The sequence below is a fragment of the Nicotiana tabacum genome, chromosome 22, assembly GCF_000715075.1.
Source record: "Nicotiana tabacum cultivar K326 chromosome 22, ASM71507v2, whole genome shotgun sequence".
In the NCBI taxonomy this organism is placed as follows: Eukaryota; Viridiplantae; Streptophyta; class Magnoliopsida; order Solanales; family Solanaceae; genus Nicotiana; species Nicotiana tabacum.
The window spans coordinates 86,329,720-86,401,808 of NC_134101.1; the positions used below are offsets into that span (position 1 = coordinate 86,329,720).

Sequence of the window (72,089 nt, forward strand, 5' to 3'; positions counted from 1 at the left end):
CCCGGATTTTCCACCATCGGGTGTCGTGATGGCGCCTACTGTCGGAGCTAGGCAAGCCAAATGTTTAAAACACCTTTCCTGCTTTCTTTCAACAATATAATAAGCGAGACAAAATCTAAGCGGAAGACTTTAAATTTAAAACAACTGAAAACCAAAAGTGCGGAAGTTTGAACCAAAATGCTACCCAGAGTTTGGTGTCACTAGCTCACGGACTACTACAGAATACTACAAACAATGTCTGAAAGGAAAATACATCATGTTTGTCTGATACAAGATAAACAAACGAAAAACGTGGAAAGGGACTTCGGCCTGCGAACGCCAGCTAGGCTACCTCGAGAGTCCCTGGACTGAAGATATCTCCCAAAAGTCCTACTGCTGCGGTCCGAAAGCTGCTCCCTGATTTGTGCACAAAAATGCACAGAGTGCAGCATCATCACAACCGACCCCATGTGCTGGTAAGTGCCTGGCCTAACCCCGGCGAAGTAGTGACGAGGCTAGATAGGACCTACCACAATTAACCTGTACAAATATATATAACAAGTGCAAGAAAACAATAACAAGATAATAGAAAGTAAAGCTGGGAGGGGACATGCTATCGGGGAGTAACAGATAAAAATGAAATATCGGAAATAAACAGAAGAAACTCCGGTTTCCATAATATATATATATATAGTATAAGTGGACGGCGTGCCACACGATCCCATAATATCATATATAAGTGGACGGCGTGCCACACGATCTCATAATATCATATATAAGTGGACGGCGTGCCACACGATCCCATAATATCATATATAAGTGGACGACGTGCCACACGATCCCATAATATCATATATAAGTGGACGGCGTGCCACACGATCCCATAATATCATATATAAGTGGACGGCGTGCCACACGATCCCATAATATCATATATAAGTGGACGGCGTGCCACACGATCCCAATTCATCTTTATCACAGTGCACAATATGTCACCGGCAACGGAGGCCAATAACCAAGTGGACGGCGTGCCACACGATCCCATAATATAGTATATAATATCTGACTTCATATAGTAGACCCCTTCAGGGGAGGATAACAACTCAATACCTTTAACCCGACAAGGGTACAACTAACAACCCAAAATATCCCGACAAGGGAGAGTATATATCAGTCTACACATCCCGGCAAGGGAGTACTCACAACACATTCTCTTTTTAAATCACTTCTTCCTCAACTAACACATTCATGTTCGAGCTAACGCTCTAAAAGTACACCAATCACAATTCTACCTCAATCGTTCACATTATATAAAACTCATAGTAAACAAGGAGATTGTGTCACATTATTCGAATTAAAAGCAATTAAGACTCACGGTCATGCTAGACTCTAGTGCATAGATAACCGTCACCATGCCTATACACCGTACTCCACATTAACAAGTAGCAAATAACATCCTAATCCTATTCCCTCAAGCTAAAGTTAGAACAAACACTTACCTCGAATGCTCCAAACTCAACTCACGCTTCTAGTATGACTTTACCTCTTGATTCCACCACCAATCCGCTCGAATCTAATCATAAGTTACTTAATCACATTAATAATTACTAAATGAATCACTCCCAATGCATGAAAATAGATTTTTACAAAGTTTTTCCCCAAAAGGTCAAAAATACCCCTGGACCCACATGGTCGAAACTCGAGGTTCGGACCAAAACCCGATTACCCATTCCCCATGAATCCAAATATATGATTTGTTTTGAAATCGGACCCCAAATTGAGGTCCAACTTCTCCATTTTTAGAAAACCTAGGTTCTACCCAAAACACTCAATTTCACCCATGAAAATCTTTGATTTGAATTTGAAATCATGTTAAAAGATGTCAAGGAATAAAGAAATTAAGTTAGAAATCACTTACCAATCGTTTTGGAGAAGAAAAGTTCTTTGGAAAATCGCATCTTAAGTTTTGGGTTTTTGAAAAGTGGAAAAATGACTGAAAATCCTGAATTTATATATATGCTGGGGGCTGGCGCGGACCGCACAGAAATGCACCGCGACCGCGCTGAGGGAAGAGAGAAGTGGGCTCTCTCTGAACCCACCCAGCGCGAACCGCACTGATTTGGTGCGTGGCCGCGCTGGTCGACCCTCTGAACCCCACCACACGGACCGCACAGAAAAGCACCGCGACCGCGTGGCTGCCAGCGCGTACTGCGCGGAAATGGCCGCCGCCGAGCTGGGCCTGCAACATTTGAACCTGTATATTTTTCTAAGTCTAAGACCTCTCGGGCCCTACTCAAAACTCACCCGAGCCCTCGGGGCTCCAAACCAAACATGAACACAACCTTAAAACATCTTACGGACTTACTCGTGCGATCAAATCGCCAAGATAACATCATATACATAGAATCAAGCCTCAAACACATGATTTTCTCTCAACTTTCATAAAACTCAAATTCCCCATTTTAAGTCCGAAACACGTCATATGACGTCCGTTTTTAGCCAAACTTTACAGATAGTGCTTAACACATATTTAAGACTCGTACTGGGCGTCGGAATCAAAATACGAGCCCGATACCACAGTTTTCTGATCAATTTTCTTCTTCATTTTCCTTAATTAATTTCAGAAAACAATTTCACACAAAAAAATTCATTTCTCAGGCTTGGGACCTCGAAATTTGATTCCGGGTATACGCCCAAGTCCCATATTTTTCTACGGACCCTCCGAGACCGTCGAATCACAGGTCCGGGTCCGTTTTACCCAAAATGTTGACCAAAGTCAATATTATGCATATTAATATCAAAATTCATCAAATGTTTCACAAAATTTGCATATTCTAACATAAAAAAACTTTCCGGCTACGCGCCCGAACTGCGCACGCAAATCGAGGCAATTAAAAACGAGGTTTTCAAGGCCTCGGAAGCGCATAACAAGGAAGAACTACGGTGATGACCCTTTGGGTCGTCACATTCTCCACCTCTAAAACAACCGTTCGTCCTCGAACGGACAAAAGAAAGAAAGTACCTGAGTCGGGAAATAAATAAGGATAACGGCTCCACATATCGGACTCAAAATCCCAGGTCGATGCCACGGGAGGTTGACCTCTCCACTGAACACGCACCGAAGGAAAACTCTTCGACCTCAACTGTCGAACCTGCCGGTCTAGAATAGCCACCGGCTCCTCTTTATATGACAGATCTTTGTCCAATTGGACAGTGCTGAAATCTAACACGTGCGATGGATCTCCCCGATACTTCCGGAGCATAGATACATGAAACACGGGATGCACAGCTGACAAGCTAGGTGGCAAGGCAAGTCTATAAGCCACCTCTCCCACATGATCAAGAATCTCAAATGGACCGATGAACCTAGGGCTGAGCTTGCCCTTCTTCCCAAATCTCATCACGCCCTTCATAGGCGATACACGGAGCAATACCCGCTCCCCAACCATGAAAGCAACATCTCTGACCTTGCGGTCTGCATAACTCTTTTGTCTGGACTGAGCTGTACGAAGTCTATCCTGAATAATCCTGACCTTGTCCAAGGACTCCTGAACCACATCCGTACCCAATAATCGAGCCTTTCCTTGCTCAAACCATACAACTGGAGACCGACATCGCCTACCATACAACGCCTCATACGGAGCCATTTGAATGCTGGACTGGTAGCTGTTGTTGTAGGTGAACTCTGCTAAAGGCAAAAACTGGTCCCACGAGCCTCCAAAATCAATGACACAGGCTCGGAGCATGTCCTCAAGGATCTGAATAGTCCTCTCGGACTGACCGTCCGTCTAGGGATGAAATGTTGTACTCAACTCAACCTGGGTGCCTAACTCTCACTGAACCGCTCTCTAGAAATGCGAGGTAAACTACGTACCCCGATCCGAAATGATAGATAGCGGCACCCTATGAAGGCGAACAATCTCCCTGATATAAATCTCGGCTAACCTTTCAAACGAATAGGTGGCTGCAATAGGAACAAAATGCGCTGACTTGGTCAGCCTATCAACAATAACCCAAACCGCATCAAACTTCTTCCGAGTCATCAGAAGTCCAGTAACAAAATCCATAGTAATCCTCTCCCACTTCCACTCGGGAAGCTCAATCCACTAAAATAAACCACCGGGCCTCTGATTCTCGTACTTAACCTGCTGACAGTTCAAACAACGAGCCACATATGTAACATTGTCTTTCTTCATTCTACGCCACCAATAGTGCTGCCTCAAATCCTGATACATCTTCGCGGCGCCCGGGTGAATAGAATACCGAGAACTGTGGGCCTCCGCTAAGATCAACTCTCAAATCCCACCAACATTGGGTACACAAACTCGCCCCTGCAATCTCAATACACCATCATAATCTAAGGTCACTTTCTTGGCACCTCCACGCTGCACCGTGTGCCTCAAGACACACAAATGGGGATCATCGAACTGCCGATCACGGATACGCTCCAATAACGAAGAACGAGCGACCGTGCAAGCCAATACTCGACTAGGCTCAGAAATGTCCAACCTCACAAACTGATTGGCCAAAGCCTGAACATCCAAAGCAAGCGGTCTCTCACCGACCGGAATATAAGCAAGACTGCCCATACTGGCTGACTTCCTACTCAAGGCATCGGCCACCACATTGGCCTTTCCCAGGTGATATAAGATAGTGATGTCATAATCTTTCAACAATTACAACCACCTCCTCTGCCTCAAATTCAACTCCTTTTGCTTGAATAAATACTGAAGACTCTTATGATCCGTGAACACCTCACATGCCATACCATACAGATAGTGTCTCCAAATCTTCAATGCGTGAACAATGGGTGCCAACTCCAAATCATGCACTGGATAGTTCTTCTCATGAACCTTCAACTGCCTCGAAGCATAGGCAATACCCTTGCCATCCTGTATCAACACTACACCAAGTCCAATACGAGATGCATCATAATAGACTGTATAGGGCCCTGAACCTGTGGGCAAAACCAACACCAGTGTCGTGGTCAGAGCTGCCTTGAGCCTATGAAAGCTTGCCTCACACTCGTCTGACCATCTGAACTGGGCACCTTTCTAGGTCAATCTGGTCATAGGGGCTGCAATGGATGAAAACCCCTCCACGAACCGACGGTAGTAACCTGCTAACCCCAGGAAACTCCGAATCTCCGTAGCTGAAGTTGGTCGAGGCCAATTCTTGACTGCCTCTATCTTCTTCGGGTCTACCTGAATACCTGCTACTGACACGACATGACCCAGGAATGCGACTGAACTCAGCAAAAAGGCGCACTTTGATAACTTAGCATACAACTGACTATCCTTTAGGGTCTGAAGAACCGATCTGAGGAGTTGCTCATGCTCCTCCTGACTGCGGGAGTATATAAGAATATCGCCAATGAAGACTATCACGCACAAGTCCAAATAAGGTCTGAACACTCGGTTCATCAACTCCATGAACGCTGCTGGGGCATTAGTCATTCCAAATGACATGACCAAAAACTCATAGTGCCCATACTGAGTGCGAAATGCTGTCTTAGGGACATCAGACGCCCTAATCCTCAGCTGGTGGTAGCCAGATCTCAAATCTATCTTTGAAAACACCCTTGCACCCTGAAGCTGGTCGAATAAGTCGTCGATCCTCGGCAGTGGGTACTTGTTCTTAATCGTCACATTGTTCAATTGCCGGTAATCAATGCACATCCTCATCGAACCATCCTTTTTCTTCACAAATAGCACCGGTGCGCCCCAAGGCGAAACACTGGATCTAATGAAACCTTTCTCAAGTAAATACTGAAGCTGATCCTTTAACTCTTTCAATTCTGGCGGCGCCATACGATACGGCAGAATGGAAATGGGTTGAGTGCCCGGAGCCAAATCAATATAAAAATCAATATCCCTGTCGGGCGGCATGCCCGGCAGGTCCGAAGGGAAGACCTCGGGAAACTCCCAAACAATAGGAACAGAATCAATAGACGGGACCTCAGCGCTGGAGTCACGAACATAGGCCAGATAAGCTAGGCACCCCTTCTCGACCATGCGTCGAGCCTTCACATAAGAAATAACGCTGCGAGTAGAATGACCAGGAGTCCCTCTCCACTCTAGTCGGGGCAAATTTGGCAACGCCAAGGTCATGGTCTTGGCATGGCAATCCAAGATCGCATGATACGGGGACAACAAATCCATCCCTAATATAACATCGAAGTCGACCATGTCCAAAAGCAACAAATCAACATGGGTATCAAGACCCCCAAACACTACGATACAAGAACGATGAACTTGGTCGACCATAATAGAATCACCCACCGGTGTTGACACATAAACAGGAATGCTCACCGAGTTACTAGGCATAACCAAATAGGGTACAAAATAGGACGACACATATGAATACGTAGATTCGGGATCAAATAGCACAGAAGCATCCCTATCACAGACCAGAATAGTACCTGTAATCACAGCATCTGATGACTCAGCCTCTGGCCTGGCTGGCAAGGCATAACAACGGGGCTGGGCCCTACCTCCCTAAATCATATCCCTGGGACGATCTGCTGCTGGCTGACCCCTACCTCTAGCGGTCTGAGCTCCACCTCTAAGACCTCTACCTCCACCTCTATGTCCTCTACCCCCGCCTCTAGCTGGCTGGGCAGGCTGTGGGGCAATTGGTGCCTGGATCATCGGGCGAGGACTCTGCTGCTGTGAGCTGATGGAAGCTCGAGGGAAATATCTAGCAATGTGACTCACATCGCCGCAAGTATAACAAGCCCTTGGCTGTTGAGAATAACAAAGTGGTGGTGCACTGATAGGTGCTGATGGTGAACTGAAGAGCTGCTGGTCAGAATACTGCGGCTGAGAACCACGACCACCTGGTGTACCATGAGATGCCTGGAGAGCTGACTAAAAGGGCCTCGAAGGATGGCCTCTACCATAAGAATCCCTACCTCCAGATGAGGTACCACTGAATCTACCAGAATAATGGGGCCTCTTATCAGACCCATGACCACCTCCCTGAGAAAGTGCCAGCTCTATCTGACGGGCACCATCTGCCGCCTCCTGAAATGTAATCTCACTCCTGGCACTCATGGCCATCTGAACACGGATCGGCTGAACCAACCCATCGACAAACCTCCGCACCCTCTCTCTCTCGGTGGGGAGTATCACAATGGCATGACGAGCGAAATCAATGAACCGGGTCTCATACTGGGTAACCGTCATAGGACCCTACTGGAGACGCTCAACCTGCCTGCGAAGAGCATCTCGCTGAGTAACTGGAAGAAACTTCCCCAGAAATAACTCTGAAAACTGATCCCAGGTCAATGATGGTGACCCTGCTGGCCTGGCTAAATAGAAATCCCTCCACCAAGTCTTGGCGGATCCTGCCAGGCGAAAAGTGGCGAAGTCAACCCCATTGGTCTCTACAATGCCCATAGTCCGTAGAACCTCATGACAGCTGAATATAAAATCCTGAGCATCCTCTGAGGGAGTGCCACTATATGTAGTAGTGAAGATCTTGGTGAAACGATCAAGCCTCCACAAAGCATCAGCGGACATAGCCACACCATCACTGGACTGAGCCGCAATACCTGGCTGGGCTGCCACAACTAGCTGAACTACCACGGCTGGCTGAACTGTTGGAACTTGAACCTGAGGAGCTACCAGCTCTGGAGTACGAGTATCGGGAGTCTGAACTCCTCCCCCAGCCTGAGATGTGGCTGGAGCTATGGGAAGCAAACCCGCTCTAGAAATGTCCTCCATAAATCCTACCAGTCAGACCAAAGCGTCCTGAAGCACTGGAGTGGCTATGAAACCTTCTAGGACCTGAGCTGGGCCCACTGGAATAGTTGGGGCTGGAACCTCCTCCTCAAAATCGACCTGAGGCTCCGTCGCTGGGACTGCTGCACGGGGTTGAGCTCTGCCCCGGCCTCGGCCTCTGGCACGACCTCGGCCTCGCCCTCTGCCCCTAATAGGAGCTGGTGCTGGGGGCTCAGGATGCTGCGTGGTAGAAGAGGAAGCACGTGTTCTCGCCATATGCGAAAGAACAGAGTGAAAAGACAATCAGTACTTGAGAAACAGAATCGCACGACAAGAATGAACAAAGTGAAGTTTTCCTAACTTAGTAGCCTCTGCGGGATAAATACAGACGTCTCCCGTACCGATCCCTCAGACTCTACTGAGTTTGTCTGTGAGTTGTGAGACCTAAGTAACCTAGGGCTCTGATACCAACTTGTCACGACCCCGATTTCCCACCATCGGGTGTCGTGATGGCGCCTACTGTCGAAGCTAGGCAAGCCAAATGTTTAAAACACCTTTCCTGCTTTCTTTCAACAATATAATAAGCGAGACAAAATCTAAGCGGAAGGCTTTAAATTTAACACAACTGAAAACCAAAAGTGCGGAAGTTTGAACCAAAATGCTACCCAGAGTTTGGTGTCACTAGCTCACGGACTACTACAGAATGCTACAAACAATGTCTGAAAGGAAAATACATCATGTTTGTCTAATACAAGATAAACAAACGAAAAACATGGAAAGGGACTTCGGCATGCGAACACAAGCTAGGCTACCTCGAGAGTCCCTGGACTGAAGATAGCTCCCAAAAGTCCTACTGCTGCGGTCCGAAAGCTGCTCCCTGATCTGTGCACAAAAATGCACAGAGTGCAGCATCAGCACAACCGACCCCATATGCTAGTAAGTGCCTGGCCTAACCCCGGCGAAGTAGTGACGAGGCTAGATAGGACCTACCACAATTAACCTGTACAGATATATATAACAAGTGCAAGAAAACAATAATAAGATAATACAAAGTAAAGCTGGGAGGGGACATGCTATCGGAGAGTAACAGATAAAAATGAAATATCGGAAATAAACAGAAGAAACTCCAGTTTCCATAATATATATTTATTTATATATATAGTGGACGGCGTGCCACACGATCCCATAATATCATATATAACTGGACGGCGTGCCACACGATCCCATAATATCATATATAAGTGGACGACGTGCCACACGATCCCATAATATCATATATAAGTGGACGGTGTGCCACACGATCCCATAATATCATATATAAGTGGACGACGTGCCACACGATCCCATAATATCATATATATAAGTGGACGATGTGCCACACGATCCCATAATATCATATATAAGTGGACGGCGTGCCACACGATCCCATAATATCATATATAAGTGGACGACGTGCCACACAATCCCAATTCATCTTTATCACAGTGCTCAATATGTCACTGGCAACGGAGGCCAATAACCAAGTGGATGGCATGCCACACGATCCCATAATATAGTATATAATATCTGACTTCATATAGTAGACCCCTTCAGGGGAGGATAACAACTCAATAACTTTAACCCGACAAGGGTACAACTAACAACCCAAAATATCCCAACAAGGGAGAGTATATATCAATCTACACATCCCGGCAAGGGAGTACTCACAACACATTCTCTTTTTAAATCACTTCTTCCTCAACTAACACATTCATGTTCGAGCTAACGCTCCAAAAGTACACCAATCACAATTTTACCTCAATCGTTCACATTATATGAAACTCATCAAGTAAATATGGAGATTGTGTCACATTATTCGAATTAAAAACAATTAAGACTCACGGTCATGCTAGACTCCGGTGCATAGATAACTGTCACCATGCCTATACACCGTACTCCACATTAGCAAGTAGCAAATAACATCCTAATCCTATTCCCTCAAGCCAAAGTTAGAACAAACACTTACCTCGAATGCTCCAAACTCAACTCACGCTTCTAGTATGGCTTTACCTCTTGATTCCACCACCAATCCGCTCGAATCTAGTCATAAGTTACTTAATCACATTAATAATTACTAAATGAATCACTCCCAATGCATGAAAATAGATTTTTACAAGGTTTTTCCCCAAAAGGTTAAAAATATCCCCGGACCAACGTGGTCGAAACTCGAGGTTCAGACCAAAACCCGATTACCCATTCCCCCATGAATCCAAATATATGATTTGTTTTGAAATCGGACCCCAAATTGAGGTCCAACTTCTCCATTTGTAGAAAACATAGGTTCTACCCAAAACACTCAATTTCACCCATGAAAATCTTTGATTTGAATTTGAAATCATGTTAAAAGATGTCAAGGAATAAAGAAATTAAGTTAGAAATCACTTACCAATCGTTTTGGAGAAGAAACGTTGTTTGGAAAATCGCCTCTTAGGTTTTGGGTTTTTGAAAAGTGGAAAAATGACTGAAAATCCTGAATTTATATATATGCTGGGGGCTGGCGCGGACCGCACAGAAATGCACTGCGGCCGCGCCGAGGGAGGGGAGAAGTGGGCTCTCTCTGAACCCACCCAGCGCGGACCGCACTAATTTGGTGCGCGACCGCGCTGGTCGACCCTCACCACGCGGACCGCACAGAAAGGCACCGCGACCGCGTGGCTGCCAGCGCGGACCACGCGGAAATGGCCGCGGCCGCGCTGGGCCTGCAACATTTGAACCTGTATATTTTTCTAAGTCTAAGACCTCCCGAGCCCTACTCAAAACTCACCCGAGCCCTCGGGGCTCCAAACCAAACATGCACACAACCTTAAAACATCTTACGGACTTACTCGTGCGATCAAATCGCCAAGATAACATCATATACATAGAATCAAGCCTCAAACACATGATTTTCTCTCAACTTTCATAAAACTCAAATTCCCTATTTTAAGTCCGAAACACGTCATATGACGTCCGTTTTTAGCCAAACTTTACAGATAGTGCTTAACACATATTTAAGACTCGTACCGGGCGTCGGAACCAAAATATGAGCCCGATACCACAGTTTTCTGATCAATTTTCTTCTTCATTTTCTTAATTAATTTCAGAAAACAATTTCACAGAAAAATTCATTTCTCGGGCTTGGGACCTCGGAATTTGATTCCGGGTACACGCCCAAGTCCCATATTTTTCTACGGACCCTCCGAGACCGTCGAATCACAGGTCCGGGTCCGTTTTACCCAAAATGTTGACCGAAGTCAATATTATGCATATTAATATCAAAATTCATCAAAGTTTTCACAAAATTCGCATATTCTAACATAAAAAAAAACTTTCCGGCTACGCACCCGAACTGCGCATGCAAATCGAGGCAACTAAAAGCGAGGTTTTCAAGGCCTCGGAAGCGCGGAACAAGAAAGAACTATGGTGATGACCCTTTGGGTCGTCACATAATTATATATTTGGATTTATTTGGTTATGAGTCATCAGATTTTGGTAATAGTTTCAGATTTCAGGCACGTAAGCCCAGGTTGATTTTTGTTTACTTTTGAAAGTTTCTTCAAATATCGAAGCTTTATGGATTGAGATCCCTTCCTACGTATTTTTGACTTCCTTGGATGATGTTTGGCTTAGATTTGCATGATTAGAGGGCTATATCGAGGCTGTGATGCGATTCGAGGTTGAAGACTAGCACATATGAGGTAAGTATCTTGCCTAAGCTTGATTTGATAGTAATTTCCCCATTGGCTATGATATTTGTTATATGTTAGAGGTAACGTATATGCGAGGTGATGAGCGTATATGTATGCACCATGGTGATTCATGATCTGGGTAGATCTTAGGCTATTGTACATCTTGTTTTGCTATCATGCTTTATATTTTATCCATTTGTATGACTACTTAAGTTATTATTCATGCTAGGAATCATGTCTAGGCTATTTGCTTATTTGCTTCAAACATGATAGGGCTATTTTTTTCTATGTTGAGCTTTTTATCTTAGCCGTTCTCATACTATTCAGTCATAATATTATATTCGCGTGTTATATCTTTGTCTCTATGCACTTTTTATATGTTATCTCACTTGTTCTTGGTTTCTTTGTGGATGACATGCGTTTGAGCTAAATTATGGCACGTTGTATATTCCATGTGGTATATTGAATTATGTTTCTTTGATATGTTGGCATATGAAGACTTGAGCGGATTGATAACTGATCTTGGCCATAGAGCCGATTTGATATTGATAGTGAGGTGACGTGTGCGCCATGCCCCATGTTGGGATGAGTGGTATTGATATTGAGGTGACATATGTGCTAGGCCCCATATTGGGCTAAGTGATTTTGATCATTGACGTAGATCCGATCAGTGCTTGGGTAAAGACTCACCCCTCCGAATTCAGGTATTAATGTGGGCTCATGCACATGGTCATATATGTGCTTGGTGAGGGACTTTTGTTAGGCACCCGTACAGTACTGAGTGTGTTTGTGTGTGTGTGTGAGTGTTCGTAGGCTTTGATCCAAGTACCATGAGCATTCTTTAAGCATGATTAAGGGGTACTTTGTGCCAGACACTATATATATGCTGAAATTATTTATACTTGATATTTAAATTGTGATTCTTTATTGATTTGGCATGTATAACTAACATGCAGGCGTAATGTTGTATTATTCCTCATGGTAATCGGTATTTGATGACTTTTCTTGATAGTTAAAGCTTGATATAACAGTTTTATCTTGTTAAATACATGTCCGAGTGAATTATGTGGAAGTTGATGCCTTGATTGTCTATCTGAAAAGCGTGTCTATTTTTCCTCCTAATGTGTTAAGTTGAGTCTCTTATTGTTTGAGTTATTTTAATTTATACGCTATTATTCTACTTGTCACTTATTGAGTACATGAGGTCGATTGTACTCATACTACACTCTACGCTTCATGTACAACAACAACAACAACAACAACCCAGTGTAATCCCACAAGTGGGGTCTGGGGAGGGTAATATGTACGCAGACCTTACCTCTACCCGAGGGGCAGAGAGGCTGTTTCCAGGAGACCCTCGGCTCAAAGAGGCAACAAGAGACACTATATTAGTACTATCAATAGACTCATAATAAAACAACATAAAATACCATAAAATCCATAACATAACATAAATACCATAAAATAAAGTAACAGCAATATAAGAGATATAGGAAATATGAGAAAGATGTAAGGTATTAATACACAGCAGATAAAGCCCATCATCAGTAGTTGATCAATAACATCCTAAGACTAACTCCTAACTGGCTAGTCTCACTCTAGTACGCTGTAAAAAAGACATCACAATTTTCCCTAACCTACAACCTTAATGCTCGATCTCCACAATTTCCTGTTTAGGGCCATGTCCTCAGTAACCCTAAATCGCGCCATATCCTGCCTGATCACCTCTCCCCAATACTTCTTAGGTCTCCCTCTACCTCTCTTCGTACCCACCACCGCCAGTCATTCACACCTTCTCACCGGTGCATCAGTGTTCCTCCTCTGAATGTGCCCGAACCATCTGAGTCTTGCTTCCCGCATCTTGTCCTCCATGGGGGCCACACCCACCTTCTCTCGAATATCTTCATTTCTAATCTTATCCTTCCTTGTATGCCCGCACATCCACCTCAACATCCTCATCTCTGCAACTTTCATCCTCTGGATGTGTGAGATCTTCACCGGCCAACACTCGGTCCCATACAACATAGCAGGCCTAACCACTGCCCTATAAAATTTACCTTTCAGTAACAGTGGCACTTTCTTGTCACACAGGACTCCCACCGCTAACCTCCATTTCATCCACCCCACCCCTATACGGTGTGTGACATCCTCGTCGATCTCCCCGGACCCCTGAATAAACGACCCCAGGTACTTGAAACTACCCCTCTTAGGGATGACTTGAGAATCAAGCCTCACTTTCACTCCCGCTTCCGTCGGCTCTGCCCCAAATTTGCACTCAAGGGATTCCGTCTTCGTCCTGCTCAACCTGAAACCTTTGGACTCAAGGGTATGTCTCCAAACCTCTAACCTCTCGCTGACGCCGCGTCGTGTCTCGTCGATTAGGACTATGTCATCAGCAAATAGCATGCACCATGGCACCTCCCCTTGAATATGATGCGTTATAGCATCCATCACCAGGGCAAATAGGAAAGGGCTGAACGCAGACCCTTGGTGCAACCCCGTAATAACCGGAAAATAATCAGAATCGCCTCCTGCTGTCCTAACCCGAGTCTTAGCTCCATCATACATGTCCTTAATCGCCCTAATGTAGGCAACCAGGACTCCTTTAGCCTCTAAGCATCTCCATAAGACCTCCCTAGGAACCCTGTCGTACGCTTTCTCTAGATCGATAAACACCATGTGGAGATCCTTCTTCTTATCCCTGTATTGTTCCACCATCCTCCTAATAAGGTGGATAGCTTCTGTGGTAGATCGCCCCGGCATGAACCCGAACTGGTTGTCTGAAATAGACACTGTCCTTCGCACTATCATTTCTACCACTCTCTCCCAAACTTTCATGGTATGACTTAGTAATTTAATACCCCTATAGTTGTTACAGATCTGGATATCGCCTTTGTTCTTATACAACGGGACCATTGTACTCCACCTCCACTCTTCGGGCATCCTATTAGTCTTGGATATAACATTAAGCAACTTAGTAAGCCATTCCAAACCTGTTCTATCCATACACCTCCAAAGTTCAACCGGAATTTCATCTGGTCTGGTAGCTCTGCCCCTTCTCATCTTGCGCATTACCTCCATGACCTCATCGACCTCAATGTCCCGACAATCACTTAGTTCATGGGGGCTGTCGGCGTTCCTCAATTCACCTAGTAAAATATCCTGATCCCCTTCCTCATTTAGAAGTTTATGAAAGTAGGTCTGCCATCTCCTCTTAATCTGGTCATCCCCCAACAAAACTTTGTCGTCCTCATCTTTTATGCACCTCACTTGGTCCAAATCCTGAGCCGTCCTCTCTCTCACCTTAGCGAGTCGGAGTAACTTCTTCTCCCCGCCTTTGTTCCCTAGTTCCTCATACAAACAAGCAAAAGTTGTCGTCTTTGCCTCCGTCACTGCCATCTTTGCCTCCTTCCTAGCTACCTTATATCTCGCAATGTTCGCTCTCTTCTCCTCCTTTCTAGTGCTCCCCACTAACCGCAGGTAAGCCACCTTCTTCGCTTCCACTTTACCTTGTACAACTGCATTCCACTACCAGTCTCCTTTGTGGCCACCGGTGCGGCCTGAAGATACCCCTAACACCTCTCTTGCCTCCTTCCTTATATAGTCCGCCGTCGTCGACCACATAGTGTTTGCGTCCCCACTACTTCTCCAAGCTCCCATTGCCGACAACCTTCCTTCCAACTCCTGGGCTTTAACCTTAGTCAAGGCGCCCCACCTAATCCTCGGGCGGCCTCGTACTGACCTTTGTTTCCTTCTTATCATAATACTAACGTCCATCACCAAGAGCCTATGTTGCATTGCAAGGGTCTCACCTGGGATAACTTTGCAATCCTCGCACAACCTTCTGTCGCATCTCCTGAGGAGGAGATAGTCAGTTTGAGTCTTCGCCACCGAACTTTGGTAAGTAACCAAATGCTCCTCTCGCTTCGGAAAACTCGAGTTTACAATCACTAGATCGAATGCCTTGGCAAAATTCAGCAGTGAGGTGCCCCCTCCGTTCCGTTCCCCGAAACCAAAGCCGCCATGCACCTCAGTATAACCACCTGCAGACGACCCAATATGACCATTGAAATCCCCTCCTATGAATAACCTCTCAGAAGGCGGAATACTACGAACAGTGTCATCCAACCCTTCCCAAAAATGCCTTTTAATCTCTTCATCACAACCTACTTGCGGTGCGTACGCGCTAACGACGTTTAAAGTACACTCACCCACCACCAATTTAATAGTCATTAGTCTATCATTCACACGTCTGACCTCTACCACCGACTCCCTAAGATGGCTATCTACTAGGATACCCACTCCATTCTTACCCCTCATGACTCCAGAGTACCACAACTTATACCCATCCGCGTTTCTCGCCCTCGATCCGACCCACCTAGTCTCCTGGACACACGCTATATTAATCTTCCTCTTCTGAAGGATCTTCGCCAACTCTATAGACTTACTCGTTAGCGAACCTATGTTCCATGACCCGATTCTCAACCTATAGGCTCCCTTGCCCCCTCTACCTCCCCTGCCTCCCGACCCACCCCCTGACCCCGGGCCCACTCTTTGCCCCACACTCTGCCCCACCTGAGGACATGCCTTTAATCTATCATCCCAGACTGCCGCCACTACACCTACGACAGATCTACAAAAGACTCGCTAGTGCACAACGGACAACAAATCAAACTAGAAGGAAACAAGTGATTACCTGTACACCTATTGAATAATTTAACTATTGTGATATAAAGTAACATCAATTTAGCTAACACCAAAAGGAAAATAGTAGAACGGGAGGTACCAATTCCCGAGAACCAAACCTGTGTTGATTTGCAGCCCTCGATATACTTGCAAGCTCACGCACCGCTTCCCACTGCCCTTTGCTGACGCTCGTCCAGGTTGCTCTCCTTTGCTAGTGCTCGTGCTCCCAACTTGTCTCCAACAACTTCGTGTACAAATCCAGATATTGTTGATCATGGTAATGCCCGTAAGCCGAATTCTGATTAGTTGGGAGATTTTGAGTTAGCACTGTTGATCCGTTCGCAGGCGTTGAAGTCCCCTCTATTATCTTATGTTCTTACTATTTAGTCTTCCAAACAATATTATATTTTGTTCAGATTTTGTATTTTGTATTCTATAGAGCTCATGCACTCGGCGACACCAGATTTTCAGATGGATTCATTTGTATTAACATTTTAACTTCAGATATTTATACCATTACACTTTTTGATACTATTCCTTATCATTATTGAAGTTTATTTTCACATATTTATTGTTGGCTTGCCTAACAAGAGGTGTTAGGTGCCATCACGGTTCCAAAGGAATTTTTGGGTCGTGACATCTAGCATTTAATTGGAGACATTTAATCAACATTCTGCTAGAACATTTTAACTTTTATTCTAGTAGCTATACAATAAACATTAAAGGCCTGAGATGTAAACTCACCAGCATTATCAAGACGAATTGTCTTAATTGCATAATTTGGAAATTATACTTTTAACCTTATTATGTGGGCCAACAATCTCGCAAATGCCATTTTATGAGTTGACAATAAGCACGCATGCGACCATCTTGTAGATGCATCAATAAGGACCACAAAATACTTGAATATTCCACATGGAGGGTGTATAGGCCTACATATATCACCTTGTATACGTTCTAGAAATGCAGGGCATTTAATCCCAACATGTAAGGACCCAATAGGTTATTTTGAATGCTAACTTTCTGTTTTGTGTTTTGAGACTTCTTATAACTCAATTTGATGATTTGTGACTTGCATGCGTAATCCTTGTCAATTTTCGAAAAGTTTATATATGAAGTTTTGTAAAAAAAAAAGTGATTTTTGACTTTTAAAATGACTAGAGTTGGCCACGCTCAATGTCTTTGGTAAACGACCTCGAATCCGTATTTTGCCAATTTCGGTAGGTTCCTATGATGGTTTTGCACTTGTACGCATGTTCGGTTGGGGTCTCGGATGACCCGAGACCGTTTCAGCGTATTATGTGAAAAGTTGGAAAGATGAGTTTTGAACTTGAAAATCTTGAATTTTAATAATCGATTCTTGATTTTAGATGTTATATAGGTGATTTGATCTTGCGAGCAAGTTTGCATGGTCCCGGGTGATCCGAAGTTTTTTTTAAATTTATTTTTTAAATTCTAAAAATATTTTATTGTTATAGGTTGGGCCCAAAGTATAATAAGTGAGACATTAAAGTCTAAAGATAAAGTCTCAATCTTTATCTTAAGCATTCATTAAGCAAGAAGGTCAATCTTATAATAATTAAAATTTGAAGATTAATTTGCAATTCTAAGTTTAAAAATGGGTCAGGCGGCCAAGGGTAAATACTTATCCACACCGGGTGTTTACACCAAACTATATTAACTCACTATAGTTAATTAATTTAATTAGATGAGAATACATGTAATTTACTATGGTTAAATGATTGAAATTCATATACAAGACACATGTCATATATCTATTGATTTGGTATAAATATCCGATGCGGGTAAGTTTTTACCAGTCGCCAAGAGCCCCGGTAGCTACGTCTTAATCTTGAAGTAATTGGTGTCGAGGATATATTAGATTATACTAATAATATAATAATGTTTTACACTATAAATTCAATCGTAAATCAGCTTCTAAACTTAGCAGCCCCTGCACGTAAGTGATAATGTTTTATAAACATTTCGTTGTCCAATAATAATAACCCAAAGTTGTAGGCAACTTCAAGACGACATGCAAACAACAAAGAAGAGCAAAACCAGACAAAGTAAAGCTGTAACCAATAACCAAATCCCAAATTTCATTAAACAAATCCACCCCACAACTCAATGACTGTACGTTCTCATACATATCTATAAACATCCAAAGAATCAACAAATTGTTCACCTGAACACTAACATTTCATCAACAGCAAACATTAAACTATTGATTCTTTTTGTTTTTTTTCCCTTAAATTTCACAACTTTGTCTTCGCTCATATCTTTATCTGGGTGAACAAACAAGAAAACCCCTTGGAATTTTGCCATAAAAAATGGGGGAAAAGTTCAAAGCTTCAGCAGTTTCAGAGCTAACAATCCCACCTCGAGCCCCTAATTTTGAAGCATTTTTTGGCGGTGGAAATATGCCCTATTTTAGCCCAGGTCCAATGACACTTGTCTCCAGCTTCTTCTCGGAATCCGAATACCCGTCTTTCTCCCAGCTTCTTGCTGGAGCTATGGCTTCTCCACTAGCAAAACCACCGACTCTTTTCCCTGAAAATTCAACCGGAGAAGAGAATTGTAAAGAGGGGAATCAGAAGAATTTAGGGTATAAGCAGAATCAACCCATGAGTTTAATGTTGGCTCAAAATTCTCCTTTGTTTATGATTCCCACTGGTCTTACTCCTTCTGGATTGCTTAATTCACCTGGGTTTCTTTCCCCTCTTCAGGTAATTGACTTTACTGTTCATTTTCCAGAAGATAATCAAATATACTTCTTTGTTTGGTTCTGGAAAAAGCTTTAAAGCATGATTTTGGGGTTCTTGAAAATAGTGATTTTGTAACTTCATTAATTCAACTACATAATAAGTTTCTACTTCTGGAAAAGTGCGCTAGCTTTTAGTCAAAGGTGTAGTTTCGCAAGAGTCTTATATGTGAACTAAAAAAAGGGCAGCCCGGTCCACTAAGCTCCCGCGCACGGGAAAGGACCGGGCCACAAGGGTATTATTAGCAGTCTTGTATTTCTGCAAGAGGCTGTTTCTATGGCTCGAACCCGTGACGTCCTGGTCACATGACAACTTTATTAGTTACGCCAAGGCACCCCTTCAACTCTTATATGTGAACTACGAGCTAGAAATCACATGTCGAAGCTTTTCTTTTGGTTTGCACAAAGTTTGGGATTTGACCTTTAGTACAACAAAAGCTTCTATTTTGATTAATTTTAATATATACCTGAAGGGGAATAACATAATTATGAAGACATCCAACAAGTGGGCGTTTTCTTATTAAGAATGACTATTCCTACATAGGTGAGCATGAGATGAGAGTTAACTTGGTGAATGAGGATTGAGGATTCATATAACCGACCCAAACTTATTAGGGATTGAGGCCTAGTTGATGTTTTTGTTGTTATTCGTGCATAAGTGACAAAGAGTTTGTCACAGGGACAGATTGAGCTTTTAAGTTTGTGGGTGCGGAGTACCACTAATAGGTGATGATGGGTGCTGACTTGGCATATATGTTATAAAAAGTTTTCAACTTATATATATTTCGAGCCAGATAATGCCCGCACCCACAATGATGAATTCATGACTGTTTGTAATTGTTAGTGTTCCACATTATTTCAGGGAATAAATTGTTGTTTCCTCATATGGTCTTGGACTCTTGGATAATTCTGGCCTCATGAGTTAAACTTTTGTGGTTGAATTAGGCCGAAGAACCATTTGTTATCCGAGTCAGACTCATCCTCATTCTTGGTTTCCCAATGTCGGACCTCCATAATATATTCTCCATGCATAAGATGTCTAGCCGGCGGTGGTAAGTGTCCCATATTGGTTAAGGGAATGAGTTGTTGTCTCCTTATATGGTTTTGAGCAATTCTCACCTCAGAGTTATTTTTTGGAATGAGTTAGACCCTTGATCCATATTCTTAATAATAATAGTTAAACGAAGTTGTCGATCATAGTGGCATCAGGCTGTTACTTATAGACTTATTCTACTTCCCCTTGTAGAGTCCTTTTGGAATGTCACACCAGCAGGCCCTAGCACACGTCACAGCGCAGGCAGCATTATCCCAGTCTTACTTACAAACCCAAGCTGAGTATCATTTCTCCTCGCAAGGGACATCAGCTCAAGTATTAGGAATTGAAACGTCGACCGAGCCATCAGAATGTTCTTTACAACCTCAATTAGATGCTGTGCCGTCAGACCAGCAGACCAAGAAAATTGAACTGCCACTGGTTTCTCAATCTGAGGACAAGCCATCTTTTGCTTCTGTCGATAGACCAGCTTGTGATGGTTACAACTGGAGGAAGTATGGACAGAAGATGGTTAAAGCAAGTGAATGTCCTCGGAGCTACTATAAATGCACACATCTCAAGTGTCCTGTCAAGAAGAAGGTCGAGCTATCCATTGATGGTCACATAACTGAGATCACATATAAAGGCCATCACAACCATGAACTTCCTCAACCAAGCAAACGCAGAAGAGATAGTTGTGCTCAGGATGGTTCAGATTGCTCCAAAGCTAAACCTGAAAGCGAAATGCTGAGTGGGACCGAAGTCAACGGCTTAAATGGTGCTCTCCCTGGTCGTTCTGGACAAGTGTCTACTGAAATGGCATCTGGACTTCTTCTCTCTAATGAATGTGATAAAATTGAGGACACTGCAACAGCAGCAGAAGAGGGACATGATGATGAACCAAATGTGAAGAGAATGTAAGCTCTTTTGTCATAAGGAACCTCTTTTTGAAAATGAACAAAGGAAAATGTAATTGAAACGAATATGCATCTGATACAAGTAACCATGATGCAGGAAGACAGCTGTTGAGGCTCCTAATCTCGCTTCATCACATAAAGCAGTATCAGAATCCAAGATTGTTGTGCAGACAAGGAGTGAAGTAGACATTTTGGATGACGGGTTCAAGTGGCGAAAATATGGGCAGAAAGTGGTGAAGGGGAATCATCATCCGAGGTACTTTTACTTACTCTATGTATCTTAACTGTGACCTTTTGAATACATTAGTCGTTCTGCTGCATCCATCTTTGCTTGGACTACCCTTTAGTTGTCTAAAGGAGTGGTGTTTACTTGTGTCCTGCTTTTTGTCCTATGTCCAGGATATTCCACTTGAATAAATCCCTAGGCATTTGGTGAATGCAAAACAAATAATCCAGAAATCTACTAAGTCCAAGTCAAATTCTTGAATGTAGTATTAAGCGCCAATAAATATTCTTGCTCCCTACTCTGGCTAGTGCCTTGTGATTTTGCATTGAGTGATGAGTATCTTTGTTCAGGATAACTTCTCTTGGACATTGTTCCTGCAGTTTCAAGCCGTAAGAAATCTTCTTCTTCAATAAAAATATATAAATTAATTGAAATAGGAAATATTGTATTCTTATGGAAGTTGTAGGAGCAAATCTTTCATCTTGGATTCTATTTTGGTCTATTTTACACGTCATCTTTCATTATGTCTGAGCAAAATATTCTCAGCCTCCTAAAGTATTGCTTTGGACATTAGAGAGAGAGGGGGAGGAGGAGGACGAGGCGTGAATTGGGCCCTGTTCCAAATTAGCTTCTCTCTTCTTTTGCCGCTGCACCTTATTGTTGTTTTGTTTGTCTCAATGAATCCAGTTGGCATCAAGAGAGCCCTCCTAAAGTTGTGGTTTGGACTTTAATGAGAAAAAGGTTAAAAAAAAAAAAAAAGAGGAGAAAGGAATAAGGTCCGTAGTGGACTCTGGTCTCCTTCAAATTACCAGGCTCTTCACATCTCATTTTCTGATACTGGTATGATAGATGACAAAAGAGCGTTGTTCCACTTTAGCTTCTCTTTTCTTTTGCCAATGTCACTTTATTATTGTTTTGTTTGTCCCAAGTTGCTCTTAGAATCTTTCTTCAATGAATCCAGTTGGGATCAAGAGTTCGTAACGAGAAAAGAATTAGAATCCCGTCTGAACAGTTGCTTGTTCTTAAATCTTTTGGAGTATGATTCTCATGTTTACGGCTGAAATATGCGTCTTCTCCCTGTGCTGGTCCTTACTTTTAATTCCTTCTCTTAAGTTGCATGACATTCAGTCTTGGATCTGCATGCAGGAGTTATTATCGCTGCACATATCCTGGATGCAATGTCCGCAAACATGTCGAAAGGGCTTCAGCAGATCCAAAAGCTGTCATAACAACATATGAAGGCAAACACAATCACGATATTCCCATTGCTAGAAACAGAAGTCATAGCACAGCCCAAGATAGTACTCGCCAGTTGAACGAGCAAGACGTTGCAACTTGGAGGCCTTCACTTCATGAAAATGTTGCTTTTCATAACAACAATGAAATACCAGTGTGTAGGCAGCTGAAAGAGGAACAGATTGCAGCATAAGTTGCATTACTACAAGGGAAAGGGTGAAACAAGTATACATTTGCTACTGCCATCAAGATTAAATCTTTATTGAAAACCTCATACTGATTCAATGTATAATGTTTGTAAATCTTATGGCTACTTGCGCAAGATGTCTATATATTGTTAAACAGTTAAAGGTGCTCAAATAGTTTGTTCACAGTAGTTTGAAACTTCTGGAGCTAGCTTCAAAAACTAATGGCCTATGAACTTTTCTGAAAACAGGAATATAGATTTACGAACTTGGAAATATTAGCTGGGATTTAAAAAGTAAGTGGGAATGCATGGCCCCAATTAATACAGTTATTTTACTTCATTGATTAATGAACAACCTGTAGAATTGAGAGCAGTTCTTATTATCAACAACTCAGAAACCCGTAACACGGGGTAGCCAGTTTTCGGACTGATCATTCAGAAATAGTCAGTGTTTGCAAAGTCATTGAAAAATAGTCATTATTTTGCTACCACACGGAAAGTTCCAAAATAATATACTGGAGATCGGTGCCCCTGTGTATGGACTTCCAGCATAGTGCTGGAACTCCAACACGTAGAAAGTTCCAGTATAATATACTCCAATCTACAGTATATTATGCTGGACCGGTATATTATATTGGAACTCCAGTATATTATTTATACAATATCTCCAGTATAATATATTGGAGTTCCAGTATACTTATGTTGGAACTCCAGTATAATATGCTGGAGTTTCAGTATATTATATTGGAGTATTTTTCCGAATTTTGAATAGTGTTTTCGTCCAAATTATTTTTACATGAAAAATTGCTAAATTTCGATTACTTTTGAGACTGTGGCTATTTTTGAATGATCACTTGTAAATCTGGCTATTTTTGAATTTCTCCCGGGAGGTAGCCCCCCTGCTAAAGCAACTAATAGTCCTTCCCATTTTATACGATTGTGTTTGACCTGACATGGAATTTACAAAATAAAGGAGGACTTGATATATAATTAACGAAATACACATAGGCCAAATTCACTTGAATCATTAAAAATTAAATGAAAGGGGGGGTAAGAGTTTCACATGCCACTTCTCATTTTTTTCATCCTTATAAAAAAAACAGTTTTTATGTTAAATGGGACCCTAAAGCTAAAGTCATCGGGGGTAAAGTAGAATGTTAAGATAAAGTAGTTTCCAAATACATAATTTTTGTTTTGAAATAGATACAAAAAAGTGACATATAATATGAAACCGACTCAGCGGTAACGCAAACAAAAGCATATCTTGAGTATTAGCTGATAAATACAAAGTACCATTAAGAAACTTAATTAATATTCAAACTATATCATTTAATAAGTGTTTAACTATAATAAAAGTCGAATAATGTGTTTACTTCCTATGCCTCCTACTTCGATCCATCAATGAAGAGAGATGATTAAAAAGTATGGAGGGATGAACGGACCTTCCATTATTACTTAGAGGTTCGAAGCGAACCTCACGGAATAGAGGAACTCTTAGTAGGAAACATTTTCACATTTAGTTAGGGCGGATATGAAACCGTTAACAAAAACAAAAAGGAAAAAAAATTGGGAAAAGGATACAGGCAAACCGAGCCGGAAAATCGCACTAAACCGAAAAACCAAACCAAATCGATTAAAAAACCCGACTAGGTTTGGTATTGAGTAAAAAAACTCGAACCAAACCGACATATAAATATGCAATTTTTTATTTATATTTTTAAGACTTTATAGTGATTTTTCTTTAGAAAATATAGAAATATTTGAGATCCTCTCATGTATTAACCTTGAAAGCGTAAATTAACGAAAAATTATTGTTAGACGACTAAGAAAATAACTATCATGTGTTACTAAAAAAATTCTTCCATTAGAATATTTTAATAGATCATGTTTGTCAAATTTTTCCATATTTACTAAACATATATTCACTTATCAAAGCTTTATATATAATTTTAATAAAGTAAGATTAATATACATGTAACAAAAAAAATTCGAAACCCCGAAAAACCCGACAAAATCGAACCAATTCAAACCGATATAATTGATTTGGTTTTGATAGAAACCGAACCAACCCGATCCATGTACACCTCTAGGGATACTATAAAAGCTAGTAAAATCCAAAAGGGAAAAGGTCCTATTTTGTCCCTCTATTATGATATATAGTTTATATTGTCCCCGATATATTTTTCGTCCTGATCCAATCTTTAATGAACTGTTTAAAATTGCCCTCAATCCTAATATTCCTCTATTGTGGCATCGCACCCCTTTATTAATTAGCCCATATCAGCTGCCAAGTCATCTAAGTCCCACCCAAGTAATACTCATGTTTTCCAATGATAAAAACATAATTTCTCAAATACAATCATGCAATAAAATCTCTGACATCACTCAATTTCATGCCTTAATGGTCAAAACTATGGCCGTCCAACGGGACGGGCCATCCCGTCCCATCCCGATCCCGTCCTGTCTTGTCTCGCTTCAAGTTAAATGGGATGGGCCAATGTTAAACGGGACACGGGATAGGACGGAACGACCATTTCGTCCCGTTTGTCTCGTCCCGTCCCGCATCCCTTCCCGCCAGATTTTTTTTTAAAAAACTAGCCGTTGGGCAACGACTTAAATTGCAAAAATAGCCGTTGCCAACGGTCCAACACAACCCCTACCCCCCCCCCCCCCGAAACACCCCCTATCCCCCAAACTTTTAATATAACCCCTAAGTTTATTAAATTACACTTTGACCCTATTTTCTACTATAAATACCCCCATTCTTCTTCATTTTTTCCCACAAAAAATCAATCTTCTCTCTCAAATCTCTTACATTCTAATATTCTATCTATATTCTATATTATTCTCTCAATTTTGTTACCATCAAGTATCAACTATCAAGTATCAAGTGATAACTTTCAAGTATTTGGGCAAATTTTTTGGAGCAACTTTCAAGCTTCAAATTAATTCGTTAAGTATTTGGAGCAATATTTTGGGCAATTTCTTCAAGTTTCAATATTTAATCACGGTGCACTCGTTCCATCTCCTAATTTTAATATATAATTTTTGCGTATCATTTTAGTGCTTGATTTTTGTGTTTACTTTACGTGTTATATTTTTGTATTTCATTTGTGTGTTTAATATTTGTGTTAGCTTTTTTTAATTTAATTTCGTATTTAAATTATGGTACCTAAAAATGTATTTGGCATTTTAAAGAAAAGTAGTAAAAAAAATAGTAAAGGTGAAAGTAGTAGTAATCCTAATCCTAACCCTTCTCCTCGACCTAGAATTAGAAAACATATTGATGAAATGACTCACCACTAGGAGCGATGACGGCATGGAGCTCATGGAACATCAATCAACATTGCCAATTCCAGCAGAATGTCCGAGAGAATTGATAAGTTACAAAGAAGCTATATAGGAGCTTACAAATATTAGTATGATAATTTGTAATTGGCTACTAAGAGGCCTAGTTCAAAGAGAATCCTTCCTAGAAGGTGGCTGCGTAGATTAGGTGCTCTTTGTATTTGAGATTTGAAAATTCTATTAATAAAATAAAAGACTCTAAGCGTTGAATTTTGTTTATGAATTGTCTTAGTTACTTAATAGTTAATACTTTGAAATTATAAAATAAATTATAACTCTATTATAAATTTATAATTACTAGAATATTTCATTACAAGTCTTTTGTTTTAATATTTTATAATTCTTTACTTAGTTTTCTAATTTTCATTTTAACATAGTAACATTTAAGTTTATTAAATAAGTCAAAAATCTAGCCGTTGCAAACTTTAAAAACATAGTAATTTTCAAAAAACTAGACGTTTTTTTTTAAAAAAAAATACACTTAAGGCCCACGAACCCGTCCCATCCCGTCCCACCCCGTTTGTTAGCGGGACGGGATGGGACGAACGTTTCGTCCCGTCCCGCTTAAATGTCGTCCCATCCCGTCTCGTTAATTTGGTCCCGTCCCGTCCCGTTGGATAGCCATGGTCAAAACTGGTCAAGACCCAATTCCTTTTACACTAAGCAAACTTTTAGCATGTTCAATCCACTATACAGATTACGTAGCTTCAATTTTCAAATACATAAAAAACCAAATCTTTAAATGTATAATACCATGCTTCATAGCTATTCAATTAGTGATGACCCACAAAAGAATCTTGTGTTTTGCAATTACGCGAGGAAACAAAATTTAATTCTTGATCAATTTGCTTTTACTTCTGGACTTAGATCTTGTATATGGACTGGTGAAGCTATTCAGTTGTTTTGAGGTCTGAGTTTGATTTGTTTCTTGATTTGAGGAATACCTTTTTGAACCTTTATTGTGTTTGTGGAAGAATCTCAATTTTCAACTGTTTGATGAATTTTCAGAGACGGATTTGGTTTTCTTGGAACACTTTGATGGGTGGTATCTTTGTGTGCATAATCATTCTGTTGTTTTCGGTTTGTTTGTAGAATTGCATTGGGATGGTGTTTCTGCTAGTGTGATACAATCTAGGGAGAATCACATCTCAAAAGCTAGCTATTAAGGTAGGAGAGTCCAAGGCTATATAAACCCCACATCAGTACTTTGTAGTACCGATGTGGGACTCAAGTCTCATTCCTAACAATAGATCGTAACAAACCACCATGCTCCGTATCCGTCGTACTCGACGGCTGTGTGCTAGACATTTCTAGCCCCAGGCGAACACTGCAATATCGGCGTCACCATCCGAGGCACGGTGGGCACAAAGGGTGGTGGGTGACTCTGACACCATTCATACAACCTAGGAAGAACCATACCCAAAAGGTAGCTATTGAGGAGGGAGAATCCAAGGCTATATAAGCTCCACATGAGCACTTTGTAGTACCGGTTTGTTTGTAGAATTGCATTGGGATGGTGTTTCTCCTAGTGCCGCGATTATGTTGTGTGTTTCGTCTGCGATTGGTGAGGTGAAGATTGCCTTGGTAGGGGATCCCCTGCATGGGTGGGACCTGCTTGTTGCGAAAGCCAAATGTATAGAGTGTGAATAAGTCACAACTACTATACCAAAAATTATGACAGCCACCAAATAATAAATAAGACAATAAAGCAATAATAAAGGGAACACCAGAATTTACGAGGTTCGGCTAATTTTGCCTACTCCTCGGACACAACCAATATTTTATTCCACTCCAAAAATACAAGTGAAATAATACTAAAGAGAGAAGATACAAATGCCTTAAACAGATGAGAAGGCAAATGAGAGGTGTGTTTCAATCCTAAACATTAGGCCTTCTTTTATAGGGGAAAAATCCCCTCCAAACTTAACTCCCAACCAATGTGGGACTTTGGCATTTTGCCAAACTTCAACAAATCTCCACCTTGGCAAAATTCCACATTTTCAATTCTCTCTCAATAACAAATTTTGGTTGTGTCTTCATCTTCAATCTTCAGTGTTCAACAATGTTGATCAAATCCAAACAATGTTGAAACTTGACCGCAGTCACCACCTTTGTCAGCATATCAGCAGGATTCTCTGTAGTATGAATTTTCTTCACCGTGACTCCACCTTCTTCTATGATTTCTCGTACGAAATGATACCGAACATCAATGTGCTTCGTCCTTGCATGATAAACTTGGTTCTTCGCTAATTGAATAGCACTTTGACTATCACAAAAAATTGTGATACCTTTTTGTTCAACACCAAGCTCCTTTAGCAATCCTTGAAGCCAAATTGCCTCTTTCACAGCATCTGTAATAGCCATGTACTCTGCCTCTGTTGTAGACAAAGCAACTGTTGACTGCAAAGTAGACTTCCAACTAACTGGTGCCTTTGCAAAAGTAAACACATAACCAGTAGTTGATCTTCGTTTGTCCATATCACCCGCAAAATCTGAGTCACAATATCCAACTACAAACTGATTGTCTTCCTGCTCAAAAACTAACCCGACATCTACAGTATTATGAATATACCGTAGAATCCACTTCACAGCTTGCCAATGCTCCTTCCCTGGATTGTGCATATATCTGCTAATAACTCCAACAGCTTGTGAAATGTCAGGCCTTGTGCAAACCATTGCATACATCAAGCTACCAACAGCATTTGCGTATGGTACCTTTGACATATACTCTCGTTCAGCTTCATCCATTGGCGACATAGTAGTACTTAGCTTAAAATGGGAAGCAAGTGGAGTACTAACTGGCTTAGTCTTGTCATCTATGCCAAAACGTTGAAGTACTCTCTTCAAATATTCCTTTTGAGATAAACAGAGTTTCTTTGAACGTCTATCTCTAATTATCTCCATGCCAAGAATTTTCTTTGCCTCACCCAAATCCTTCATCTCGAACTCCTTCTTCAGTTGAATCTTCAACTTATCAATTTCTTCCGAATTCTTGGAAGCTATCAACATATCATCAACATATAGGAGAAGATATACAAAGGAACCATCTTTAAGCTTGTGCAAATACACACAATGATCGTATTTGCTTCTCTTGTACCCTTGCCGCAACATAAACTCGTCAAATCGCTTGTACCATTGTCTAGAAGATTGTTTCAATCCGTACAACGATTTTTCAAGTTTGCACACCATATTTTCTTTTCCAGCAACTTTGAATCCTTCTGGCTGAGTCATGTAGATTTCCTCCTCCAAGTTTCCATGTAAAAACGCAGTTTTTACATCCATCTGAACTAGTTCCAAATCCAATTGTGCTACCAAAGCCAACATAATTCTAATGGAGGAATGTTTTACAACTGGAGAAAACACTTCATTGTAATCAATTCCCTCCTTTTGAGCATATCCTTTGGCCACCAATCTTGCTTTGTAGCGAACATCTAATTGGTTAGGAAATCCTTCTTTCTTTGCAAATACCCATTTGCACCCAATTGCTTTCTTTCCCTTCGGGAGATTGGCCAATCTCCATGTATGATTCTGATGAAGGGACTGTATTTCATCATTCATGGAAATCCTCCACTTATCTTCTTCTGAACTTTGGACAGCGTCTTTATAAGTAGTAGGAACATCATCAGCTACAATTGAGGTTGCACAAGCAACCGTCTCTATGAGACGAACAGGTTTCGTTATTGTTCTTTTTGGCCTGCTGGTTGCTATTGATTCAAGTTGTTGTTGAGATTCCTGAGTTGGAATCTCCTCTACTGGCTCTCCTTCCAGAGGGTAATCTTCATTTGTTTCCTCCTCTGCTTCTTGTGTAGGAAAAATAAATTTTCCCTCAAACTCCACCTGCTTAGAAGCACCTTCATTTTGTTTGGTATCTTCTGTTACCTTATTTACCATAGCAAATTCATCAAAGGTAACATCTCTGCTGAATATTACTTTCTTTGTCATAGGACACCATAAGCGATATCCTTTGACTCCAGAAGTAATTCCCATAAAAATAGCCTTCTTTGCCCTTGGATCCAATTTTGACTCCGTCACATGATAATATGCAGTTGAGCCAAACACGTGCAAAGAGTTATAATCTACAGCAGGTTTTCCGTACCATTTTTCAAATGGTGTTTTGCCATCAATAGCAGCAGATGGTAGACGATTAATGAGGTGGCATGCATATGTAATTGCCTCAGCCCAAAATTCTTTGCCCAAGCCAGCATTGGACAACATACACCGTACCTTCTCCAGCAAGGTCCGGTTCATACGTTCTGCCACTCCATTCTGTTGTGGTGTATGTCTAACAGTGAAGTGTCGGATGATGCCATCATTTTCACAGACCTTATTGAAATGATCATTTTTGTATTCACCTCCATTGTCTGTGCGAATACACTTGATCCTCCTGCCTGTTTGATTCTCCACCATCGTCTTCCATTTGAGAAAAATTCCCAGCACTTCATCTTTGTTTTTCATTGTATACACCCACACTTTTCGAGAAAAATCATCAACAAAGGTTACAAAATAGTGCTTCCCACCCAATGAAGGTGTTTTGGAAGGACCCCAAACATCAGAGTGTACATAATCCAAAATGCCTTTAGTATTATGGATCGCTGTACCAAATTTAACCCTTGTCTGTTTCCCTTTAACACAATGCTCACAAAACTCCAAGTTGCAAGCCTTTACTCCTTTTAACAATCCTTGATCTGATAGAGTTTTCAAGGATTTTCCTCCAGCATGTCCCAAGCGCATGTGCCATAGCTTGGTTGCTTCTGCCTCTTTGTCGTCACTGGATGTTACTGTCGCTGTCCCAATAACTGTACTGCCACGATAGCGGTACATATTATTATTCTTCCGATTAGCCTTCATTACCACTAGTGCACCGGAGCATACTCTCATCACTCCATTTTCTGCAATGATTTTGAACCCTTTTGATTCTAGGGCTCCCACAGAGATGAGATTCTTCTTCAAATCCGGTACATATCGAACATCTATCAATGTTCTGATCATTCCATCATGGTTCCTTAATCGTATTGAACCAATGCCATATGAGGTAAGAGGGCTGTTATCCGCTGTGTGGACGACTCCATATTCTCCTTCTTGAAATTCCACGAACCAGTCCCTGTTGGGACACATATGATAGCTACAAGCCGAGTCCATCAACCATATGTCTGAAGATGTTGATGACTCTGTTGTAACTAATGAGAAGTCTGAATCATCACAATCAGCTACATTTGAATCCATAATGGCCTTTCCATTGTTATGTTTGGCCTTATTCTTCAACTTCGGACAGTCTTTCTTCCAGTGCCCTTTTTCTCGACAAAAGGCACATTCATCTTTGCTGGGTCTGGATCTTGACTTGGATCTTCCCTTCTTTGTCCTCGTTTGATTTTGAGGACGACCCCTCACAAATAGTGCTTCTCCTTCTCCGCCCTTCTGTTTTTCTCGCTTTCTTTGTTCATAGCTGTACAAAGCCGAACAAACTTCTCTGAGAGAAACTTCGTCATTTCCATGGAGTAGAGTAGTTTCAAGGTGCTCGTACTCATCAGGAAGTGACGCCAACAACATCAAGGCCAAGTCACCATCATCATAAGTTGTATCCATATTTTGCAAATCTGTAACCAACTTATTGAAACTGGTGATATGTTCATTCATCGTGGTACCAGGAACATAGGTGAAGTGAAACAGTCTCTTCTTCATGTACAATTTATTTTGACTGTTTTTCTTCAAAAATTTATCCTCCAGTGCTTTCCATAATTTACTTGCAGAAGTTTCCTTTGTGTATGGATATTTCTGCTCTCTAGCAAGGTAGGATCGAATGGTACCGCAAGCAACACGGTTGATAATTCTCCAATCTTCTTCTCCAATAACATCTGGTTTCTTTTCTTCAATGGCCAGATCTAGCCCTTGTTGAAAAAGGACATCTAGAACCTCGCCTTGCCACATCCCAAAATGTCCGGACCCGTCAAATATTTCGACCGCAAATTTCGCATTTGACACAATTCTTGTCATAAGCGAAGATGCCAATGATGACGTATTGTTGACACTTGATGTAGATTCTTCTTGTTTATTGTCTCCCATCTTTGACACAAATATTATTTAATAGCTGACGACACAAATCAAGATTATTTCCTTTCTGGTGTGGAAGATCAGACTAAGCTGCAACCACAGAGCATACTCAGACAGAACCTTAACTCAGTTACCAAGATAAATCTTTTCTGATGTGGAAGATCAGACTATGCTGCAACCACAGAGCATACTTAGACAGTACCTTGGCTCTGATACCAATTGTTGCGAAAGCCAAATGTATAGAGTGTGAATAAGTCACAACTACTATACCAAAAATTATGACAGCCACCAAATAATAAATAAGACAATAAAGCAATAATAAAGGGAACACCAGAATTTACGAGGTTCGGCTAATTTTGCCTACTCCTCGGACACAACCAATATTTTATTCCACTCCAAAAATACAAGTGAAATAATACTAAAGAGAGAAGATACAAATGCCTTAAACAGATGAGAAGACAAATGAGAGGTGTGTTTCAATCCTAAACATTAGGCCTTCTTTTATAGGGGAAAAATCCCCTCCAAACTTAACTCCCAACTAATGTGGGACTTTGGCATTTTGCCAAACTTCAACACTGCTGACCTGGCAGCTGATATAAACAAATTAATAGAAGGGTTCGATGCCACTGAATTGAGGGCAACTATAAATATTTTATTAATGGTGAAGATAGATCGGGATGAAAAGTATAACTAAGGGCAAATGTAAACCATATGCTATAGCGGCAAATGTGTACCTTTTCCCAATCCAAAAACAGTAAAAAGCATGACGAGGAATAACAAACTTTAACGGCTACATGTCACCTATGGCGCCAATCCATTCTCTCTCTCTCCCTCTCCATGCAATGAGTCAAATTTCTGGCTATAACCAATGTTTTAAAAAGAAAAAAAGATGACAAATGTTGAACCCATAAACACAACCAAAAATACCCTCTTCTTTTGGAAAAATCCTCTTTCCTCCACATATCTCGCCGTTTCTCATAGGGTCATCAAATCTTTGACCCTCCCAAAATGTGCTGCTTCCCTAAAAATAGCTCAATTTTTTTTTTTTTAATTTTTGGAACAACAATCTTTTACAACCAAGATTCAATAATGAGCTAATGTAGGGACTTCAATTTTGATCCTTATTTTTCTCTCTTCCCCCCTCCCCCTGTGTGTGATCCTTTTTTCCCATAAGAGTTTTTATTCCTTTGATGGGGGGACATGGGTTGTGTCAGCTCCAAGCAGGCCACGGCCCATTCCCCGCCACACCACAATTACGATTCCTCCTCTATAAAAACTGCTGTTATTAACAGAAATGGAGAAGTTATTAAAGATCCCAATTTGCAGCATGTTAATAAGAGGGGATTTGGCCCTCTGGAGAAGATTAAAGAGGAACCCGAGAAGGAGAAGGCAGAATCTTTAATTCGAAGGAATTCCTCGAATTGTAGGGGTTCCAAGAAAGGGAGCAATGAAAAAAAGGCTAATTTTAGTATCAAATTTGGAAGGTTAACAGAAGGAGAACATTTGGCTGCTGGTTGGCCCGTGTGGCTCACTGCCGTCGCGTCTGACGCTATTGAGGGTTGGCTGCCCCTTAGATCAGACGCGTTCGAGAGGTTAGAAAAGGTAATTAATGTCCCGTTTAATCAGACCCGGATCCAGAATTTAAATTTGATGGAGTTCAATATTTAGGTTCAAACTTTATGGGTTCATAATTTAATATTTGTTGAAGTTTTAGTGATTTTCATGTATATATCTACATTTCGTGGCTGAAATAATGAGTTCCCTTGAACCATGCATTATATGCTCCATCCGCCTCCGCGGCCTCGATTAGATGGAATACGGTTTTGTTGGTTCAATGAAAAACACAGCTGGAAATGGAATGTTTGAAATGGAACAAATGATATTGAAGAATTATGTAGTTGATTCCAACTAGTTTGTATTGAGGTGTAGTAATGATGTTGATTATTGTAATGAAAACACAGTTTCTTGTGGAGAAAAACCTTGCATTATCTATGGTACAATTTTTCTGATCCTCAAAATGGATACCGTGTTTTAAAAATTGGTGTATCTTTCTAATGTCATTCCATACCATGATACCAACAGGATGAGCTACATATAATTGACTTTCTAATTATTTTAATCTCGAGCTGATAATGTTTTTGGTTGGTTTATTTATCTCCACATTCTTATGGCTATTTCTTTTATTATCTTGTTAGTGTCCTACTTATTTATATTTTCAAATTTGACAACATATTTAGGCCTTGACCGCCTAATGCATTGAGACACTGACACTAGGACAGGCTATTTCAGTTGTATATCATCATTTAATGACTGCAAAATATTTTTCTTCTTACAAATAGTTTGTTCTGCCTTCTACATTTGTAGATTGGACAAGGTACATACAGCAGTGTTTATCGTGCACGTGACATCGAGACTGGTAAAATGGTTGCCCTGAAGAAGGTGAAATTTGACAATTTCCAGCCAGATAGTGTCAGATTTATGGCCCGAGAAATAACAATTCTTCGCAAACTTGACCATCCAAATATCATGAAGCTGATTGGAATAATCACTTCTCGGTTATCATGCTGCATATACCTTGTTTTTGAATACATGGAACATGACCTCTCTGGACTGTTGTCATGTCCTGACATCAAGTTCACTGATTTACAGGTTTGTTAATATTTAAGCTATGACTCTCTAGTCTCTACCATTAAATTTGGTGTTAAGGTCACTGTTTGAATTTCTTGACTTGCAAAAAGGAAAAGAACATCTCAAATTTTTGTTTCTTTTTTTGGATGGAAGTAGATCAAATGCTATATGCGGCAGCTGCTGAGTGGACTAGAGCATTGTCATTCTCGAGGTATAATGCACCGAGATATTAAAACATCCAATGTTTTGATAAACAATGACGGAATTCTAAAGATAGCAGATTTTGGTCTTGCAAATTTCCTTAGTGCTAGGCACAAGCAACCACTAACCAGCCGCGTAGTTACATTATGGTATCGACCTCCTGAACTTCTGCTGGGATCCACAAATTATGGGCTAACGGTGGATTTGTGGAGTGCTGGTTGTGTTTTTGCAGAACTATTTTTCGGGAGGCCTCTCCTGAAAGGGAGGACTGAGGTATGTGGTTTTAGAAGTTTAGAATTGCTTTTGATAACATTTCCTACTAGGAGATCAATGAATAAAGTCTTGAAAATGATGGTTTGCTTGTATGTTAATCCTATGCCAAGTAACCTTGTGATGTTACTGATTTTAGTCAATTATGAAAAAGTTTGGTTCTCTACTTTTTGCAGGTTGAACAATTGCACAAAATATTCAAACTCTGTGGTTCTCCATCTGACGAATACTGGAGAAAGTCTAAACTTCCACTTGCAACAATTTTTAAACCCCAACATCCTTATGAGAGTACACTTCGAGATAGATGTAAAGAATTACCAAAAACTGCTGTCAACCTTATAGAAAAACTTCTTTCAATTGACCCTCACAGACGTGGAACTGCTTCATCTGCTATTGATTCTGAGGTAAGTCTTCATTCAGATAGCAGTACGTGAATCTTTTTCTCATTGAAAATTTTCATTTTTACTCAAAAATCTCCTTCTTTTGTTTTTTCCCTTGGCACTACTGAAGACTGAGTGTCCTCGAGCTATCTCAGTTTTTTGTGGATGTCCTGTTTCCAAATTCAACACAATTCTCCCAACATGCTAATATTTTGGTTCAACATTTGTCGTATACCTTTCTGCAGTATTTCAATACAAAACCTTACGCTTGTGATCCATCAAGCTTGCCTAAGTACCCCCCAAACAAGGAAATTGATGCAAAGTTCCGAGAAGAAGCACGGAGGTGAATTCCTTTCTTCTTTGTCCTTCACAGAAAGTGTTTTCTGCTTGTAGTTCCTCAAATTGTCGGCTTGTCATCTGGATGGTACAGATATACTAATGTAGTAAAAGCCAACAAACTTAATCTGCATGCATTTGTATGCACAAAAAGAAAGATGATTCTTCGCTGTTCCTTCACTGGTTCGAGTACTAGTTCAACATTATAGCTTAAACATATCTATTTCATCCATCTCCAACTGCTTAATTTGGAGAAACTCCACTCCTATGATTTTGCACTTATCTTCCCCTCAGTTTAGAAGCTTAATCTGATCTGCAACCTCTTACATTTTCAGAAAGAAGGCCAGTTCCACAATGAAAGCATCTGGAGCTTCAAGAGATTCAAGAAAGGTGCAAAAAGATCTTCAAAAATCGAGCAACTTCGGCATAGTTGCCTCAACTGAGGTCTTTGTCCAGTCTCTCATACAGATACATTGCATATTGATGGTACATTGACACGCTTCCTTTTTATTTATGAAGGAATCTGAAGTCAATATCCACAATGGTCGTAGAAACAATGGTGGTAGTGGTCATATTTCTAAGGGAAAAGGAGCTACCGTGGCACGTATATCAATGAAGCCATCTTATGATACAGTGTCAGAGGTTTCTCAGACGACCGAAGAATCTCAGGGCGAAAGCATTCGATCTGTCCCTGCTCAAATGGCAGCGTCAAGTGGGGTTACCTGGGCGAAAAAGAGAAAGCAAGATTCTGCAGCCACAAGGCCACATCCACAGGCCAATTCAAGAAGTCAAAAGTTGATTGCCTTTGACCTTTCCAATGTACTGCATGCTGCAGATACCTCGGATTTAAACATGCAAGGTAGTTATGATTTTTCGAGCAGGATCAACACCGAAGACAGAGGCCACAACAATGACGCCACGCATTCTATTGGCAGGCAATATACTCACGAGTCTCAAGAATTGTCAGAGGTTAGTATTCTCGATCTATTATACAATAACAACAACGACTACACCTTAGTTCCAAACAAGTTAGGGTCGGTATGTGTATCCTTAGAGATGTTATTGCATTTCAAAAGGCAAGTCTTTATTAGCAACAGAAGTCAGTCTGTGAACTCCGCTGGTTGAGGGCCTTCTGAAACAGGAGGATTGGACCTACGATGAACCTTTCCTTCTAACTGGAGTAACTTAAATATCATGTAATGCAATAAAAGTTTAAATTTTTTTGCTGCTGCTGCCATGTTACTTGTGAAACCTGGTATTCGTAAAGGCCCACAAGTAGCAATATTACAGAATATCTGTGTTGGAGATAAAGCTGTATATCTTTCTAAATGAAACAGGACTACAATGACAAACAAAGAAGGGTTGGGTTCTCAGGACCATTGATACAACAGAGGAGTGATGCAAAGCGCGATAATCAAACTCGCCAAGATGGTCGCAGATCCCGGTTTTATAGAGGTAAAGACATTCTATATCTGGTAGTTTCTCTTTCTCACTGCAGAAAATCCATAAAGAACCATTGCTATTTTATAGAAACCTCAGCCAAATTTGGTTTCTTCTGTAGATTTATAATGAGAATGAGCTAGAAGTGCATCCTGCATCCCTTAGCCAGTGAAGTGACTCGGGAGAACTTTTTGTTGATCGAGAAAGAAAATCAAAGTCTGTTAAGCAATGTGGCCTTTTCGTTTCATTTTTGCCCTGGCCACTCTATTTATGAATTGGCCTCGGTGAACTCTGACCCTTGCGACTTTATTTTTTTTCTGGCAAATCATTTGGGAAACTAGTAAAGAGATCGTGCAGACAAAGACATTGACTGGTGAAAGAGATACTCCTACTAGTTTTTATACCAAATATGATGGAATCGCCAGAATCTTGATGCTGAATCCTGAAAGTGGTTGGAAGAATTGGAATATGATAATATGCTGGAGAATCGCAACATGTATCCCCTGAACCTTTTTTCCTTCCATTTCTTGATTAGTGTCTAGGCTTCCCTCATTGTAACTGGAAAATATGTACACACACACATATGTTCCATTAGTTCACATGTTTATATATTATATACTACAAATTCCAATATTCCACCATCCTTTGTGTCTTTGATAATTTGTGTATATATCTATTCGGATACAATTGATTATACGGAAGAATGTCGATAGAGGATGGGACAGAAAGAGATATGATCCGTTATCACAAACCAAATGAGTTACTTTGATCTACAAAGGTTCCAACCTGGTAGAAGAATTTGCCATTGCAATACGGCGTTATGCCTTAAAGAAGGCTCTTGATAATACCATAGATGTTGGAGTATTTTGACTTGAAAGTTGTTATACTCTTGTATGTACATACAAGTGACATCACATGTTAATGATTTACATATAATCCATTGTAGGCGTTTTTTTACGCTATCAGACCATTTAAAAGGTAATTGCAACTAATCATAACAAGTGGAATTAATTAGTAACTTAAAGAAAAGATAAGTTGCCTTCTATTCTATAGAAGGTTAAATTACGCGGATAGTATAAAAATATCATTGCACTATTTAGTGGATATAATTTAAATCCTTACGTATAACAAAGAGAGTAGAACTTTGAATGATGTTTATTCTCACATTCAAAAGTGTGAAAACACGTCAGAGATGCTTAAGGCTGTAATGGAAGTAAGTAGAATACATGCTCTATCGACAAGGGTTGAGTTTGCTAATGAGCGTGAAGTTGTGAAATATTGAATCTGTCAATTTACACCATGAACGAGTGAATTGTCACTCGACTAAGCTCCATTGAAGAGCTCTAGAAGCTTCGCGTGAGAAAGAGGAAGAAGACCGATTTCAGAAATGAGAAAATGAACTACTTTTGTATTGTTATGTAACAGTGTATATGTACACATTAGTACAGGACAAAATTAACTAACTCTAACTGACAGCTAAGCTGAGCCACTAATTAACACAAACCAACACTAACTAACTGTAACTAATTGTACAACACGTAAAGCTAAAGGTACAAGGTATAAAAGCATGAAACATAAATACATCTCAATACTCCCCCCCTCAAGTTGGAGGTAAAAGTTTCACACCCAACTTGTTTAAGAGGGCAGAATGTTTGACACCTGTGAGAACTTTGGTAAGTACATCTGCTAATTGAGTAGCAGTAGCAATGTGATGTAAGGAAATGAGGCCCTCATAAAGCTTGTCTCTCACAAAATGACAGTCGACTTCAATATGTTTAGTTCTTTCATGAAAAACAAGACTTCTAGCTATGTGCAAAGTAGATTGGTTGTCACAAAAGACTGAGACTGGTTTAGGGTAAGAGATAGTAAGTTCATGAAAAAGTTTGCACAACCAAGTCAGTTCCCCTTCAACTTTCCTCAAAGACCTGTATTCTACTTCTGCAGATGATAAGGAAACTGTTTCTTATTTCTTGGATTTCCAACAAATTGGACTGTTCCCCAACAGGACTATGTATCCAGTAACTGATCTCCTAGAATCTGGGCAGGCTGCCTAATCTGAGTCATAGTATGCTTTCAGACTACAATCAGAATCATTGGACAGAAAAATTCTTAGAGTGGGATCACTTTTCAAACACCTAAGCAGATGGAAGGCAGCTTTCAAATGTGGTTCTCTGGGATCCTACATGATTTGACTGAGATATTGTACACTGGAAGCTATGTCTAATCTGGTATTTGTAAGAAAGTATAACTTTCTCACAAATTTTCTGTAATATGTAGGATCTGATAATGGTTTTCCCTCTTTGGCCATCAGCTTCTCATTGGGATCAAGATGAGTAGAAAGACTACTGTATGGGAGGCAGTCATATTCCTTAAGCATGTCCCGAGCAAACTTTCTTTGTTAAATGATCACACCATCAGCTGTATACAAAACCTCCAAGCCAAGGAAAATGTTACACCTTGTGTATTCGACGTTATCATACTGTAAATGGGCTAATTCGATAGGAAGATAATTTCTATGAGATATTTAAATGATGCGATAGTTATACGTTAAGATTGGAAGTCATTTGAGTTGTGATTAAAAATTCGACAAAGATCGCGCGCAAGTTACGGGTTTAAATTTCACTGAAATTTGTATAAAATGTTGATGAACTTTTCTCTCAATAATATACTAGGAGTTATGGTGTGTTCTACCTACCGAATCGAAGGTCTATGAGTATAGTTTCCAACGCAATAAACTGTTCGTTAATACGACTTTGGAGTAGAGAGATATTAACATTTTCGTACAGGGGTGCACACTGTTATGGGAACAGTGTGCCCAGTCGGGTTTGTTAAAATTTCTTTATTTAAGTCAATTTTTAAAACAGAACCCCTGCATTTTTTTTCCTCTCCAAAACAGAACCTAACACCTAGGGATTTCCTCTCAAACTCCTCCCATACATCTAGCCAATCATAACAACAATTTAGTCATCTTCAAGATGGAGAACACCATGGTAGCTTCGAAATCGTGAATTCTTCGGTGTTTCACTTTTCATAGCAAGACTCCGCCTTACAGAAATTTCGAATTTTGAGTAATTCTGGTCACATAAGGTATGATTTAACTTCCTCTTTGATCTTTGTAAACTTCTACCATAAGAATTCCTAAGAAATAGTTGAAACCTCTATAGAAATGTTCTTGATTTTGTTAAGAAACCTATCTTAATATGGCTTGATTGTTGGGGCTGTTCTATATGGTTTTATTGTGTTGTTTGGATCTGTGAAGACATGGGTGGAATCCTGTCGATGAGGAGATATAGTAAAGTAAAATTTGGTGGTGTGTTGGGGGGAAATTAATCTACAAAAGAGTCTACAAATTCATGGCCACAAGTTGTTCGCGTAAATGTCTAAATGAAGAATTATATAAGCTATGGGCTTGAATTTGATTTTGAATGGTTTGTATTATGTAGGAAATCATTCCTAAGGCTTTTGAGGTCTTGGAAACAGTATATAACTCCATCGACAAGGTATGTAGGGCTTTCGCTATACTTTTCGGCATGACTAGAATTCGAATAAACGTTTATCGAATTGTCTCGTCGGATTCGAGTTATTTCACCTTTAACTTATAAAGATGCTTAGACCTGATCTTTTCTCATAGATTGCTTACTCTAGAGGATATATATGAATTCTCGGATTTCCTTGTTCCTTGCTTAAAAAGAACTAGAGCCTTTTTACTCATTCTCCTTTCGACGTTCATATAAATCATGAATAAGTAACATTTACTTCAAAGGTACTCATAATAAATAACTCTCATGTTCTTAGTACTTTTTGGCTCGTATTTGAAAATTAAATATTTTTATTCACAACCATGATAGTCGGGGAATAATGATGATAGGTCATTTCGACTCTTCTTAGAATATGTCTTTTAAGGTTAGTTTCGCATTGCACCTATATAATTCATGATTTAGTATATGTATGTATTTACTTTCATTATCGAGTCGCACTATAGACGGCCAGGTATGACACATATTGTGTAACCACTGATCAGTTGGGATTACCGAGCTTCACGTGGTCGGGTACGATTCTACCGAGCCTTTATTATGGCCGGGTATGTTATGGATATTATAGCCCCACAGAGGGATTTATTATTATATAATGTGATATATTATAAGTAGCGATAGTGAACGACGGTGTCACGAGCATACATTTATATCCATGCTGAATTTTAGTTTCCTACCGAGGCTAGTTTCAGAATTCAAATTGTCTCTATGTCTCTTCTCTTGTTAATTACATTTTTCATGTTACACTTGCCGCCCTACATATTCAGTACATATTTCGTACTGACGTATTTTTATGTGTTGTGTTCATGCCCACAGGTTCAGATAGCCAGAGTAGCGTGCCTCCTCAGTAGGACCCCCAGGATCAGCATTGGATTTCGCACTCCACTTCTTCGGAGTTGCCGACTTTGAGTCCATAGGTACTATTACAGATGTATATGTGTGGTTTTGGGAATTTAGGGGGCTTTGTCTCGCCCTGTTGAGATTGTCTTACACTCTTAGAGGCTTGCAGACTAGCGGTCATTGTATATATATTTTTTCGTATCGCCCTATCGGCCTTCTGGATAGCTGTTATACTGTTGTTACAGCCTTGTTGGCCTAGTTTATATATATATATATATATATATATATATATATATATATATATATATATATATATATATATATATATATATATATATATATGTCGTGTTGGGCTCTTCTGCCTGTAGGTTATTATATTTCAGATCATATCTCATGGTTGGTTCGCTCGGGCCTTCGGGCATCGGGTGCCAACCACACCTCCCAAGGTTGGGATGTGACAGAAATAATGTAGTATTCCCAGATCTTTGATCTTAAACTGATCATGTAAGAAAAGTTTAAGCTGAACAATCTCTGAAAGATCGGTTTGTAGAAGAGGGAATAATCATTCAAGGAGTACACATATCCCCTTGAGCATAGAGCTTCAATCGGCTTAGAGTACCATTGTCTGCTTTCCTGTTTAAGGCCATACAATGACTTGTTCAACTTGCAGACCAAGCCTGGAGAATCAGTTTCTAGCCCTAGTTGCATCTGCATATACACGTCCTCATGGAGATCTCCATGGAGGAAAGCATTATTCACATCCAACTGAAAATTTTTCCATTATTTCTTTACTACTATAGCTATAAGAGCTATAACTGTTGTCATCTTTACAACATGGCTGAAGGTCTCAATGTAGTCTATGCCTACTTGTTGAGTATAGCCCTTCACTACCAACCTAGCTTTGAATCTTTCTACTGTTCCATCATTTTTGTGTTTTATCTTATAAACCCATCTGCAGCCAATGGCTTGTTTACCACTTGGTAAGGGTACAACATCCCATGTATGATTTGCATGTAATGCCTCATACTCCTGAGTCATTGCTGCTTGCCATGCTGGATTGAGTGCAACTTTCTCATATGAAGATGATTCACAGTCATTGCAAACATTCATTACAAGTAATTGACTATCATGGATTAAGGATGTAGGTGAGATGTGACTGTTTAAGGAAAATAAGGCATTAAGAGAAGTGGGGGATGTTGATTGATCATTAGTTACACAAGGAGGAGTGGATTTCAATTGAGGTACAGTGTTGATAGGTTACAAGTACCTTGTTTTATGTTTTGATGATCTAACAAACTTACTGTCAAGAACCAGATAAGGAACCAGTTACGTATCCTCAAGACCTTAAGATCAAAAGGTTCCAGCTTGGGATATGCTTCAACTCTTCAGAGTCATAGGAACAACAGAGGGAACAGATAGCTATCATTTCCAGAGGAAACTACACAAGTCAACTGCCCCAACTGTAAAGTTACTGCCTGCACACGCTACAGTGTAGAAACAGTGCATCAGCCAATTTTATGGGGAGTGTCTTTTACCTACCTTTCTTACATCATCCCAAGTGATGTCACAAATGTCTTATTAACATCAAGGAAGGTAAAACAAAGATTTCAACACTTAGAGAATACACAAAAAAGCTCTCTCACATGATTCATCATCCAGCAAGCACTTCTCAAGTGCATCAAAAACAAAGAACAACACGACTACGGACCAGTTCCCATATCAAGTTATTGTATGTCCTTAGTTGAGTTGTAACTTTGTAATAGTTCTTTAAGTGTAATTCCTACTTAGCTTGTTTAGAAATATTCTGTAAGAAACCCTTTGTAAATCTTAAACCCTTGTGTTTGAGTCTTGGCTAGAGTTAGTCGAGTTGTAAAGTATTTGTAATAAAGTTATTATAAAGTGGCTTGTAATAGAGTATTACAAGTTAGTAAGGTATTAAAAGGTTAATTCCTAAGTTGCATAGGTTGTAATCTAAAACTTGCTCAGTAGTGAAGTTGAAATCCTAGAAGGGTAGGTCATGATTTTTAATCCCGTTGAGATGGGAATTTTCCACATAAAATTCCTCTTGTCATTTACTTACTGCAGTGTGCTTGTGTTTTGTTGAACCTGATAGAGAACCTGGTTCTCTATAGAGTTTAGTGGACCCTTAAATTCTATCAATTGGTATCAGAGCAAATTCTTTTTATCAGGTTAACATCTAGAAAGGATCCTAATGGTTGCTCCTCCAAACTTCAAAGAAGTCCAGTCTACTTACAGACCACCAAGGTTCAACAGACAATATTATGGATGGTGAAAGACCAGAATGCACGACTTCATCATGGCTGGAGATTCAGAGCTATGAGATGTTATCTGTGATGGAGCCTTTGTTCCTACCAAGAGTCTTGGCGACCTAGCTGTAGCCATTCCCAAGACAAGGAAGGAGTTCAATGATGCTGATCGAAAGGAAGTAGAGAAGAATTTTCGTGCAAAGAAAATTTTGTTTGTGGCATTGATCCTGACGAATACAACAAGATATCAGCATATCAGTCAACCAAGGAAATTTAGGAAGCCCTTCAGACAGCTCATGAAGGAACAACACAGGTGAAACAATCTAAGATTGACATGCTCACAACTGAATACGAGCTCTTCAGGATGAAAGACGATGAATCCATCCAAGATATGCATATTTGGTTCATCTCTATTATCAATGAGCTTCACTCTCATGGTGAAATCATTCCAAGAAATAAGCTTGTCACAAAAATCCTTAGTGTGCTACCCAATTCTTGGGAAACAAAGTGAACGCTATTACAGAGGCAAAGGACTTGCAGGAGCTAACCATTGATGAGCTTGTCGGCAATCTGAAAACATATGAAATGAAGAAGAAGAAGAAGAACAATGAAAGAAGAGAGCCCAAGAGGGAGAAGAATATGGTCCTCAAGACGGACATCAATGATTCAAGTGGTGAGGATGGTGATATGGCTTACTTGACAAGAAGATTCTAGAAGATGGTTCACAGGAATGAAGGCATTCCAAAAAGGGGAGGTTTTAGCAAGCCAAAAAATTATGACCTCTGTCATAAATATGGTAAGCCAGGACACTTCATCAAGGATTGCCCTCTCCTAAATCAATATCAGTACAAAAACAAATTTGATAAAGCATCCAAGAGGAACCCGGTTCCTGATAAATGCTACAATAGAAAGAATGCCGCTGATAATATTGTAAAACAGGCTCTTGCTACATGGGGAGACTCTTCCAGCGAATCTAAAGAAGAAAATAATCATGGTGATATCTCAATGATGACAGTGGAAAGTGAAGCAACTGAGTATGATTCAATCTTTACCTTGATAGCTCAGTCTGATGATGATGAAGATGACAACAATGATGAGGTAAATTTTCTGGATGTTCAGAGAAATCTGAAATCTTATTCTCCTAAAAACTCATATTATTGGCAAATATGTTAATTGATGCTTATCACAATCTTATAAATGATAAATATGCTTTAACTGTGGAGTTATGAGAAACATAATAGACCAAAGATGACCTTGTAGTTGTTGTAGTTGATTTAAAGGAAACAATTGAGAACCTGAAGAAAGAGAAGGATGCCTTAGATGAAAAAATTGCAAATATAGAATATGAAAGAGATGATCTAATGGTGGTTGTGGTAGACCTAAAATAGATCACTGAGTGTGCAAAAAGGAAAAAAGAAGTCTTAGCTGAGAAAGTTTCTAACCTTGAGCACGAGAGATATGACCTTTTAGTGGTGGTAGTGGATTTGAAAGAAACAATTGGGGAACTTAAAATGGAGAGTAGGCCTAAAAATTCTCAAAAGGGAAAGGAAGTTGCAAGAGAGGCACATATTAAGCTTGAAAGTGAGTTAAATTCAGTGAAGTCTAGTTTGTGTGCTCAGCTTGAGAAAAACAAACAACTTCAGGAAGAACTAGGCAAAATGAAGAGTGATCTTGAAAAGTCACTCAAATGGACCTGGTCCTCTGATGCTATCACTGCCATGTGCACCAAAAATGAAGGAAACAGGCAGGGGATTGGGTTTTAAAGGGAAAAGATTCCCTACAACCCCCATAACAAGTATGTTACTGTACCTGACAATTGGTTTTGCACTCACTAAAGTAATAATTGTCACTTTAAAGAAAACTATAAGGCTAGATTTCAGTCACAATAGAAAAACAAATATTTTGCTGAAAAAGTAACTACTGGTAGAGAACCTGGTCCCTCATATAAAAAACGCATGATGCCTGCATGGAGCAAAAGATCCCTCTTTCACCCCTTTCCTCATTATAAGGGACCCAAACTAGTTTGGGTTCCTAAGTCTAACTCTTGATTTTTTGTAGGGAATAGTGAAAGGAAGCAACCTACAATGGTACATGGATAGTGGCTACTCAAAGCATATGACTAGAAGTACAAACGATTTCCTTTCACTTAAGGCCCTACAAGGAGGGAGTGTATCCTTTAGAAATGGAAAGAAAGGATAAATTGTGAGAGTTGTAAGGATTGGGAAGTCTCTCTCATACTCAATCGAAAATGTGTACTATGTGAATGGTTTGAAGTACAACTTGCTAAGTGTTTCCTAGATATGCGACAAGGGAAACAAGGTGAAATTTATGTTAAAGATTTGTACAATCACAAACCTAGTGATTGGTGAGGTGGTGCTAGTAGCAAAAAGATAGAAAAATATTTATGTTGCTGATTTTGAGTCCTTGCAGAATGGTGATCTCAGTTGTCTAAGTGTCGTAGATGATGATGCTGAACTATGGTACATGAGGTTGGGTCATGCACGCTTCACATTGCTGAATAAATTGGTCAGGAAGGAGCTGATTCGTGGTCTTCCCAAGTCAAGCTTCAAGGATCACAAAGTGTGTGATGCATGCGTAAAAGGCAAGCAAGTCAGATCCTTATTCAAGCCCAAAAATGAAGTCAGCACCTCAAGGCCACTTGATCTCCTTTACATGGATCTATGTGGACCTATGAGGGTGCCAAACAGAGGAGGAAAGAAGTACATCTTTGTGATAGTTAATGACTACTCCAGATTCACATGGACTTTATTTCTCACGACCAAGGATGAAACCTTTGAAGTGTTTGTTGCTTTTGTCAAGAAGATCCAAGTGAAGATGGGTAATAAGGTAACCAGCATCAGGTCTGATCATGGGACAGAGTTTGACAATACGAAATTTGATGAGTTCTATACCGAAAATGGTATCACTCACAATTCTCAGCACCAAGAACACCTCAACAAAATGGTGTTGTGGAGAGGAAGAATAGAACTCTTGAAGACACGGTAAGAACAATGTTGATTGATAGTGGAATTGCACAGAATTTCTGGGCAAAAGCTATCAACACTGCCTCCTATTTGGTGAACAGGTGCATGATTAGGTCCTTTCTGGAAAAAATCCATATGAACTGCCGAATGGAAGGAAGCCCAATTTGACACATCTAAGGACTTTTGGGTGTAAATGCTTTGTTCACAATAATGGAAAGGAAACTCTTGGAAAATTCGATGCCAAAAGTGATGAAGGAATCTTTCTGGGATACTCCTCTCTAAGCAAAGCTTACAAAGTGTACAACAAAAGGACTCAATGTGTTGAGGGAAGTATACATGTGATCTTTGATGAATCTCACCTCTCCCGTGAGAAGGACAGACATGTTAATCAAGATGGAGAACCCTTATATGTTCCAGGAGAAGTTATTGACATGGCAAATAGAAAAACAGATATGATGAGTCGTGTAAAAGAATCTAGTGAAGATGATGCCAGTGTACCTCCATCTGTTGAGGAGGAACCTGGTCCCATGATTACACCAACTAAAGCTAAAAATAGAGTTGTTGATGCAGTCTAAGGTACTCCACTTGCTGAAGTAAGAAGCTCCCAAGAACTTCAGTCAGACATACCTGATTCCTCTACCAATAAGATTCAGGTACCAAATTGGAAGCACAAAAGCTCACATCCTCTTGACAACATAATCACCCCTCTTGACTTACGAGTTCAAACAAGATCAAAATCAAGAAAATCACTTGCCTTTTCAGCCTTCCTTTCTCAAATAGAGCCCAAAAATATCAAAGAAGCGCTGAAAGATGCAGACTGGATCACAACCATGTAAGATGAGCTGCATTAAGTTGAAAGAAACAAGGTATGACACCTGGTCCCTCGACCTGCAGATCGAACTATTATACAAACTAGGTGGGTATTCAATAACAAACTTGATGAGTTTGGAAATAAAACAAGAAACAAGGCAAGGCTTGTAATTCAAGACTACAATCAGGAAGAAGGGATCGATTATGATAAAACATTTGCTCCAGTAGCTCGAACGGAAGCCACTAGAATTTTTATTGCCTTTGCATCGTATATGGAGTTCACACTGTTCCAAATGGATGCCAAAAGTGCATTTCTAAATGGCTATTTGAAAGAAGAAGTTTATGTCAAGTAGCCTCCTGGTTTTGAGTGTCACGAGCATCCTGAGCATGTGTTCAAACTGGACAAGGCATGGTACGGGCTAAAGCAGGCTACCCAGGTGTGGTATGAACAGTTGTCAAAATTCCTTCTAGAAAATGAATTTACAAGAGGCAAGATTGACAGCACTCTTTTTCTGAAGAAACGAGGAAGGAACCTGCTAATTGTTCAGGTATATATTGATGATATCATCTTTGGAGCCACAACTGACTCTCTTTGTGAATAATTTGCAAAACTCATGGGGAGTGAGTTTGAGAGCAGTATGATGGGAAACTGAGTTTCTTCCCAGGACTTCAAGTAAAGCAATCTTAGAAGGGAACATTCATAAGTCAGTAGAAGTACATCAATGAGCTGCTGAAAAAGGTTTGATATGAAAGTATCAAAAGTCATCGACACTTCTATTGCCACAGCTACCCGTCTAAACATGGATGAACCTGGTTCCCCTGTAAATCAAACCATCTATAGAGGGATCGTAGGGTCACTCCTATATCTCACTGCAAGCAGAACAGACATTATTTTTAGCCAAAGGAATCTCATCTGAAGGCTGTCAAGAGAATACTGATATATCTCAAAGGAACGCAGGACCTGGTCCTCTTCTATCCCTTAGGTGATAACTTTGATCTTATTGGGTATGTTGATGCTGATTATGCAGGATATCTGGTAGATAGGAAAAACACGTATGGAATGGCAAATTTCCTGGGTTCTTTCCTAATATCATGGGGTACAAGGAAGTAGAACTCAGTGGCACTCTCAACTGCAAAAGCAGAATATGTCGCAATTGCCTCTTGTTGTGCTCAACTATTGTGGATCAAACAACAGTTGGAAGACTTTGGAGTGTTCTCAAATTGTATCTCTCTCTTATGTGATAACACAAGTGCACTCAATATGGCAAACAATCCAGTTCAATATAAGAGGACCAAGCACATTGATGTAGGTCATTATTTTCTCAGAGACAATGTTGAAAAGGGGCATATATGCATGAAATTCTGCAGAACTAAAGATCAAATTGTAGATATATTCACCAAAACCTTGAGCAGAGAATACTTTGAGAAAAATCGCCTGGCACGGGGGTTGATAAACCCAATTGAGAACTTGGTCCCACAATGATTGGTTATGAAAGAAATGTTCAGGTAAATTTAGCTAAAAGTATTTTCTGGCAAAGTCTAACTCACCTCTATACCATTACAGGTAGACACGCATGATGATTATAGAAAAAATAGGCAGTCGATGCGGTACGCGTGGGTAAAAACGGCAAAGCTTACAGATGCAAGATTAGTCAGGGAACCTGGTTCTCTTAACACAGGTTAATAGTTTCTTTGTTCTCTCATGCACAATTTTAAACGGTTAAAATAAGTGCCATGTCATCAGTATGTCAATTACGTTTTATTTGCATCCTTTAAACCCAAACATCTCACCTATTGAGAACCGACCCAACTCCCAAAACTGCTGCCCTTTCTTAACCGGTCCCTCATCCATCATAAATATATCTATCACTATCACAACTCCTCCCATCAAATTTCAAAACCCCATTCTTCTGCCTCTCTTCAAACTGCCAAATCCCTTATCTTCTTCTCACCATGGCTGAAAATCAAACAACCTCGAGTGTTCCAAGCGATATCCCCATTAAGTTCTCACCTGTTGAAACACCGATATTAGGCTCCTCACCCCAAACTACTGCTAGCCAAAACCCTAGGACAGAGTCACCTCGACATTCTGTCTCCTATCTTACCCACTCGAGTTTTGGTTCTCATAGGAGTCGCAAAATCTCGACTCCCAAAAGATTTGTAGCCTAGAGCCCTTCTCATACTTTGTCGGAAAAAGGGGATAAATAAATTACTGCTGACAAAGAAGTAAATTAGGAAATTTCAAGTTTGCCTATGAAAGAAGGGTCAAAGGTAGATCAAACTGATGGTTCAGAGAAGTTTGACTCAACAAAGAGTGCTCCTGATCTTGTGTCCACAGGTAACACTCCTTCCTCTACTGAATTTTCCATGGATGTACAAGAGAAAGAGGCAATAGAGAACATGTTGTCCATAGCTAATGAAGGGGTTGTTATAGAAGGAGGTGATGATGGTTTTGGGACTCAACGGTCTAAGACTGTGGAAGAGGGTAGAGACCTTGTGCCTGTTGAACAATCAACACAGGACAATACTACTTGGGTACCAAATGAGGGACCTGATCCCTCCCAAGAGGATCCAACTCAGGGGTCCTCTCAAGAGCCCCAGGTCAGTATTGACCCTGATGCCTCTCCTCATTTTGATGTTGAACCTTTGTGTTTGGTAGTGCCTGAGGAAAGATCTGTGTCGAGAGAAAAGGTGGTAGTGAATAGGATTCTAATGATTTGCTAATAACAAGCCTGACTAAGCGTAGACCAATGGCTTCTCAAAAGTCTACTCCTAAGCGACCTACTACTAGCTTGCAAAGGAAGGAGGCTCTTGAGTCTGCTCTTAAAACAACCAAGCTAAGTCAAGGAGAAGAAAGTTGGTAAAAGACGGGAAAGAAATGAATGAGAAATTAGTGCATGTGGTAAATGTGGATGAGGAAGAAGTCGAGGAACCTGGTTCCTTGACTAGAAAGCTCTCACAGAAGCATGGTCTCCCCAAGTTAAAAGGGGATCTTCTATGTCTGCTGAAAATCTGAACAAGTCTGATGACTTTGTGTCTAGTGAAAATATAGTGAAAGAATCTGGTAATAAGTCTGTGGAAGAGTCTGGTGATGGTGTGATGGAAGAATTGGGTGAAAAATCTGTGAAGTCTGTTGAAAAAGGGAAGAATGTTCGCAAGTATGCTAAGAGAAAAGCTAATATTGATGAGGAACCTGGTTCCTCAAAGAAGGCCAGAGTGGTTGGTCCAAGGAGTGCTGGGAAAGAGAGGTTGAGAAGTCAAAAGGTGCTGGGAGGGGGGGGCACATTTGCCCCTGATATCTTGGAGGAGGCTGGTATGAGACAGCTGGTTGAGATATGCGAGTTCCAATAGTGGACACATTCGTTCACAAATGATGCTCCAATGGTGTATGAAGAGGAAGTTCAAAGTTTCTATGCTGACCTATTCAAACTTGAGGATGATCACATCTGTGTGTTGGTGAATGAAGTTAATATGGTAGTTGAATCTGCCTTGTTGGGATCCATTTTTGGTGTGCCTGCTGAAGGGTTGTCTAGTGTTCATTGATCTTGTTCTCAAAACTTCAGAAACGCCATATTAAAGGATAGAGCGGTTCAGCAGGGGGAACATGTTCAGAAGAAGGCTTTCCTTCCTGTATACCAACTACTGTTTGAGATGGTGAACAAGGTACTACTACCTTGAGCTGAGAGAAGACCTATCACCTCTCGTGCAGACCTGTTCCTCATGGAAGCACTGGACAACTTCACTACCATCAATCTGCCTGGGATTATAATAGAGCACATGAACAAAGTGGCAGACTTTAAAGATGGTAATCATGGGCTGCCGTATGAGTTCCTTCTCACCAAGGTCTTTAAGCACTTCAAGGTTCCTCCGGGACAAGCTAAAATGGGCACAAAGAAGCAAACTTTCTCCAAAGCTACTCTTGAAGAATGTGAGTGTATCGAGAAATTTGGAGGGGTTGGAAGCACTTATACCATATCTCAACTGATCAATGCTCAAAACAGTGCTACTTCAGAGATAAGGCAATTGAAAGCAAGGAATGCTATCCTTAAGACTCAGTTAAGTCAGCTGCAGGAGACACCTGGTTCCAGTAGTTCTCAAGGAGAAGAGGTTGCTCGTTTGACAAAAGAGAATGCTAAGCTCAGAAAACAAGTGGAGGACCTGAAAGAGAGACTTCTCAACGAGCAAATGTTAGCAAATGCTCGAATGTATTTAGTCCTCCAAACCCTTGCATCTGCATCTAAGCCCTCTCCTTCCAGTGCTCCCTAAACAGCGTCCCCTCAATGTCCAATCTTTAGTGATTAGTCTATTCCCTCAATGTTAGTTTTTATGGTGATGTTTGTGGTATTTTTTTTGTTGTTCAAAATTGTGGATGGTGGTAGTAACATTGACTCTGCTCCTGTTGAAAAATACAAATTATTTAATGCAAGTTTTCCCTTTTTGCTATCTGTGCCTTGTCTTTATGCTCTGTTTTAGTCATGTTGTGTGCACACAAGTGGCATGAGTTAACTCACGCTAGACTTCTTTTTGCTATAAACTTGTTGCTATTCTTTTTATGATTCCAAAAGGGGGAAGAATAATGTGCATAACCGAATGCACTAATTAAGGGGGAATACAGATTCAGGGGGGAACTAAAGGTTTTTCTGGTTCACTATCTGGTTTTGTGCGGCTTTTTCTGGGATTTTCAAATATAAATTTGTTATCATCAAAAAGGGGGAAATTGATAGGTTACAAGTATATTATTTTATGTTTTGATGATCTAATAAATTTACTGTCAAGAACCAGTTACGTATTCTCAAAACCTTAAGATCGAAAGGTTCCAGCTTGGGATATGTTTCAACTCTTTAGAGTTAGAGGAGCAAAAGAGGGAACATATAGCTATCGTTTCCCGAGGAAACTTCACAAGTCAACTTCCCTAACTGTAAAGTTGTTGCCTGCACACGCTACAGTGCAGAAACAGTGCAACAGTTAACTTTATGGGGAGTGTCTTTTACCTACCTTGCTTACATCATCCCAAGTGATGTCACAAATGTATTGTTAACATCAAGGAAGGTAAAACAAATATTTCAACACTTAGAGAATACACAAAAAAGCTCTCTCATTTGATTGATCATCCATCAAGCAATTCTCAAGTGCATCAAGAACAAAGAACAACACGACTACGGACTAGTTCCCATATCAAGTTATTATATGTCCTTAGTTGAGTTGTAACTTTGTAATAGTTCTTCAAGTGTAATTCCTACTTAGCTTGTTTAGAAGTACTCTGTAGGAAACCCTTTGTAAATTTTAAGCCCTTGTGTTTGAGTCTTGGCTAGAGTTAGTCGAGTTGTAAAGTTTTTGTAATAGAGTATTACATGTTAGTGAGAGATTAAGAGGTTAATTCCTAGGTTGCATAAGTTGTAATCTAAAAGTTGCTCAATAGTGAAGTTGAAATCATACAAGGGTAGGTCATGATTTTTAATCCCGTTGAGCTGGGAATTTTTAGATGTAAAATTCCTCTTGTCATTTACTTACTGCAATGTGCGTGTGTTCTGTTAAACCTGATAGAGAACCTGATTCTCTATAGAGTTTGTGGACCCTTAAATTATCTAAGGTGTAAATTTAATCTTGCAAGTGAGTGGGAAGCTTGTGCTGTCTCCTAGATCTCCTAGGCTCTAGAATTGGTGAAGGATCTTGTAAGGTACTGTCAGGTAAGTCTTGTGAGGTGACAATGGGATAGAAGGCTGTGACTCAGACAGAGAACCTGGAGAGTGATCGAGGGCAGACTCATCGGATGCAGTATCAACATTGTTTGAACTGAGTGGAGTGTCTGTTGTGGATTGAAGAACGTCGGTATGCAGGTCAGTGATGAAGGTAATTGAATGGATGGTTGATGGGAAGGAACAAGTAGTAGGAGAAATAGCAAAAGGGAAAATGTCTTCATGATAGACTATATCTCTAGATATGTAGATTCTTTTAGATTCCAGATTTAGCACTTTATAGCCTTTGGTGTCAAAAGGGTATCCAACAAAAACATGTGGCACCGTTCTGGGCTCAAACTTATCCTTATGTGTTTTTGGTATAGTAGGAAAACATAGGAAGCCAAAGCTCCTAAGGTGAGAGTAGTTTGGCTTTTTCTTGTACAAAAGTTCAAAAGAATATTTGTTCTTGAGATAGAAAGTGGGAAGTTTGTTTATCAGGTATGTAGCTGTTAGAATGCACTTTCCCCAATACCTCATAGGCAACTTTGACTGAAATAAGAGTGCCTTGTATGTCTCTAAAAGATACATATGCTTCATTTCAACTACACCATTCTGTTGTGATGTGTATGGACAAGTTCTTTGGTGTACAATGCCTTGATCTTGGAAGAAAGAGATTGCTTCTGCACTAGTGAATTCTAAACCATTTTCTGATCTGACTGACTTTATGGTTGTGTGAAATTGGTTTTTAACTAGAGAAACAAAAGCTTTGAGAACTTGCAGGGCATTACTCTTGCTGGATAGGAGGTGAGTCCAGGTGGATCTGTTGTGGTCATCTACCATGGTAAGAAAGTATTTATAATTGTTATATGTGGGTATATTATACGGTCCACACAAATCAATATGTAACAAGTCAAATATATGTTTGGTGTTGCTGGTCCTTTGGGGAAATGGCAATCTGGTATGTCTGGCCATTGGACAAATGGAGCACATAAAGGGTTGTTTGTTAGAAAAGGTAATAGGAATGGTGGTAATGCTCTTCATTTTAACAAAAGGAACATGTCATAATCTGTTATGCCAAAATACATTCATATCATTGCCATGAGACAAACAAGAAAAAGGAACACAAACAAAAGTTTTATTATGAATGGATTTATGTACATTTGAGAGGTGATCACATTATGAAGAGTCCTTATCATAGGTAGTAGATGACTTATTACAGATGGATCTATTTATATCATAGGTGTGGGATGGAATACAAGAAACAGAAAGAGTAGATGCTGAAATATTACTAGCATTCTTCAAGCAGAGAGAACAAAGAAGGTACTACCCATCTCTGATTTTACCAATCTCCAGAGGCCTCTTCATTGAAGGGGCATGCAGAAGACAACAAGTATCAATGAAAGCTATTAAAGACTTGTGTTGGGCAGTTAAAGAAGAGATATATATGAGATTAAATTTGAATGATGGGACAAACATGAATCTATGCAAGGTGATTTGAGGATCAAGTGACACACTACCAATTTCTGTCATTCTAACTCTGTAACCATTTGGGAGAGTAACCAACAAGGGACAGGGTAGTATTCTAATATCTAGCAAAGAAGATCTATTGAAAGTCATATGATGAGATGTCCCATAATCTAAAATCCATGTGTCAACCCAAGTTCCGAAACATTTACAATAGGTGATTAGCTTATGCTTCCGATCAGACTCCTATCTCGATTAAATCTAAATCTTTTAAATAAACTAATGTGAAGTGCGGTGAAACTTGCAAGAATATATTGGTTAGAATAGTCTAAGAGAAACTTCTCTCGAATATTTCTCAATCTTAATTTAAGAGGTAGATAATAAAGCTCTTTCGATTACTTTAAAGAAGTACAAAAATAAATTAAATCATGCGTTGCAAAATATTCAATATTATGCTCCTCTTCCGATTAAATAAGATAATGAATAAAATCACAACTAGAGTTAAAACTCTTCCAATAAATTCAAGCAATTAAGCAGTAATCAAATCCATAAACAATAATCAAGTCACCAAAGCACGTCAAACCCTAAGGTAAACTACTCCATAATTATGGAGGAAGTCATCACAAAAAGAGTTAAAGAATAAGAGAGCATAAATCTAACTTTACATTCCAAACTCCCGTATTGAATTGATGGAGAGATGATGAAATCCCATGTCTTGTAGCCTCCAATCCTTTCCCAAAGCTTCTAACGTCAAAAGTCCCTTCAAAAACGTGTTTCTTGTGTATTTATACCAAGTAGGAACGAACCCAGACGGAACTACCCTCTTTGAGCTGAAATAGGAAAACCTACAAACTTTTTACACTTTATGCGTCGCACAGTGCTACGCAGTGTGCATCGCATTAGTGCATTTTTTTCGGTTGTAAACTCTCTGAATTTGGCTTGTTTGACAAAAATTTGTACTGATGCCACACACTATGCCTAGAATTAGTGTAGTTTTCTGTCAGATCCAAAGACTACAAGTCTCGGAACTTCTAAAATTTCTGACGCACATTTGCCTTGATGCGTTGTAATGTGCTACGCATAATGCGAAGCATTAGTAAAAATATCATAACCCTTGCGCTTTCTTCCAACTTTCGTATGCAACGCTGGTCCACGAGTCTCGGACACGATCCTGGTTTGATTCCTTGGCTTTTACTCAGACTTGAAAGCTCCTATTAGTTGATTTAGCTCCAAAATATCTTCTTAACTCGGAATCATCTCCTACAAAGCATAAAACATGTAATAAGTGCAAATCACTATCATTTAAGCTCAAAGTGCAGTAATTAGAGTGCCAAATGCGGCTAAAAGATGTGTTCCTAGCCTACCATCAACACCCCACACTTAAATTATTGCTCGTCCTCGAGTAATCAAACTACACTTTACATAGAAACAACCTTCTCATCTTACAACTTTCCTAACGCATCATGACAAGAATATTTAAAATATTCTAAACACCATATCGTAACATCCTAATCTCATGACTCGACTCAAAATTATCACATATTTTTCACAACCTATTCACTTACTCTAACACAAAGGTCAAAGACTTTAACTTTCCTTCGCAAATCATGTGCCCTCACACAAACAATAGAGAGTAATTCCACACATAATAAAATTCAACAACAAATAAGAACTCAAGATAGAAAGAATTAACTCACTCTTAGAAATCAAATTCATGCACCACATAGAATATAATATAATCTTGCCCATAATGTAATACTCTACTAATTGAGCTCATTTAGTCAAAGATCAAGCAGGACTTAATTTTGATTGTAATGTAGGCTGTGGATGGGTAGGATACATATGAATATAGTGACTACACCTCCCTGAGAACTTTAATACATACAATTTCATAATTTAAACCCCACACTTATTTTGGACCAAATCCCAACCTTCACAACATTAAGCTCCCTATATCTTTAAGTACAAACAAGACGGGAACTACTACTAGCAAGGGATCACTTTTTCTCTTTTCTAACACACTTTTTTTCCTTATTTTCAGAGTTTTGATTGAGTTTTCTTTCTCTCTTTTTTCCAATTCCTTACATGTGGCTCTCATAATTTTTCAAACAATGCACATTTCTCCTTTTTCAATAGTTCCACTCAAAAACCTGACCATACCTCCACTTAGATTTTACAAGCTCATACAAACTAAAGTGCTCACAAGAGGTAAAAGATTCAAACAGATAGACAATTCAAATAAAGGGGTCAAGCTTGTAGTGTGGTTGCCAAAGAAATAGGAATACATGCTCAATGGAGCTAACTAAGATATACATTAATTAGGTAGGTAAAAGCATATAATTGGCTCAACAAAGAAATGTCTAGACTGAACAAGACTACTATTTCACTTTGCAAACATATGAAGTAAATTTTAGACATCAACGGACATGCATATCACCAATAACCTCGCACACATATGGCACATAACTCACACAGGATTGGATCTATCCCGACTCTCTAGTAAAAGTAATTAAGCAAAGTCACAATCAACCAAATTAAGGCACTTATCTATGAGTCAAGAACTGAACCTAGGCATCACAACTAAGACACTCACTACTCTCAAGGCACAACAACGTCAAGAAAAGTCATATCCATCTAATACATAGCACAAGACTTCACTATTCCTAAAAAAGAAAACTAACTACACCTGGTTCAAACAAAACCCTTGGAAAAGAACCACGACACAAAGAAAAATCAAGGGAGAATTGTTACAATTATCATAACCCTTGCGCTTTCTTCCAACTTTTGTATGCAACGCCAGTCCACGAGTCCCGGACGCGATCCCAGTTTGATTCCTTGGCTTTTACTCAGACTTCAAAGCTCTAATTAGTCGATTTAGCTCCAGAATATCTTCTTAACTCGGAGTCATCTCCTACAAAGCATAAAACACGTAATAAGTGCAAATCACTATCATTTAAGCTCAAACACACTCAAAGTGAAGTAATTAGAGTGCATAATGCAGCTAAAACACGTGTTCCTAGCCTACCATCATGCTTCATTCACATGTTGTGCAATCAACTGCTCCAAGTATCTTGTTGGTTGATTTGTTCACCCTGTTGCCCATTAGTGCGAGTAGCAGACCTTTCAGGTGAACTTTCTCATGAATGTTGTGGAGTAGCTGTGGATGTGTGATGTGATGGAGTTCTATCTTGTTGATTCACATGATCAATTTCGTTACCAGTAGACATGTTTGTTGTTAAAAAATAAAATGTGGAAAGTGAACAGGTTATCAGATTTCCGATAACGGAACCAATTTGTTTAACCCAAAAATAATTTTTATGGCCAAAGTTAATATTAAGAAAAATTGAATTACTGATAACCAAAATTATTTCACTTTCTTGGTAATGCAGAAATAAAGCAAATAATTGAAATAATAAGTAAGGAAAGAAAGATTATTGTTGATTGCTAATTTTTTCTAGAATTGCGGATTGGAATCTTGAACCAAAAAAAATTAAAAACTGATTGTATATATTTAGATATGTTCTAATGATTGTACAAAATGAGGTATGAGTCCTTGTATAAGGATACACAATTGTAACAGTTTTCCTACTTAATTCTGACTCGTTAACGATATTAATTACCTTGATTGCCCGTTACTAAATTTAATTGTAATGGATACAGTAATAATAGAGGATCACCCGTAATCAAAGCTAATATTGATTCCTCTTCCATTTTTATAACAGAATCGTGAATCTTCCCCTTTTCCAGTTTTTATTCATCTCGTGCCTATTTCTTTTTTTCAGCTATTAGATATGGTACCTCCTCTGATAAAACATTATGGGTGTTTTATCCTTCCTTTCTATTTTTCTTTATTGACCCAATTATAAGTGCTACTTGTCACCTCGTTGTTGGTACACGTGTCGTGCTTTTTTCCCACCAATACACTAGTTATGTTGGGATTATTATACAATTAATAATGAAGGGATTGTTATAACATGATTAATAACGAAAGAATTATTATATATGAATTACTTACTTTAAAAGAGTATTTTTGTTTAAATAATTTAATCTCATATTGCTAATGCATATATTATTATTTTAAAATAATGCATAGATTTTCTTATAATTAAAATATGGATATTATTTAACATCATCAACCAAACAATGCTAGTCATGAGGCGATTATTTTTTTCTTATGAGACCCTATGAGAGATTTTATGCTGGGATTAATACTCCAACACCACAACCAAACGACATGATATATCAAGACAAATGAAGGATCTCATAGGAGCAAACTAGCACTAAAATATATGGAAGACAGAATGCATGACAAGTGAGGAGAAACTATATATAAGACCTTTTCACATTTTATCAGCAAAACTTTTTTGGGTGTTACCAAATTGTTGTATTAACATGATATAGTAGTATTTCGCATATTACATAAAATATTTTTCGCCTCTTATAGAATTCTTTTATGTCATTTATAGAAAGCCGGAATTGCTTAATTACAAGGGGGCTATTTGAAGCCTCCTCCATACCAGATGCAGGTGCTAGTAGCAATATCAATCTGAACTTGAATCTTCAACACACATAAGTGTTGGTATTTGGCCATGATCAACAAAGTCAATCTTGTTTAATCTCAAACAACCAAGCACTTTCTCTGGTAGCTCTTCTTGCTTCTGTGCCTGTACGATTCAAGAAAAAGTTTAAGTTCCATTTATTGACCGTATGAAAAATATTACTCCCTTTGTTTCAGTTCACGTGAACATATTTTTTTTTGGTGCGTTCCAAAAAGAATGACCTTTTTCTAAATTTGAAAACAATTTAGCTTAAACTTACAATTCTACCGTTAATGAGAAACTTCTATAACCACACAAATACTTTGGGCCTCTTTTAGACTTGTTTAGGACCACAAATTCCAACTTTTTCTTAAATTTTGTGTTCAGTCAAACAGGTTCACATAAATTGAAACGAAGGGAGTAACACAATCAAGTTACTTAAAAGATAACTGCAGACGATTGACTAGATTAAGTATGGATTGGTACCACCTAAAAATAGCAAGTAACGTGCGTTGCTACTGTGAAAAATTTGTCAAGCCAAAATCTAAGCCAACTTTCTCATTCCTACAGAATCCAATTATTTGTGTAATATAGTACTCCCTCCGTTTCATATTAGATGAGATAGTTTGATTCGACACGGAGTTTAAGAAAAAAGAAGACTTTTGAAACTTGTTGTCTTAAAAGCTTAAGGGGTAAAAAGTTTGTGGGGCCATGACATTTGTGTAGCTATAAAAACTTCTCATTAAGGGTAAATGGGTAAAATGAAAGAGTTTAAAGTTGAATTATTTCCAAATTTAGAAATGTATCATTTGTTTTGGAACTGACTAAAAAGAAAGTACCTCATGTAATATGAAACGGAGAGAGTAAGTAAAAAATGATGAGAAACCTGAATTGTTAGACCAAGATCCAGTATTCCAAATCCTAAACGCTCCCTAAAAGAGTCGAGTCCTTTTCTTGCAATGTAGCTGAAGCGATGAATGTCAAGATCAATTTCGAAGTAATTTGGACCCTGGAATAAACAGAGAAAGAACATAGCATTAACGTTCATGTCCCATTACAACAAAGATTTTACAGTGTCAGTGCATAAAGCTTAAACTCTAAATCCAAAGGATAGAGGATCCACCTGATAAAAGGTGTGTTGAGGGCGCGAAAGCACAGGCTTCTCATTGTAAGCATTTAAAAGCTTACTTTCAGTAGCATTTGAAACAAGCTCAGTTGGATTAACCACCCCAACCATAATCTTCAACCTCTCTCTAAAAGGAACAGATGATTCTCTTGCAAATCCTTTTACCTTTTCCATATCATCCTCAACTAATCTCTGTCATACCAATCAACAGCACATATAAATTAAAATTAAATATGGAAAAACACTGAGGCGTAGTAGTTGTTGTATGGAAGAGAAAATGGAGACATTGTGTTCATGAATCACAAAATCGTTCTGACAGAAGAGCTCAGTCTATCTTCTAACTTTGGCATATTCTCACAATCATATCTTTGGAATGAGAGCCTTGGCGTAACTGGTAAAGTTGCTGCCATGTGACCAAGAGGTCACGAGTTGTAATACAGTATACAATAAACCCTTGTGTGTCCGGACCTTCCTCGGACCCCGCGCACAGCGGGTGCTTAGTGCACTGGGCTGCCCTTGTTGACAATCATATCTTTCAAGTAAGACAGCGAAAACCATAACACGATGTGTATTTTACTTCCAAGACTAGCATAGATGAAATCCTCTACGTGTCAGAAGGAAAACTCATGAAGTTGACATGAAATTACCTTGATGCTGTCCTGAAACTGGGGAGAAATGTCTTTGTCAAAAGTTTCAGAAATTTTGAAATATAATACAAGGCTTAAGCCTTCACCATCAGCATCACCGACGAACATTGGAGCAGGATAAGTAGGCAACTGAAACAAAATATCGACAATATTTCATTAGAATAGGATGTTATATCTAATATAAACTCATCTGAGAAGGCGCGGACGGGGCAGAGACTACACTTATACCTGAATATTAACAATTAGTAATGGTGGAAATTTCCCATCTCCTTTTACAGAGGGAAGCACAAGGTGTTGTGCAATATGGTTGATCTTTTTAGGGGACACAAATAAATCAACACCAATAGCAGTATAAGGAGACACATTTGGTGCTGGTGATTTTTTCTTGTCTCTGCAGTTCAAGGGAAAAATTAAGAAATATATGTATAATGACTAATCCATTACAACCTATTAATTGGAAAAGGAGAAGAATCCACTTAAATTTGTACCTGAAATAACTGTCACTACGGAGCTTAAAGTTGGACGGATCAATCTTTGACCAACTTCCTGCTGTTAGCTTTTCTTCTGTACTTTTACAAGGAATTTGGAGCCCGGCCTTGGGACGATAAAGATATTTTTTCGATGAACCTACAAGATTACAACTATGTTTAATACACGTCCTCAACAATAGGTTTGTTCACCTATGTTTTTATATTCCAGAACAGGAAATTTAAATTTTGTCACGACCCAAGCCAATGCCACGTATTATCCGCTTTGGGCCCAGACCCGTAGGGATTTATCTTTCGGGCTACTCCACATCGAGCATCAAAAGAGCGCGTACCATGTGAACTTATGTAGTCCTGCATGACCCGCCCTCCTTCATGGGCGTCACATTCACATTCACCCCCCTTGAGACTTAGCATCCTCATTGAGGTTTTGCCCCACCACCTTCTCAAAGAGGTGGGTTCGCGGTGATACCATATTTGTCACGACTCAAGCCCATGGAACGTATTGTCCGCGTTGGGCCTAGGCCCGCATGGATTTGTCTTTCAGGCTATGCCACAAAAGCGCGTGTACCATGTGAACTTGTGTCATGCCTTATAAAGCTCTTCACTTTCCTCTCCCATTCCGATGTGGGATTCGCCTAAGTTGACATGACCCGCCCTTATCTGCCTGCTCTCCGTCATGGGCGCCACATAACATATCATATAATGATCGTTGCATATGCATATAATGATTTTTGAAAATTAGACTTGATTAAAGATGAATAATATTGAAATGGAAAATGGTGAAGTACTTACAGTACTTATTTTCTTCTTTTCCATCCACAGATGTTCTCGTTAGAGAAAGCCTAATAGTCGATTGCTTTACTTGAGAAACGTGGCCTGAATTTGATGAACTAATAATCTTTTCATTGAAACTCAAGGAAGTAACCAGCTTTGGTAAGACAGTCTTGAGCACATTCTCTTGAGTTTTCTCCTGCACACCAAATTTATCCTCTTTAACACTATTAAAACTTCCATAAGCGCGGTCCAAAAATCTCTTCCTTTGGGCTCCAAGGACTTCATGCGTCCCAAGGGACGGAACTTCATAGCCGTGACCACCTATAAGTGCAAGTCCTTTTGGACTATTAACTCCATCTTTGAGCAAAAACTTGTCTGTTCTACTGCCGTCTATCTTGAGATATCGTTCGTGGTACTCCTTGTACTTAAGTTTGCTATCCATAAAGCACGACGATGTTTCATATTGAACTACTTGTCCAGGTTTAGGAAAAAGATCTACAAAATTGAAGAGTATAAATAAGCAAATGAGGAATTAGGACATGGCCATTGCTCATTTATCGCGAAGAAAGAATTGACATTGCTTATAGACTAAAGTAGTATGTTGGTCCAAAAAATAGAGGAAAACTACTGAAGTCATTACCTCCGTGGACGCTACTGAAGTCATCGTCATCGTCTGAGTCAGACTCAACATTGCTGTATGTGTCAAACCATGCTTCTTCTTGGCTAAGAACTGCAAGTTTTAATAGCCACACAATTAGAGCACAAGTTTCAAAAGTTTTATAGCCACACGATTCAAAAGAAAAACTTACCATTAGCATCTGATTGAGTATGATGCCACTGCAACTGAGTCTGAGTGAGATGGTATTTGGAACTGGAGACCTCAGATCTTCTAACAAACTCACTAACAGCAATATGTGGTCCTACATCACTCTTTCTTCTCCTAGTTCCTTCTGCAAGAGAGATTAAATTCTTTCCACGGAATTTTCTATGGTGACGATGGTGTTTCTTCTGTACTTTGATTGTATGGCCTGGAGTTGATACACAAGCACCCATTTTTCTAACTCAGCTCACAAAAGTAGCTTCTGCTAATTGTTGCTGTCCCATTCCAGCAGATGAAATAAGGATACCTGGTAGTTGAGCACAAGTAAATTGAACTGTGTGATTATTGTAGGAGGGGATCCACCCATACACCTAATGTCTTCGTCTCGAACTATAAATGTTTTATTTAAAACTCGCTTTTATACAAATTCCATACCTATTGTCACAAAGGAAAGGAGTAGTGGATACAACAACACACTGAACTCGTTAGTCTAAAATCTTGAATCCGCCTCTGTATCGTCTATAGAAGGCCAGTTTCAGAAGAGCAAACGTAGAAAAAAAAAAGGATAGTTTTTTAAATCTACATACAAGTTCCAAAATTTTACAGCACACACCAACAGGACCTGCAAAGTAGCATTAAGTATAAATCAACTTGCATTAGTATTGATTTTGTAGTACCCAAATTTTCAACAACATAATGAAACTCATAGAGATAAGATAGAAACAGATTTTTTTCAGGTTTAGCAACAGTGAAACTCATATGTCACATGTAAGATTAAATCAGCAAAATTCTTGCCACCAAAAATAGCTATTGAGGAGCATAAAGAGCCCAGATGCAACTTATATTTAATGATTTCAACTAAACTCAATATCGTCATGGAATATAGATATATATGTGAAACCCACTAAAATTCTAACAAATATTAAATTCTGTACCCATAATTTCAAAAGTACAATGTATTTAGTGCCAAGAACTTTCCATTTAGCGGCATGCATAGTGTTATTCATAAGCGGTATCAACACTTAAAGAAGTGAATAATTACGTCATATAAAAAACAAACAATTCAAAATTAAGAAAACACAATACAACTCTCTTCAACGAATTTCATTTGATTTCGAATTATTTTTTTTAATACTTCTAATATATAAGGCATCAATTTACCACTCAAAATTAGCTCATCATTCATTTGATTTCGAATTATTTTTTGTGCATAAGGAACATATTCTACCTCAAATTTTGATGCTCCTTATTTGATAGAAGATGGGGATTCGAACCCTCACAACCTCTCAAAGAGAGATAAGTCGCTTCACCAGCGAGCCAACAAAGTGTGTTGTTACTAGTGGTGGTGTCATTTGTTATATTTATACCAAAATTTTGTTTTGCTTATAATTTATTATTGCAAATTTGGTTTTTAAAAAAAAATGATGAAGCAGTGTCCCGCGGCATTCTGACGTTGCTTCTATCTATATATCTAACCCATTTGTACATGAAATGACATCCTATTTTTGTCCTTTCTCATGCTCCTTCTTCCTCCCCTTCTTCAAAATCCGATTCATATTTTTCAAAATAAAAATTTGATTAATGATAGAAAAAGAGTTGTTTTAGGTCATATTTGAGGAATATTTTCTGTGTTTGGGCTGAAAAAGCAATACCACTTTATCATTATCGAATTGACCGTAATCTATTTCTGTCCGTGAAGATCACATCAAAGCTACTGTCTCTCAAGCTTGTGAGCTTTTAAAATATTGAATTGAGACGGTTTTAAATGAAACTACATGAGTTGAAAGAATATGTATATGGCCTAACTTAACTAGCTTGAGATTCAGGCATTATTGTTGTTGTACAAAGAAATAGTAAAAATACTTAATGTACTCATACTAAATACACACAATGATCGATCATTTGAATACATACACGTATACATTAACTCTATATAACCTAGGTGACGAGTGTGATCCAAAATGCAAAGTTGTGACTCAAAAATTTACATACAAGCATGCATGCAGGGTCGGAACTAGGTGATGTCAAGAGTTTCAATGGAATATATCCCCTGTAGCTAAATATTACATTGTGCGCAAATAGGGCAAAAATGAAATTTTCTGATTACGTATAAACTGGTGAATTCTTTTGACATATGAGAAGATTCTTGTGTAATGTGGCAAAGGGAATTCAAAAATTGCTTCCATCACATGTTCAAATAACATGTGTTGAAATTCTTATATATTTTTGAATTCCCTTGTATGTATTTCTGGCTTCGCCGCGGCATGCATGTGTGTGCGCCTATGCAGGAAATAGCAAAAGGAAGCAGAAATGAAAGAGTATGTACCTGTTATACATACATACATGTAATGTAAGAGGAGTGTTGATAAAGAAGGAAGATAATGAAAGAAGCTTGGCTTGGTTTCTCCCTCTCTTATATAATTTGTGAAAGAACAAAACAAGAACCAAGAAAGAGAGGGAGAGAGCTAGCACAGCAATTCCAAACCTTCTCTTTTCTCAATCAGCTCTATATATATAATTTGATGAATTTATTTCCCCTGTATTTATATTTCAATGGAATTTGACGGAGTGATTATATAGATAGAAAGAGAAATGTTGAAAAAAGGAAGGAAGAAGAAGAAAAAAAGGAACGTTCTTTTAGCTGCATGTGTGACTGTTTGCTTATTTCGTTACCGGCTAGCTCCATTCCATCCATTCAATATTCATGCACTAATGTTTGCATAAACTCTATCACTTAGTCATTGTTAGATAACATATCGTCATTTATCCATTAATAATACAATTAATATAATTTCATGCAAATACCAACGTCTGCGAATAAGTTTTTCTCTTGCTCCTTTTTATTCCCTTACAAAATTAAATGCACTAAAGTAACAATTACATCATTATATATATTTTCCTCCTCATCAGTTTATCATTTGTCCATGAATAATCAAAATTATGGATTCGTGAAAATTAAATAACAAATGCGAACAAGTATTTTCTCATATTCCTTTTTTCCCTTTTAATTCAAATTGTATTGGAAAATTAAAAAATAGTTGGAAAAATGAAATAATACTAAAGAATTGTGGCAAAGAATATTGTGATTTACTCTCACTCGTAATCTTAATGTACTAGTTTCAAATACAAATTTAGAATTTTAAGTATGCAGAGAATACCACACTATTGCTTATATTGTTGAAGTCGCAATATATATATTGGAAGTTGAATTTGTGTACAGACATAAATTTCACTTGAAATATCTATATATTTTTTGAGTAAAGGTTATTACTAATTAGGTTGAAATACTCATCAAACAAGTTTTTCCATAGTTTACCGTTATTTTAAATACTTAAGGTCAATATTTGTATATATTAACTACAAAATCAGCATTACAAGTGGCCAGGCAGTGAGAATCAGGAGCCCTATGATCCATTTTAATTCTCCGTTTTTCCTACAACATGCACGAGTGGAGCTTTAGTTTAACGAATTTGAATCATATGTGTGAGCACGTGATTTTTGCCCTATATGAATTACTCTCACAAATTCAAAACAAAATAAATTTTCCTATTATTTGCAATTTCGTTTTGTTAATTGCTTGCATTTGTCTACGCACGTTTATTTTATTTAATTCACGAAAAATACAAAAATATGTTGCATTTGCATTTAGGATTTAATTTTATATTTTTTAGATTAATTAGCAAATTAGTTATTTTATAAAAATGGAAAAATCACAAAACTAAGCAATTTTGCATTTTATTGTTTAATTTCGAATTTTGGTAGTTTTCTTTAAATTTGGTTATTTTATTAGTTATGTTAATTATTGTTTAGAATTAATTAGTATTTTTGATAGGCTAATTTGATTTTAAGATTTAATTTAGGTTTTAATTTTAAATTTTGGAAAAAGAAAAAAAAAGAATGTTGAATAAATTGAAAAAAGAAAAGGAAAAGAGTTGAAGAAGATCAGACTTTGGGCCTTCTGTTTAATTTTCTCCAAGCCCAATTGATTTATACACAGATACCCGGTTGGCTCAGCCCAAAACCGCACCCCAACCCGGTCCGATTTCTACACCTAACCAAACAACATCGTTTGACCCCTCCCCATCTCAACCGTTGGATCAACAAGATCCAACGGATTAGAACTGATCACTTCCTCCATATAAAAATGTCGGAACCCCCTCTCACCCCCCTTCATCGTCTCTCTCTCACCCTCGACCACCCCTGAAACCTTAATCCGCCGCCCCTTTTTCCCCACCTCGAGCCCGGCGGCGCCACCATCAAGTAGCCCCAAAATAACACCCCTCGACCTCCTTCATCCCCTCTTCCCCAATCTCTAATTATTTTCCTTCGAACCACCCTAGTTTTGTTCGAATTTTGAATCTGAGTCCAAGTTTTCGCAGCCCAAAACCAAGTCTGGTGCCGGAGTCACTTCTTGGACTATTAATGGGTCAAAACCCATGCTAGTCAACTATTCTCTGTGAGGATGAGCGACTAGCCTGGATTTCGACTTATTTTGAAGTTTTATCAGATTTATGCAAGATCCAAACCGATGAGTCTATTCGAGAGAGGCATGCTTCCATTTAGTCAGTAGGTATTTTCCTCCTCTGTATCATTTCTTTTAAAACTCGTTTGGATTAGTACGTTAGAAGTAATTGGAGCCAGGTGCTATTTAAGTAGTTTATTTATCTTGTTTGAATCGTTTGTTTGGTTCATAACTGTTTCTAGGATAATTAAGTCATTTTTTTGTGAATCAGTTGAGTTCTTTGGACTCAATTCTCTTCCTCCCTTGTTTTCTTCTTCTTGCTTTTGGCCCAAGCACCCTCGTTCATCTGAGCCTCAATGCTCAGTGATTAATGGCTTGGAGTTTGTGGATTGGGTTATAATGTTTGGACCCATAGTTTAAACGAGGCCCCTTTTTAAATTGACCCATATGCCTGCTTGGCTTAAAGGTAAAAATAGGGTCCTCAAAGGGTAATTTTGGAAGTTGGGGTAGGGAGTCTTTTGTTAACAGCCTGAGGAAGCTTCTTAGAAGCTACAAAATAGCCTTACTTGGCCAACAAGTCAGTAATTTAAGGACTTTTTAAGCAAAAATGAGAATTGAGAAAGGGACTAAGGTGCAAATCTAATTCAAATTAGTTGCCCTATTTCCTTGCCTATAAAGGCATACTTCCGGGCATTCAACAGGGGATTCTTTTTGTTGTTGAGATTTTCAGATTTTTAGATTTCAAAGCTAAAGAGAGAGAAAAAAAATATCACAACAGCTGAATTTTTTGATAGAAAATACTGTTCCATTGAGTTTATGCTTTGCATTTTGAGGTCTTCACTTCCTGAATCAATTTCTGCTGGCTTGGGTTTTGAAATGGTTTGAGGTCTAGTCATCGAGGTTGGGTTTTGATGTTTGCTGGGTTATTGTGTGTTTGAAACTGGTTCCTGGGTTGTTGTACGTCATTTTCTGGGGTTTGAAATTGGTTTACTGAGTGTTGCTGGTACTGATTTCTGCTTGTTCTACTACTGATTTCTCACTTTGTTCTTTGCCCCTTTCGATATCCAGGTATTACTCATGAGATCTGAAGAATGTAAATGCATATTTTGATGAAATGAAGTGGAAACAAAGTTCTGGAGTTTCTACCAGTAGTCTAATGGCCTATAGCTAGTTTTCATTTCCTTTATTAAATTTTTCTGATTCATGTGTTTCTTACATGTCATCTGTTTACTTCAGAATTGAATGTGGTTCTTTTGAAGTGTAGATGGTTCAAACGTTATAGACCCTATGCAATATGTGTTGAATGAGTCATCAGTATCTGCTTTCATGATGTATGTTAGGAGTCGCATAATTGAATAATAACTGAATTCTTGTAATCATTTAAGTCTGGCAATCATTAGGGAATAACCTATGGATTGTATGTGATGTTCTGAATCATGATGGTAAAATATTGAATGGGAAAAACTTAGGTATGATGTACAGGGTTGGGGCTTGGGTCTCTATTGAATATCAATATTACTCTCGTGTCCTTGTTATGTGAATCCATAAGGCTATCAAATGGTTGTAGGTGTTTGGTTTCAAAACTAGTAAATTTCCTAGGCCAGTCTCAGTTCTTGCGTATCACGTTTTTTTCAGAAATGATTTGAAATTCAAGTTTGTTCAAGGGCTATAGTTGCATCAGATTCTAATACAAGCGATGGATGCTTTTGAGTTTTGTAGTTGATGACTAATGTGTGTGAAAGAGGTGTTATTGCATATCAGGTTGTCTTAAAATTCGTGTGTGAACTGTAAGGTTTCAAATGCGTTTAAATTAAAATTGTAGTGGTGATTACTCCATTCAAAGTCTTTTTTTTTTAAAATGCATTTGTAAGGTTTCAAACGCATTGCATTTTGCTCCAAGTGCCTTTGATGCGTCGTGTTTTGGGCTATCATTCTTGGCCTGATTGCGAACTGTAGTCTTCTTCCACAATCAGGCTGCCAAGCTGGGCTACACTTGAATCCCAGTATTTTCACATATTGAACCCACAACAATGGTCAACCAAACAGGTTTTCTTTCATCAGCTGGGCCACTTTACAATCATTTTGGGGCGGCCTTTTGCTAGTTCCTTATTTTATTGAATCATTAGTATAAGTTTGGCCTGGAATAAATTAGAATTCCATACGTTCTTTAATTAATTATTCTTGAATCCCCTTTAAAAGTAGAATTGAGGCGTGCCATGCCAAATAAAATCCCTAAATTCATGGCCCTCACTTAATTAATTTTAATCCTTTAGAAATCGAGGTGTGCCATTAGATGAATTTTTCATGGCCCTCGCAAAGTTGAAAATGCATAGTTGCTTTAGGCGCGCTATTTTAAAATTACTTTCCTAAACTCAGGTGTGCATTTCATGTGACCCAAATCCAAATCCTAACAACGTTAAATAAAATATGTCTCGGACTGCGGCTGCATTTCACGTGGCGTGGTCCAAAGACGTGTTTTAGATGACGTTGAAATTTTCCTTAAAATAATTAAAAGCGGTTAGAAATTTAAAATATACTATAGGCTAAAACATGTATTAAAATCAGATAATAGGCCAATTGTAATAGTTGAGCGACCGTGCTAGAACTACGGAACCCGGGAATGCCTAACACCTTCTCCCGGGTTAACAGAATTCCTTACCCGGATTTCTGTGTCCGCGGACTGTAAAATAGAGTCAATCTTTTTCTTGATTCGGAATTTGAACCGGTGACTTGGGATACCATAAATTATCCTAAGTGGTGATTCTGATTCTTAAATAAATAATCCCGTTTCGATTGTCACTTTAAGTTGGAAAAAACTCCCTTATTATACACCCCTTCCGGGTGTAGGAAAAAGGAGGTGTGTCAGCTCTGGCGACTCTACTGGGGATCGAACCCAGAATCTCTGGTTCAGGGTTCAGAATTCGAGCTTAGATGAATTATTATAGTTGGGTTTATTAATTATCTGATTTTTGTTACATGTTTGGGCCTAATGTGCTACGTGTTACTTGGATATTCTATGAACTATATATAAACTTCTACGAAACCCTTCTTCTCTCTGAGTCTTCTAAATCATGGAGGAGTGTGCACTTCGTGTGACTTCTTTTCTGTTAGAGTCATATCCCAAATTTTAGAATGAGGTTCGGACAAGTTGCAAAACTGGTGAAGCTTCTGTATTCCCGGTACGCTGCCCTCCCCCCGGCTCGAGTTGTCCGCTCGGGTAATCCAGATCTAGAACAATAAATCCAGGTTTTAAATCTAGTATAACAAGACCTAATGCCGGATCCATAGTAGGAACGTTTGCTTGCATCACGTGCATTTGACTTTGGAGACTCAACACAGGGGTTGGGTCTGTCTAGGACAGGTGCACCCCAAAATGAAAAGACCATCCTGATGCATCTTACTTGCTACTTGTGCATTTATTTGATTGGGATTTGCATGCTGACCGGCTTTTGAATAATGAGAGAAAGTTGGGAAAAAGAGAATAGCAATGTGAGGGCTAAGTGAGTTAAATCACTTGTTTTGGAAAACCAATGTCCAAATGGTACTGAAGCTCTGCCGAATTTTTTTTGTTGAGAAAATGAAAAAAGAAAGGGTTTTGTTTTGAAAAATAGTTGGTTTTATTTTATTTGCCCGAACTACGCCAGTTTGATTCTCACCGGATGTGAGATACGTAGGCAACCCCCATCGGGTCCAACTTCCCTTTTTGCAAAAATAGCCCAAAAAGAACAAAATTTATGTTTATTGCAAATAAGTAAGGTGATGCCACTCTTGTCAAAATAGCCGAATGTCCCTCAAAAGGGCGCGAGAAAGTTGTTTTTTCAAGAACAACCACCTTTAGTCATTTTTAAAGGTTTTGGCTGGTTAGCCGACACAGCTTTAACTTCGTTTTCGGAGTGCTGAAAGGCCGTATTGGTAAAGCTGGATATTTTGTGAATTTTTTTGAAAAAATGGTCATTTTTCTTGAGTCAAAATGATTCATAGTTTTCTTTAATTAAAATCACCTTGATAAATGTGCAGGATGAGCACAATTCAAAATGAACCTTTCTCAGTCCGTGAAAAGATCCCTTTGGAGCTACATATGTGGTGGCATGATTTGGGGGACAATAGCAGAAAAGTTGTGACAAAAGCATTGGGTGGTCTTGTCGGGCTCTTGAAGGTTAAGCCGAGAAAAGACATAATCGAGGCATTGATACCATTTTGGGACCCAACACATAATGTATTCCACTTTGCTGATTTCGAGTTAACTCTTACCCTGGAAGAGATAGCAGGCTACGTCGGTCTCGAGGGGAATCTTAGAAATCAATACCCGGTAGCACCAAGAATATTAACCCCTCGCAAATTTTTAGACCTGTTAAGCATCAGTCAGAACATCCGAAACGGAAATTTGGCCAAAAGATTCTGTACCTTCTACTTTTTATACCGATGTTACAGGAATCCTCGTGGCTTCGAGACACAAGATACCGGTCTTACTCACGCGGGAAATCAAGACAAGTGGGAAGCTCGAAGAGGATTAGCTTTTATAACGGCGTTCCTGGGTACTTTGATTTG

General features: G+C 39.2%; 3 protein-coding genes across 4 annotated transcripts; 2 read left to right on the plus strand and 1 right to left on the minus strand.

Annotated features, from left to right (window-relative positions):
• The first annotated feature begins 18,128 nt into the window (after nt 1-18,128).
• Nucleotides 18,129-22,656, plus strand: LOC107820331 (putative WRKY transcription factor 4). Its single transcript, XM_016646591.2, has 4 exons — nt 18,129-18,825; nt 20,107-20,810; nt 20,908-21,066; nt 22,183-22,656. The coding sequence occupies exons 1-4, from the start codon at nt 18,430-18,432 to the stop codon at nt 22,463-22,465; spliced, it is 1,542 nt and encodes a 513-aa protein (XP_016502077.1). The 5' UTR covers nt 18,129-18,429; the 3' UTR covers nt 22,466-22,656.
• A 10,162-nt stretch (nt 22,657-32,818) lies between these two features.
• Nucleotides 32,819-37,762, plus strand: LOC107814263 (protein IMPAIRED IN BABA-INDUCED STERILITY 1). The gene is made up of 9 exons (XM_016639643.2): nt 32,819-33,457; nt 34,220-34,504; nt 34,640-34,957; nt 35,131-35,358; nt 35,580-35,677; nt 36,006-36,114; nt 36,190-36,639; nt 37,008-37,125; nt 37,232-37,762. The coding sequence occupies exons 1-9, from the start codon at nt 33,056-33,058 to the stop codon at nt 37,237-37,239; spliced, it is 2,016 nt and encodes a 671-aa protein (XP_016495129.1). The 5' UTR covers nt 32,819-33,055; the 3' UTR covers nt 37,240-37,762.
• A 21,250-nt stretch (nt 37,763-59,012) lies between these two features.
• LOC107814265 (uncharacterized) lies at nt 59,013-65,633 on the minus strand. 2 transcript variants are annotated; one of them, XM_016639645.2, is made up of 11 exons: nt 65,406-65,633; nt 63,667-63,701; nt 63,069-63,386; nt 62,900-62,989; nt 62,278-62,754; nt 61,486-61,624; nt 61,226-61,388; nt 60,998-61,126; nt 60,348-60,542; nt 60,111-60,233; nt 59,013-59,350 (listed from the first exon to the last, which is right to left on the minus strand). In XM_016639645.2, exons 3-11 carry the CDS (start codon nt 63,310-63,312, stop codon nt 59,228-59,230), a joined length of 1,683 nt encoding a protein of 560 aa, XP_016495131.1. In that variant the 5' UTR covers nt 63,313-63,386; nt 63,667-63,701; nt 65,406-65,633; the 3' UTR covers nt 59,013-59,227. The 2 variants fall into 2 exon arrangements, with proteins under 2 accessions (XP_016495131.1, XP_016495130.1); XM_016639644.2 differs by having other exon boundaries at nt 63,515-63,701.
• Nucleotides 65,634-72,089: the final 6,456 nt, after the last annotated feature.

Coding starts and splice junctions, on each gene's coding strand:
- LOC107820331 (XM_016646591.2), top strand. CDS start 18,430: ATGGGGGAAAAGTTCAAAGCTTCAGCAGTTTCAGAGCTAACAATCCCA. Junction 20,811..20,907: donor GAACCAAATGTGAAGAGAAT/GTAAGCTCTTTT, acceptor ACCATGATGCAG/GAAGACAGCTGTTGAGGCTC. Junction 21,067..22,182: donor AAGGGGAATCATCATCCGAG/GTACTTTTACTT, acceptor ATCTGCATGCAG/GAGTTATTATCGCTGCACAT.
- LOC107814263 (XM_016639643.2), top strand. CDS start 33,056: ATGGGTTGTGTCAGCTCCAAGCAGGCCACGGCCCATTCCCCGCCACAC. Junction 33,458..34,219: donor CGTTCGAGAGGTTAGAAAAG/GTAATTAATGTC, acceptor CTACATTTGTAG/ATTGGACAAGGTACATACAG. Junction 34,958..35,130: donor TCCTGAAAGGGAGGACTGAG/GTATGTGGTTTT, acceptor TACTTTTTGCAG/GTTGAACAATTGCACAAAAT.
- LOC107814265 (XM_016639645.2), bottom strand. CDS start 63,312: ATGGGTGCTTGTGTATCAACTCCAGGCCATACAATCAAAGTACAGAAG. Junction 62,990..63,068: donor TACTCAATCAGATGCTAATG/GTAAGTTTTTCT, acceptor TAAAACTTGCAG/TTCTTAGCCAAGAAGAAGCA. Junction 60,543..60,997: donor AGTTTCAGGACAGCATCAAG/GTAATTTCATGT, acceptor TTGGTATGACAG/AGATTAGTTGAGGATGATAT.